The 72,089-nt window shown below is 40.7% G+C and overlaps 1 long non-coding RNA gene across 1 annotated transcript; it reads left to right on the plus strand.

Moving 5' to 3' along the window:
- Positions 1-3,436: 3,436 nt before the first annotated feature.
- On the plus strand, positions 3,437-24,415 carry LOC122468523. Its single transcript, XR_006293268.1, has 3 exons — positions 3,437-3,635; positions 5,325-5,512; positions 24,106-24,415. It is a non-coding gene; the product is annotated as an uncharacterized LOC122468523 (long non-coding RNA).
- The last annotated feature ends 47,674 nt before the right edge of the window (positions 24,416-72,089 follow it).

The following is a 72,089-nucleotide window of genomic DNA, read 5'->3' on the forward strand; positions in this document are numbered from 1 at the left end:
TTATTTGACAATAAAGAAGCCAGTCACAAAAGATTATATACTGCATGATTTCATTTATATAAAAGGTATGGAATAAGTAAATCTAAAGAGATCATAGTTTGGTGGTTACCAGGACATGGATGGTAAAGTAATAGAGAGTGATACTTTATTATATTATATTATATTATATTATATTATATTATATTTATTTTATTATTATTTTTAATTTAGAGAGAGAGAGAGTGAGTCAGGAAGCAGGGCTCTAGAGGGAGAGAGAATCTTAAGCAGGTTCCACCTTCAGTACGGAGCTCAAGGAGGAGTTTGATCCCATGACACTGGGGGTTTCACCAGAGCTGAAACCAAGAGTCAGACACTCAACCGATTAAGCCACCCAGATGCCCTGATAGAGCATGATTATTAATGAAATCGCTTTTTTGTGGTAGTAAATAATCTAAAATATATAGTGGTAATGGTTGAATCGCCTTGTGATTATACTAAAAATTTGTAAATTGTGTGAGTGAGTTCAATGAGTGAATTATACCATGTGTTAACTTTAAATAAATGTGCATATATATATATACACACACATATATGTATTATTAATTTATTTATTTAAAGTTTATTTATTTTGAGAGAGAGAGACAGACAGACAGAGAGAGAGAAAGAGAGCACGCACGAATGGGGGAGGGGCAGAGAGATAGGGAGAGAGAGAATCCCAAGCATGGTGAGCCAAGATCAAGAATTGGATGCTTAACCAACTGAGCCACCCAGGCACTCCTTTGTTAACTATATTTTAATACCTATTTTTAAAGATGCTCTCCAGGAGACAAGAAAAAGGATGTGTTTGTGTCAGGACAAGAGAAACAAAGAGAGTGTCCGTGCTGAATATACAGAGGGTAAAGTTTAACCTTATGTCTAAAGAGAAGTTTTAGGAGGTAACAGAAATAATTAAGGATTTGAAGCATAATTGTTCAGTTGTTTGCTCTGTAGTTAGTGAGAGGAATTTTCTCCTCATCTTCCCTAGTCAGTTTTCAGTAAAATCTTCCTTTCTCACTGCCAGATTTTTTTTTTTCTTTTTGAGGTACTTGTAACATTATTCAGTCTCGCTTTAAAGTTTGTGTGGCACAAAAATATTATCTATCCACCAAGGAAAGCCAAGCTGTTAAGAAAAGAGTGAGAGAGGAGAGAAAACACACAGGGCTGTCTGGCAATGAATCTAAGTACTCAGGATGATACTGAACCACTATCAATCAAAAAACTGCAACAAATGTAGATTATATTCATTAGCTGATTTGAATTTCAAAATGACCTCAAGTAGTTTATCTTCTTCACAAGAACGCGAGAAAGGCGATGGTTGCCCCATTTGGGTCCAGAGGTAGCTGAGTTTTAGAAAGTTGGAGACTCACCCTGATCACACAGATGGCAAGCGGTGTCACAGAGACGGAACGTAGGTGCATATATTTTGGCTGCCAGTGCCTCCCTAATTCTCAGACTCCAAAGCATTTTTCTGCAATTACAGCTTTTGCATGACTCGATTATCTCCTGAGTAGAGGGATAGCATTTTATGCATCTTAGTTATGCCTGGCTTCTTTTACTCATAGTAGGTGAGGCATTCAAGTATTATCTTGAATGAATGATCACAGGAGATTAGAAATTGGATGTTTTTTTTAACTTGAGACATGATTGACATAAATTTTGTGTGAATTTAAGGTGTACAACATGTTTTGATACATGTATATATTGCATTATGGTTACCACTGTGGTGTTTGTTAGCTAGTGCTTCTATCATGTCAGATAATAATAATAATATATTAATATTTATAATATTAATTAATACTAATTAATTAACTAATAATAAATTAATTAATAATATAATATTTATATTATAATATAATAATATATTAATTATATATTAATAATATATAATAATAATAATAATTATTATTATTATTATTTGTAGTGGGAACAATTGCGATCTAGTCCCTTAGAAACTTGAAGCTTATAATACAGTACTGTCTAAAATCACTAATTCTGTGCCGTAGATCAGCGGGAGTTTTTATCTACTGCTTGCAAATTTGTACCTTTTGATGTTATCTCCTCCATTCCCCCCAGAAGTTGGTTTTGGTGGCCTGCAAAGATGATACGAGGTTTTTCTTGGAATCTCTGCTTTAAGAAGTGTTATTTCAATTTGGAGAAATGTTATCTTCTCCGTTTTCCCAAGACTTGTACTTTGTATGGTTCCAGTCATTCCTCATGAGATTGAAATCCTGCTATTTGGTAATCTCTCGAATTTTCTGAATTCAATGAAGAAGGAGGGGAGAAATACCAAAGGCCTTTGGGCTGACAGATAGCTGTAATAAACAGGAAAGGCTTCTAAAATACACTTCAGAAAACAGCCCAGGGATTGGGAATTGCCATGGTTACTACTTGGTTTTGAGACTTTAAATCTAGTGTAGGATAACTCTAGAACACACTCTCACTGCCCATGTGGTGTGACCACAGAATACCCTGCTGTCCTCTGTTAGTTGGGTTCCTTGGTTGGGAGTAGCTCATTTTATGTTTAGTGCATTGTGTTTATTTTCCTGAGGGATTCAGAGAAATGCCTGTGCCCGGAATTTTGAACTCTGTTTACAAGGAAAACGAGCAGCTCAGATGCAGGATTCTGTATGTACAACGAGGCCCAGGTGTCGGAAACACTTATACAACCTATAAAACTCCCTGATGAGGTTTCCTTCCCCTGGCTTGGCGGGTAGTTCGGCTCATGTTTACGCAAATGAGAAAACAAATCAGTGGTTAACAGGAGTGCTGCTGGGCTGACACATTAACTTCCACTTTATATCCAGGCGACGTTGATGAGCGCAGGTTACCCCAGTGGGGACGCTGCCCCTCATGGGAGGGTGCAGTGTCCCCCTCCTTCTGGGATGGCAAAAATAGATCTATCACTGTCAACCCAAGTCGACAAAAGATGCAGTGGCTTGTGCATGTGGATGGATGACACATGACACGCACAGATGGTTGGATGCAGACTTATGTGTAAGCAGTGAAGCTCTTGGCTTTGCCCTAGCCATGTGTATTGTTTCCTAGGGTGGCTGTAACAAATAACACACACTTCAGGGCTTACAACCACAGAAATGTATTTTCTCATAGTACAGGGGCCAGAAGTCCAAAATCAAGATGGCGGCCAGGTTGATCTTCCTGGAGACTCTGAGAAAGAAGTCATCCCATGCCTCTGTCCTCCTACTTCCCTTCTGGTGGTTTTTTGGCTGTCTTTGGCATTCCTTGGCTTCTGGATCTCTGCCTTCATGTGACTGTCTTCCCTTGGCACCTGTGTCCAAGTTTCCCTCCTCTTACTGACACCAGTCATTGGATTAAGGCTCACCCTAATCCATTATGACCTCGTCTTGCATTGATGACACCTACAAAGATTCTATTTACAAATCAGATTACATTTACAGGTACCCAGGGTTAGGGCTTCCACATCTTTTTGAGGGAGACGGTTGAACCCATAACATCGTGTTTATTTTAGGAAGCCAGGGAAAAGAGGGCTCATGTTCCTTTGCCTTGTGACAAAGCATAAAGTGGAGTAGCCTGGAGGGGTAGTGGTTGAGGCAAGGAAGAAGACACTGGGTGGTGTTAGGAGAAACTTGGGAAAGAAGGTATGTATCTGCGGAAGGCTGGCTCACGATTGGGCTGTTGCTCAACAAATATGATTTACTTTTCACCATGAGCTGTATACTATGATGATGTATTGGCAAACAAATGGGTGTGAGCCCTGGTCTGGAGTGGGACAGGAGAAGAGAGACTGCTTTTATGTGGAACAAGGAGTCTGTTTTGCAGATTGCCTCTGGGCCACTTTCCCTGTAGGTTCTCGTTGAGACCTAGAAGCAGTGAGCTAAGAGTGAAATGAGCAACAACCGATGCACACCCTCACAGTGTGTGAAATATTCGGGGCAAAGGACAATTGTTTTCTAGGACACAAACGGCCAGGCAAGTATGACACACTTTGGTTTAGACCAACGCATAATTGGAGCAGATTCTGAGACCAGCCTCTATGATGGTGAGACTCTAGTCAAGCAACATTGGTGCCTGCAGGAATCAGCACTGTATTAGTTTCCACAGACAGTGGCTTACATGTAGCAAAGTAAATTTATTATCTTAAAATTTCCATAGTCAGATGTGTGAAATGGATCGTATAGGGTTAAAATCAAGGTGTTGGCACAACTGTGTTTCTTTCAGATGCGCTAGGAGAGAATTCATTCCTTGTCTTTTCCAGCTTCTGGATTTTGCCTGTGTTCCCTGGCTTGAGTCTGCATCACTAGGACTCTGACTCTCTAGCCTCCCTCCTTTTCCCTACCAGGACCCTTGTCATTGCATTGGGCCCATCTGAATAATCCAGGAGAGTCTTTCCATCTCAACACTCTTAACTTAATCACGTCTACAAAATCCTGCTTTCCGTGTAAGGTAACATATTCATAGGTTTGGGCATTAGAATGTACACATCTTTGGGGAACGATTATTCCACCAACCACAAGCATGCTCAGTCATCATTGTCAGAACCTAGACCTCAGAGGAACCAGCAGGACAAGTGGCCATTGAGCTGCCATTTGGTCAGAGAAGGCTCTGAACATTGGTCCTATATATCTCAGAAGCACCTCTGCCTTCAGATAAAGCTTTGTTTCCAAGTAGACATGTGTGCCCGTGTGTAAGTGTCTGGAAGTGAGGAAAGATGATGTTTTTATCTTCTCCCTTCATTAATATTCAACTCCAAAGTAAGGGCAGTAGCCATGTTTGTTTTTCTGCATAGAGAAACTATACCCTGCTCAAGTCCAGTTCTGCCAAATTGTTCTGATATGTATATAAAGTATAGGAGCATACTGTGCATGTAATATACTTAACAAAGTATATAAAATTTTTTAATTCACATATGCATTATATGTTCATAGTCTCTATTGTTATATGTAATCTGTATCATGGATATATTTTTGATTGCCCTAACATATAATATGAATATGATTACATTCATGATAATGTGAATAAACAGACTTGGACTATATTAAGTGGTGATTTATAAACAGACATGAAATATATTAAATGTGTATATATAAGGTTATAAACATACTTTTTCTATGATCATTTTTTACTTTATGGATAGTCCCTTCCATGGTCAATCAAGTTGGATAGAACAATACATAAAAAAACATAACAGACTTTATAGCAGACTACGGAGCAAAAGTACAAGTTCAGGGAAGAGAACCAGCATGCATGGAGAGACTTTTTTCTATTTTACTGCTTAATCCTCTCCTCAACTGCATTAGATGATTAAGTCGTACTTATACCCATTTTAGAGATGAAAAACTTGAGACTAAGACGCCAACGAGTTTTCGAAGATTCCACAGCCACCTGTATCAGAATGGAGATGAATTCAACATCTTCTGATGAATCCAACTGCATCACTGACAGTCAGTGTGAGCTTGGCACATTTGTGTAGCCGTACATGGAGGTCACGATTATAACAGCTCATCCGCAGAGAGAGGTAAGGATCAAGGTCATGAAAAGAAGATAATGCATGCAAGATTCTCTTTGTTGGAGAGCATGACATTGAGTGAGTATAATGGCATATGTTAAATTAAGTGGTACTCACTCTTCCCTCTGGAGGAGTTCAGCAAAGGATAATGTCTTAGTATCTCTGAGGAAATTGTTACCAATGTAAAATATTCTACTTTGGTTAATCTAATTTAATTCTTAGACATTTATGATGAAGTTATTGATTTCATTATATACTGGTTGAAAAAATAAAGGACATTTTTTCCCCCAGCAAGGATAAATAGTCTTCTCTTATGGTGCTTGACTTCAAAGTTAGAATGTCTTTGAAAGCCATTTTTTGTTTGTTTGTTTGTTTGTTTGTTTGTTTCTGTGTTTCAGAGTCTTTTATGGTTTGCCTCGTTCTCTGTTTGAAACTAATTTTTTCCCCTTCTCTTCCCCCATGGTCTTCTGTGAAGTTTCTCAAATTCCACATATGAATGAAAATTATGATATCTGTCTTTCTCTGACTTATTTCACTTAGCATAATACCCTCCAGTTCTATCCACGTTGTTGCAAATGGCAGGATTTCACTCTTTCTCATTTCCAAGTAGTATTCCCTTGTATATAAAAACCACATCTTCTTTATCCATTCATCAGTTGATGGACATTTAGGCTCTTTCCATAATTTGGCTGTTGTTGAAAGTGCTGCTATAAACATTGGGGTACAAGTGCCCCTATGCATCAGCACTCCTGTATCCCTTGGGTAGATTCTTAGCAGTGCTATTGCTGGGTCATAGGGTAGATCTATTTTTAATTTTTTGAGGAACCTCTACACTGTTTTCCAGAGTGGCTGCACCAGTTTGCATTCCCACCAATTGTGCCATTTCTCCACATCCTCACCAATATCTGTTGTTACCTGAGTTGTTAATTTTAGCCACTCTGAATGGTGTGAGGGGGTATCTCAATGTGGTTTTGGTTTGTATTTCTCTGATGATGAATGATATTGAGCATCTTTTCATGTATTTGTGGGTCATCTGGATGTCTTCTTTGGAAAAGGGTCTATTCATGTCTTCTGCCCATTTCTTCACTGGATTATTTGGGTTTATTTTTTTTGGGGGGACAACAAACTGAGGGTTGATGGTGGGGGGCAGTAGAAAGGGGAAAATGGGTGATGGGGATTGAGAAGGGCATTTGCTGGGATGAGCACTGGGTGTTGTATGTAAGCGATGAATCATGGGAATATACCCCCAAAGCCAAGAGCACACTGTATGTAACGTAAGTTAGCTAACTTAACAGTAAATTATATTTTAAAAATAAAAATAAAATTAAATAAATAAATAAATAAATAAATAAATAAAAGCGTTTTTATGGACTACTTGCCATTTATTCTCAACAATGTGTATGCCCTCAGTGGTAAAAAGATGCAGGGGTGCTTAGTAACACTTTGGAGTACGCAACTATTATTTAAATAGGGCAATGGTAAAAAGGAGACAGACCAGTGTTCAGAAGATTGTAAAACAAACTAATAGTTATTTACATAAATCCTTATCAAATTGACCTCCTTACACTCAGCCATCTATATTTTCTTTCTCCTTTTGCAAGTGCAGTCTGACTTTTCAATATTCTGACAGTAGATGCAAGGAAAGCAGGACATATTGAAAACAGGAGAAAGTTCTCTCAAGGCCTCAGGGCAAGCTCTGAGTTCTCTAGATGGATTTGGTTTACATTCCTTGCTGACACCTCTGTGCATATCAAAACCTCTTGCAAGACACCATCCACAGTCCTTTTAGGTGCGTGGTTTAGTGATGAATGTGTACTATCTCTATGCTTCCTTGTGCACACTTAGGACAGACAAACCCAGATTTCTGACCTCTTAAATAGTATATACAACTTGGCAGTTTTTGAACACTTGTCAAGTTTTACTTGAGAAAAAAAAAGTGCGTTTTTAATTAATACCTTCCAAGAATCTGCCTACCACAAGCATGCGGGGTATGTTTTTTTCTGGTCTGTAATATAGATCCTTTTGTCACCTCTCCATTCAGGTGACTTTGTAACACCTACCCATGCTATCAAAGTTTACTCTGATGTGACATCCCTCAGGAAGACAGCCCAGATTACCTTTTCTCCCAGACTGAGTTGGATATATTTTATTTTTTACAGGGAACTCTGAGCTTAGCTAAAAAAAAAAAAAATAGAGCAAATTGAGAGAAGCAATTTTATATTTAAGAATCTCTCATGCCAATAGAATTGGAGATTTTTGGTGAATCTGAATCTGAATCAAGAAGATGCTTAATTTTTAAAAATAGGTAAATATCAGTAAATAAATGGGGAGCCGACAGCCTAAATGGAACATTGTCACAAACCACATGAATGTTACACTGGGGAAAGTCCTATAGCTGCCCTCAAACCATTGGGTAACATTCTTTTAGCGTGTATGGCACTAATTCTGCACACTAGTATTTCTGGGTTTCTTCTGGGCACACGGTCAGATTTTAATTCCTCCTCACATTCAAGTTTAGGCATGATCAAGTCATTCATTGAGGTCAATAAAATATGTGTGTCTTCTGCGGTCAGAAGAACTTAAGATCTGGGATACAACTCTCCATATTCACCTTTTCTGTGCTATGGAGCAAGTTGATCTTCCAAATAGTGAGACTCTGTTCAAGCCTGAATTTGGACTAAGTCAGAAATGGAGTAGGATCCCATCCCTGCCAACCCACAATGGCTTGTGAACAGGAAGCAACTATTTTGCTTTTTCAAGCCACCGAAATTTGGAGTTATTTATTAGGGCAGCATAACCTACTACTTTGTGAATAATATAATACATATATTTTAAGAAAATTGCATTTGACTGTAATTTGGTTTAAACTGATGGTTATTCTTATTCATAATGTATGCTCGAAGGTATTTGGGATAATTTTGCTTCTTGGTCATTTATCAGGATACATTTTCCTCCCTTACCTGTGAACAAATACAAGTGGGGGGCTATCTTGAGGTATGCATACCATAACAACACAAAAGTTCATTTCATCTCCTTGGGAATCTTTATAAGAGATGGAATATCTCTATATCTTATACCGAGATAGTTTTGTTTGTTTTGTGGTTTGTGATATTTCTTTTAAGGACATTAGAAGCCCAAATATCAGTGCTCTAAATAAAGAGGGAGTAACTTTATTTGTTCATCATCATTTGTTATCTTGGGAATAAATCAGGGGGTGGGGAATGGTTAGATCGAGTTAGAAGAAGTGACCAGATGTTGTACATTGTGTTTACCTGTGGATAATGAACCTGTTTCTTGTTTTTGTTTTCATTTAAAACTTCCTGATGTCTGGGGAATAGAAATCCTGCTTAAATCATTAACATTGTCTAAGAGGAAAAAAAAAATCTCACCAACCAGGGTTCTGAGGAAACCATAAAAGCTGATATGTGGGTATCATTTATGTTATCTAGAGCAAAAATACAAGTATTCTGTAGAGAGTGCTTCTGAAATGCATTGTAGAGTTCTGAGTTTTCACCCAGTGACCCACTGAAAATAATGTAATATATAGTATTTAAGCTTACCTCTCCCAAACAACGGTTTTCCCCTCTGACTTTTCTTCTGCTAAAGGAGGGGCATGAAGGAGGGGTCTTGTAGGGATGGGGGAGATGAAGATCAGTTAATATTTTCAGCAAAACAATACAATCTACTCCACATACCAATTTAGCGGCCAAACTGCCCCTCAAGCTCGGAGTTGAGACTCCCTCACATAGTGCTTATTTTCTTGCACGCTCACTGACAACCCATCAGATAACTGACAGGCTTAGAAAACACAGCAATAGCTGCAAAGCTGAGAATATCGCTTTGCCTGTTCTGCATTGAGATTTCTTATTTATTCCCCACTTCCCTATGTAGAAATTGAATTTCAACAAGAAGATCATTATTATCCTTGAACAAATAATACGATGTCAAACATTATGTAGACCCTTAAGTTTATGTCCATCCATTTGTTAGATGTTTGCCATTCTTCCTTTCCCAGATACACCCAGGAGAAGCATTTACCTTAAAATTTCCCTGATTCCCATAGTAATGAATTCACACTAGTTTACTCAAACTGAGATTATAGTCAATCTCACTTTCCGTCACTTAAACCTGTTCCCTCAGTGGAAACAGAATAACTTTCAGGATGTCTCAGTCATTCCCACTTCTCACCCATGCCAACAATGTACTATTTACATAAGCCTGATATTGACTTAGGACTTAGCCTTCTTTATCCAGTTTGGACATGACAAAATCCTTAAGAGAAAACCGAGAGATATTTTCCCAGACTTTGAATCATTATTCTTTTTCTCTATGGGCGACTTGCCAAATCTTAGCTCTGGGTCTGGCCCTAAATATCTGAAGGTATTTTCAGCCTCATCCCCCTGTGATCTCTCTCCTGGATTTACCCCCGCTTTCTAAATGTAACTTGAAAGTTACCGAGAGAGAGAGAGAGAGAGAGAGAGAGAGAGAGAGAGATGAATATTATACATTCTACTCATCCTTGTGTTTTGGGCTCTTCAATATGCGCAACTTACAATCAGGTCTTTTTTTTCTTGTCTCTTGGCCAAGATTTGAAATACCTTTGAAACGCATGACTTTTTAAAATTCCCATTATGAATCAGTCGTTCTACTTACCTGACCTGTTATTCCTGGAGCGGCTTGTTGAGGTCTTTCAATGTACAAAGTTGAATCCATCGTGGCACGTATCACTTTTCCAGGGTCGAAGAGGAAAGGAAACTTTCCTGTGGAAACATGGAATCAGCCTTGGGCAAGAATATAAAGATGATGAAGGCTTCTTGGTGCCTGAGCTGAAATTGATGATCCGTTGCATCCTGGAGGTCCTTCTTTGCATTCATTTATGAATCTTTTCTTTGCCCGCTGACTGTGAGGAGGCTATCCGCCATAGTAGTTAGGGAATAATCTCTGAATCCAGACGACCTAGGTGTACACTTCTTGCTCTCCCGTTGACTGATTTTGACCAAGTGAGGTAGCCTTTCCCGTCTTGAGTGTTCATTTCTGTATAAAGGGATATCAATACTTACACCATGTGGTTATTACATTGCTACCCAATAAAGCAAGGAATATAAATTGTGCGATGCATTTCTCAACACATAACAATTTATTGCCAAATGTTAGTTACCATTAAGAGCAACTTTGCACAGGAAACTGAGTTTTCCTTTTTTTCTTTGCTTCAGTTTAGCCTTTTGGGCGTTAGAACTTTATAATTCTTATTATTGTCATTATTATTTTAATTTTCCAATGATTTTATTTGACTACGGTGCCTGGAACCATGGTTAGTACAGTATACATTCTCAACACCTCCATAAAGGAGTAGACAGAATGCTTCTACAGATGTAGAATCTGCACACAGAGAGGTCAGGTTACTTACAAAGATTTCAATGGGATGGTTGTGATTTTATTCTACATCTATTTTATTTTAAAGTCTTCACACCCTGTCTACACCATACCTCTCAAAAAATATCAACACGCCAGTAACAGTATTTTAATGAGGAACTTCCTTTCCCCATGTTTATCGTTGCCATGTGGAGGGAAACCCATTAGTGTGAACTTCCTGTCCCTCTTCACTTTCCACACCCTTTCCCATGATTGGTGACTTATGGAAAAAACAGAGAGCAGTTTTAGGTCAGTCCTTTATTCTTCTGTCCTTTTAGGAATCCACCCAGTGACAGAGAAGATGTGGCCTGGTGTGCCTGAGGTCCTGCAGTAAGTCTAGTCGTCAAGATCTCACGCTGGAGCAAGAATCATTGTGATTTCTTGGGAAAGTCAGCCTGGTCCTATTGAGTGCTGCTTCTATATACAGTTCATCATATCCACCTAAACTGGTTTTAACAGTAAAAGAGAAAAGGTTTCATTTCTCTTGACCTTATTTCCAACTCTCGCTTAAGTCGGCTTCGAATTTAGATGAGAAAACATTTATTTTATTGGGTCCTTTCCTGGATCATTGTCAAGACTGGTTTTTTAAAAGGACACCCAAAGACAGACATGTTTCACTGGCCATATGGAAGACAAAATAATTGTGAGAAGAGATTTCAGAAGAAGCCAGAGTCCTAAGGGCCATGTTCAGGTGTTTGAGCCTTTCTTTCTGCCAATTTTTACTGCCAGAATTTTCAAGGGTAGGGCTAGGATCACAAATATCTCCTTTATCAGAGAGTATTAGCAATTAATTTGGGGACATTTCATCCTATCCCCTTCTGATACTCTCCAGGAGAGTGCTTGCCAAATTTGGGGGGCCAGGAGACAATGTTAGAATCAACTACAAACAATACATCTTTCTTCTCCCAAGTGAGGGTAAAAGAGTAAAAACAAAATTTTGCATTTCGTTTATATAAGTATCTTTTATTTCCTCATTCATTAATTTGCTTTTCTATCCTTCCAGTGTTTGTTAAACTCTCATTCTATTACCAGGACTTAACTTGGGCTGGTGACATAATGGTGAGCAAGCATGAAGGATTGTTAAGTTCAGGGGACTCAAGCAAGAAGCCTGTTATACTACCAAATATCTGTATTCATTTATGTTACTTTATATTGAGTGATAAAATTTGATCTAAATCTACACTGAATCTCATAGACATTAATCTTAAAAAGAGTAAGTAAATGTATGAAGGTCCTACAATTTATAAGTAATGGTCCTGGAATATTAACTGAATTTTGTCTGACCCAGAACTGTGTTCCTTGCTCCAGATGCCCTCTGCATCCTTAACTCCCATTATTTTGGTTGATTTATCTCATAATGTTCCTTTCATTCTTGACTAAAGCTTTTGGTATTTTCTTGGTTTGAGTATTGAGTTCATGATTTTCTAGTTTTCAATTTGGCTGCCCCCATGGGGTACTTTGTACCCGATCACTGATTTTCATTGCTTATTAATTTACTCAATCATTCTACCAATCTTTAATGTGTGACCATTTTGTGTTATGGATTCAAGTTATAAATAAACACACACACACGCACACCCCTAATTCTTATCCTCCTAGTAACAGAAGGATCTTTATGTGTAGTCAGGGAATTTTACTCAGCAATATAACATCAGTTTTATTCTAACAGTCAGTATATTGAATTAATACCTCCCAGGGAAAATATTCTAATTTTTCTCCAAGAATTAGATCCCTGGTCTCTACACTGAAGGCTGAGATGTGCTGTTTCACAGAACCTGTTGTCTGGGTGTACCTATCCAAGTTGCTTTTCTCTTATGTCCTCAAAGGTAGATTTTAAAAGGGTGGATACAGGAGGACGCAAAGAACTCACACTAAATTTTGTTGTTGTTGCTGTTGTTGTTGTTGTTCTTTTTAGAAAACAAACATTTCTTGTCCAACCCATCAATAAACAACCATTACAGTCTTTGGATAATTAGGAATGAAATAAACAAAGGTTCAATGTTCCATGGGCTGAGTATGAAGAGTGGAACATAAGAAACGTGATCTTGAAAAATGTTTACTGAAAGTTATTATGCTGTCTGGGGCTTGGTCTTCAAGTTCATTTTCAATGAGAGCTAAGACTGTGAGCTGTGGCTTTTTCATTCCAGTTCAGTTACCAATCTTGATTGGAAAGAAATGCTCACACCTTGGATTCTTCATGGGCTAAATGGGACCACAGTGACAAGGACCTATTGGAAAGTGTTGTTTTCAGGAAGGGAGGTGGTAGAAATCATAGCAAGATATTTGGAGACTTCCAATGTAGCTAAAGGGTCAATTTTCATAGGAAATAAAACCTTGGTTCACTGTACTAATAAGACATTTTTTTTCCTAGCTCTTTCTTTCTAAATGCTCCTGAAGAATGCATAATACTGCATATTTTTGAAAACTTAATGATCTTTCCAAGAGTTATTTATTGTAGTGAGTATTTGAGGGAGGTGGAGTACCATGAGGTAAATTTCCCCTCCATCTAACATGTCTCTGGCTGTGACTTACTCTTCCTAGGCTATGGGGTGCAACTGACATTTGCTTCTTGAATTGGACCCTGTTCTCTTTGGCCACTGTCATGCCCCAATCTCTGACCACCAGGGCCATACTTCTCAGAGAGTGGTCATTGGAGTAGTTTTCCATTCACCTGCAGGACTCTGCTCCACATAGAGGGCAAGGTGACTTTGAAAATAGCCAATGAAGGCTGCTTTGCCCATTTGACAAAGCAGATTTGCTCTGGAAGGGGCAGGCCATTGCAGTGGGCTGGTGATGTTTCTGATCAACCCAGGGACTGGTTTACGTTTGGCAAGAACATTTAGATTGCCATGAGCTGGTGCAAGGTATCATGGTTGTACTTGAAGTAGTGTGCAAAACACTCCTCTCAGGCAGGGTTGTGGGCTATGGAAGGAGAAGGAAACATTAAGTGTGGGTGGCCTTACAGCCTGCTACTGGGGATCAGCCTTCTCTGACAGGTATGGTGCTCCCCTTGGTACCTGGAACTGCCAATGCTGGAACTCTCCCTGGCTGGCTAAGAGCCTGCCTCTGGTTGGGATCAATGGCCGAGAACATAGAGGGTGTATCTAAAGAAACAGATGTTCCTAACACTGACCAGTAGGAGCACCCACAGGACAAGGACGACTCGGGCCCAAGGAAATGTCAGGTGGGAGACTGTGAGAGATGGTGCCTGGAAGCAGGAGGGTGTTTCCTCAAGGCAAAAGAATTGCCATTACCAGCAGCACCAGTGAACTTCAGTCTTATCATAAACTTGACCTGACAGAATTGGGTCAGGGCACCTACCTCACAATATCTGCGTGGTCCAGGTAGTTTGTCCACCCACCGGCTTTAATAAAACTGTATTCTTTTGAGAGTCCTCCCTGCATCTCAGTGTACCATTCTTTTAACTTTGCTGTTATCTGTGGGTTGTGCCAGAATTGGCTGGAATAGAAAATACTCTGGAGAATCTTACATTACACGTTTAGGACTTTGCCGCGTGTAAAGGGCTCTCACCTAATCACGAAGGCACACTTCTGAAATGGAAGATCCTGGAGAGCACGGCACATGACCTCCTCTCTGGATAGGAAACAAGTGCTGAGCTCAGTGGAATGCCCAAACAGAAAGGGCGTCAGTATATCCAAGTTCCAGAGAGGTAAACCGAGTCTTGAGGAACTCAAGGAAATTGCTAATTGGTGACAGGGCTGGTATGGCAGCAGTAGGTCTGAAATTCAGCTTTCCTGATAATTGGAGCAGTTTTCTGCTCTTTCCTTTTTTTTCTTCCTTGTGTATTTAATTTATTATTACTATTATTATTATCATCATCATTTTGTTAGTTGCTCATGGGACAGCTTTATCGCCCCAAAGCAATGTGAACAGAATTTTAGATGGTGACATCATTGTAGAGCTCAGATGTGTTCATTGCTAAAAGCGGAAAGCTTCCAGCAGGCTGTGGTTTAATGAGGCAATCTCAAAGCAGCTTAAACCATTGTTTGCCTTTTGCCTTTGTTTGCAAATTCAGCACAACTTCGTGAAATCTGCCAGAAAATGACAAGAGTCTAGCAAAATTACTCATAACTCGAGGGACTGGGTGAAAGCAAACTGTCATCGCCTCTTTCCGTGGCAATTTGAGATGGCCGATGAGACAGGCTCCCGCACGCATTGTTTCAAGGTCAGGACAACAGCAGCCCAGAGTGGACACCTTCCCCAGCAATTCCACCTCTGAGACCCAGGTCTCTGCATTCCACCGTGGTTATTGAAAAAATCCCTGTTGCCCCCCCCCCCCAACCAAATTGCCTCTAAAAGTCATTTTGTGGAAATGGTCCTTGAAAATAGGATCTCAGTGACAGTAAAGATTATCATTAGGTTTCCAAAGAAAATAAAAACACCCCCATACAAGGGCAATCATATGACATTTGCATTTATTTTCTGAAAAACAAAACAAATGAACAAGCAAACAAAAAAAGGAGGAATAGACTCATAAATATCGGGAACTAACTGGTGGTTGGCAGAGAGGAAGGGGGTGGGGGGAAGAGTAAAGTAGACAAAGAGGTTTGAGAGGTACAGACTTCCAGTGACAAAATAAGTAAGTCACGGAGATGAAAAGCACAGCATAGGGAATATGGTCAATAACATTGCAATAAGGTTGTGCGGTGACAGACGGGGACCTCACGTATCGTGGCGAACACTGAGTTGTGTATAGGAGGTGGGATCATGTGCTGTACATCTGAAACTAACATCAAATCACACGTCAGCTATGTTTCAATAATAAAAAATAAAATAAATAAAATAATAAAAACACCAACTTCCATTTTTATGAGATAGATAGCAGGTTACAATAGTGGAGAAGGAGGAGGAAAAGACGGCAGTGAAAAGGAATATTCTGGAAAATAAACGCTGTAAGGATGTGCATAGGGTCCAAGACCTGGTGTCTACACGCTATGGAGATTTTGTCCCTCCCGCCCCGGTGAGATGAAGGTAGGGTTCATTACCAGGCAAGGGGCCTCAGGTTTTTTCCTTCCTTCCTTCCTTCCTTCCTTCCTTCCTTCCTTCCTTCCTCTAAGGAGAACCTGACCTTTAAGCACTCCACCCCAAGGGAGAGCCCTGGGCCTGCTTGCTGGGCTCTGTGGTCTGGAAGAGGGTTCGGAGAAGAGCTTGGGTATGCAGGAGAAGCAGGGACTCCAGGCCAGTTCAGGCAGAGCCCCTTCTCTTTCCTGTTCATTGTTATTTTATTGTAGCTCATCTGAATAATGTGGGACGTGGGAAAAGAATTCTAGAATGAGCCAGATATGTTACTAATTACATTTGGGAGGAAGATATAAGAAAGAGTGTACGGATGGGGCTGTTAGTGAGGTTAATGGCAAGCATGTGATATAGGAGAATTTGGATTCTGAGAATTCTTTTTTTTATTATTTTTTTTTAATGTTTATTTATTTTTGAGACAGGGAGAGACACCATGAATGGGGGGGGGGTCAGAGAGAGAGGGAGACACAGAATCTGAAACAGGCTCCAGGCTCTGAGCTGCCAGCACAGAGCCTGATGTGGGGCTCGAACTCACGACTGTGAGATTATGACCTGAGACAAAGTCGAATGCTTAACCGACTGAGCCACCCAGGCGCCCCTGGATTCTGAGAATTCTTGCTGAGTTGCTTGAGTGACATGGAAGGTCCCTGGAATACCTGAGTTCATTGCTTGGGGCACTTAACTTTTTGTTGTTGTTGTTGTTTTGCTTTGTTTAATATGACTCTGTAGGGAAACTGCCATAAGCCCTAGCCTTTTCTAGGTGTCTTAGTTCCTCTTTTATAAACCCAGTAGAAATAGTCTTCAGCCAAAAATTAAAAAAAGAAAAAGAATATTAAAAAAAAGGGACACCTGGGTGGCTCAGTCAGTTGAGTGTTCGACTTCGGCTCAGGTCATGATCTCACAGCTTGTGAGTTTGAGCCCTGCGTTGGGCTCTGTGCTGACAGCTTGGAGCCTGGAGCCTGCTTTGGATTCTGTGTCTCCCTCTCTCTCTGCCCCTAACCCACTCTCATTCTGTCTCTGCCTCTTTCAAAAGTAAATAAACATTTAAAAATATTAAAAAGAAATAGTCTTCAGCCGACTTCTCATTCTCTTTCCAGTACAATGGGTGAGTAGACTAGGAGATGACATTCGGGTGCTCTGGGATGCCCACTCTGGATCACTGAGCTGTGCCTGGGGCATCAGGGCAAGCAGATAATCCCAGGATTATGGTCATAGGCCTTTCCCAGTGAACCCAAATTTAAAGCTGTTTGCCCACTCATCGAACAATAGCAACAACAACGACAATAATAATGCTGTCTTCGGAGAGGCAGGTTACTGCCAGTTTTTTAAAAATATAAAGTGTATTTATTTATTTTGAGAGAGAGGACATGAGTGGAGGAGGGGCAGAGAGAGAGAGGGAGAGAGAGAATCCCAAGCAGGCTCCATGCTAAGGCCAGGATGTGAGGCTTGAACTCACGCACCATGAGATCAAGAGTCAGATGGTTAGCCAACTGAGCCACCAAAGCACTCCAGGTTACTACCACTTTGTAAGAGGATCCTGAGATAGAAGCAATTGGCCTGCAAGGCAAGGAATCTTCCAATCAATTCCTCGCTGGAGATCAGAGAAGACCTAATTGGTCCTTCCCGGTTCTGGCCCCAACGGAGGCTTATGGGAAATGGGAAGGTGTAAAAGCAAGGGTCATGTGGGCTTTCAGACAATTTAAATTGACAGTCCTTACTCCTTCTGGAGTCAAATGCCTGCTGAGATTTGATGATAACTGGGAGTTCTCTCCAGCAAATGGATTAATGCATAAATTTGCAGGAACCGTCAGTGGATTTCCGATCCAGATGACCTCATTTAATTGAGCCAAAGGGTTAGAAACCAAAGACAAAGATCCAGGACACAAACAATTTGAGGATGTCTTGGAAATGTTGTCAATTTCCAAGGGGTTGCTCATTATCTCTCAAAGTTGCCACAGAACAAATAATGTTAAGACTGTAAAACCAGGCAGACCCCGGGATCCTTAACCACTGGCCTTAAGGGAGAGTCACATTGAAGAGACAAGAACCAGGGACAGAAATGCTCCAAGGAAGAACCTCAAGAACCCAAACGTCCATCAACTGATGAAGGGATAAAAATGTGATACACACACACACACACACACACACACTTAAATAGTGGAATACTATTTGGTGATAAAAAAGGATGAAACCGTGCCATTTGCAACAACGTAGATGGAACCAGAGGGTATTATGCTAAGCGAAATAAGTCAGTCAGAGAAAGGCAGATATCATATGTTTTCACTCATATGTGGAATTTGAGAAACCTAACAGAAGACCGTAGGGGAAGGGAAGGAAAAATAAGATACAAACAGAGAGGGAGGCAAACCACAGAGACTCTTAAATACAGAGAAAAAACTGAGGCTTGATGGGGGTGGCAGTTAGGGGGGAGGGGGGAAATGGGTGATGGGCATTGAGGAGGGCACTAGTTGGGATGAGCACTGGGTGTTGTATGTAAGTGACGAATCATGGGAATATACTCCTGAAGCCAAGACGACACTGTATGTTAGCTAACTTGACAGTAAATAAATACAAAAAAAAATATCTGGGGGCACCTGGTAGCTCAGTCAGTTAGGCGTCTGACTTCGGCTCAGATCATAATCTCACGGTTCATGGGTTCGAGCCCCACATCAGACTCCAGGAAGACAGCTCAGAGCCTGGGGCCTTTTTCCGATTCTACATCTTCCTCTCTCTCTGCCCTCCCCTGCTCCTGCTCTCTCTCTCTCTCTCTCTCAAAAATAAATAAACATTTTAAAAAATTCTTTTGCTTTTAGAATACAGTGCAAACTACTCAGGACTATAACTGCCTCTCAGGATTTTTTTCCCTTCTTCATCCCCTCACACTCGGCCTGTGTTCCGAGAACGCTGGCTTCGGACACTTCCTGAGCACTAAACCCTTGACCTGTTGTGGAGCTTAGCCATTCAGTTCCTCATGCTGGAAGTGTTGTCTGGATGGGCTCCTCTTCAGCGTCTTACCAGTTCACCAGAGAGGACTTCACTGATCACCGTACCTAAAACTGTCCCCTCATGCCAACCTCAGGACTCTTCATAAATCTCCCTACAGAATGTCACTAGTTTGTTCCTTTAAAAGTAGTGGCTAACACGTATGGAGCCCTTAACTGTGTACCAGATGCTATGTAACATTACTAAATGGGAGCACACGGGTGGCTCAGGTCTGGAGGTTCGCGAGTTTGAGCCCCGCATCTGGCTCTCGCTGGCAGCTCAGAGCCCGTTTTGGATCCTCTGTCCGTCCCTCTCTGCCCCTCCCCTGCTCGCGCTCTCCCCCAAATAAATAAATACTAAGAAAAAAAAATTACAAAATGTAATCCTTTAAGACATGGGGCCTGTTCTTATTTCCTCTTAAAGTATGAGAGGGAACTGAGGCACAAAGAGGTTAAGTAACCCGCCCACGGTCGCACAGACAGAGGTGCACCTACGATTCAAACCCGAGCCCATCTGGCCGGACTGTCTTGCTATTCTGTCCCTGTGGCTTCTGTGTCCCCCACCAGAGGGGAAGTTGCCAGGGCCAGAGACTGGTAGTCCCCTCCTGACTTCACGACTGCATCTTAAGTGGTGGAAACAATGTGTCTCACACACTCTGTGCTCAGCTGTTTGTTGAAGAAATGAATAAAGGGAGAAGTGTGGGTGTCCGGAACGTGTCAGAAGACGGAACTTGAGGACTAGGTCTGGGGAGTCACCAGGAGACTCACAGAGCAGATCAAAGGGAGGGAAACTTCATTCTGGATTCAGGGCTCTGTACCTAGTTACCTCGTGGTTTTCTCTAAATCCCTTACCCGACCCAGGCCTTATTTCCTTCAGCGTTGTAAATCTTGTAGTTTCTGTCAAACACTGAGCACACAGCAGGCCCCCAGGATGTGGCTGGGGCTCTGCTGGGAAGGGAGGAGGAGGGAGGAAACAGGGAGGAAGAAAGGAGAAACAGAGATTAGCTTCATCTCATTGAACCTACATAGACATAACAGTATTATTTTAACCACTATAAATTGCTATATAAATCTTAAATGGGCTATCCCTTAACTCTAGGGTACTGTGGTCTATTTGAAAGAACATGCGTTTGGAGTCAATTATTCTTAAACTTTTATTATTGCTTTGTAACCAGGGAGGTGCTGGTACATATTAAACAATCCGCTCTTGGGGGAGGAGTCGGGGCTGATTCGTAGGAAGCCCTGATCTACGTGTTCATGAATAGTTCCACTGTGGCTGACTCCAAGCGACCAATATGGCATTTCTGAATGGGGAGTGGGCTCTTACAAGCTGGTATGAGCTGGTTCCAGTGCACCACGGTACCTCCTGAAATGTGACCCTGCAGAAACAGTCTCCCGGAAATTCAATTTCATGCCCATCAAATGGTGTATCAGGCTGTGTCTCCCAGTCTGGGGCTGCCGGGCATATTAAATGTGACAATTCAGGGAAATACTGAGCACAGTGCCTGGCACGCAACAGTGAACGATGAATTTTGGCCCCTTCCTTTGAAAGATCAGTCAAGATTAACAACCCCAAAAGTTTCCTCAAGGTTGTGTTGGTAGAGAGAACCGGGAAGAGAATCCAGGTCTCTTAGGAGAAACAATTTTTACCTTATTTTTCTACTTTCTTTTTCATTCTGTCTATAATGATCTTATCTAAACATTTTTCCTTGGCTCTCATTTCCTCTGACTAGAGCTAGACAGTCAATTGCGGAAAGGATAAAATAAATGAGAAGTAATAACTATGACCTTGGTACCACATTTACTTTATAAATAAGATGAATCTTTCAGAACGTTTGGTCTGATGACATGACATAACTGGGGCCCTAAAGCTGAATTTATAAAATCTTAAATATACGGATTTAAGGTTTTAAGAAAAAGTGGCAACCCCCTGGATTTATTACAGAAGTTGCTAAACAACTGACAAAGATACCCAGAGAGGTACAGGTGTATATATGTGTGTATATATGTATATATGCATATATGCATATATATACACATATATATTCACATTTTCCATAAATATGTATGTGTTCATGTATTCATTTTTTATTCATAAATTCATAGGTAATTTGGAACAAGAGTACCTAGAAATAATTAGTTTATTGATTTGCCTTCTTATTCATGCATTTTTATTCCCGTAATTATTCATGCATCCAATCTTTGTGGAACATTTGCTATGTGCCAGACATTGGGCTTGGCAAGAGGGCATACCAAAATCAGTTCTAGGAGTTTCCTGCGCTGTAGGAATTGCACTGAGTTAACTTTCTAGGGGTTTCCTGCACTGAGTTAACCGATTCTTAGGTAGATAGACATAGAGTCAATTACAATGCAAAGAAAGGTCAGAACACTAAGATAAAAATAAAAATGGCGGAGGCACAAAGCTCACATCTTCAATTTTGTCAAGTAATGATATGGCAGGAAAGGGGGTGGATGGGAGTTTTTCTTTTAGCTAGCTTTAACATTTTGCTTATATACCTATATTGAAGATGGAAACAAAACGTAGACTCCAAATAATTCAACATAGGGTTGTCTCAGGATTGTCATGGGATTGTGTCTTTGAGATCCCATCATGGGGCAGTCCTGTTATCTAAGACTCCTGCCTTCTCAGGTTCAAGGTCTGCGGGAGCCTATGCTGTAATACACATAGGGGCCTGTAGATGGCAGACTTCACTCATTGTTCCGATGCAATTCACCAACACCTGTTGGATGTGTGGTTAAACTTGACGCCAGGGCAGTCTAAACCTTTCCCCTAGAGCAGCTCCGCAAATGTAAAGCTTCGTATTTCTTTACTTGGTCCACCTTAAAACCTCGTGTTGTGACACATTTTTCATGTCAGAGATTTTTAATGTTCCTTGGCGTTTTCTTTTCTTTATTTTCTTTCTTTCTTTTTTTTTTTTTTGTACAGCTCATAAATGACTGTGTAGGCAGGGCTTCAACTTGAAAGACTTCTGATCTTCAGATCTAAATAAGAAATTATTTAAGAAAAAAGTCAATACTGTGGAAAAATCAGGTAAATTAAAAATACAGGCCACTAACCCTGAATATAAACATGCCTGCTAAGCATAGACTCTCTTTGCAACACCCCACACCTGTTTCTTCTCTGGGATTCTGGCACTCTGTTAACACCTTGGCCCAAGGGCTAGAATTGTTACACCAAAGCAAACATTTATGGACTTCCTTCTATTTGCAGAATACTGCATTCGGTGATAAGAAAATATACAGCTGAATAAGCATAAAACTTGGCCTTTGAAGCTCATAATTTTGGGGAGGAAACTAATAATGATATAACTAGAACACCACAATTCAAGGAAGGCACTCTAGGTCTAGAAGGGTAGGGGATATTACACCCAATAATGATGGATGGAATATTTGTGGAAAGATGAAATTCGAATTAGCTGTGGGATTATTCACAGAAACTTCACAGGCAACCCTAAGGAGAAGGCATTACAGATATTTGAATCCTTTTGGACAAAACCCTATTTTGCAAGTTGCTTGGAGGCCAGGAATGGTCGTTTTCAATGGAATTGAATTTTGGATTTCCTGGTCAGCTAATCCAAAGAATCCCCAAATAAACATCTATATTATCTGCCATTTATTCTGTATCTTGAAACAATTGTTATATTTATACCACATTAAAATATACCTATCTGGCAACTTTATAGTTTTCAGTATATGCTTATTATAAAAAATCTATAAACTTTGGGGGAAAATAATTAGGCAGTCATAAAAATAATCTGTCATCCTACCTCCCTGATAAAACTATTCCTAATAGTTCAGTGCTAAATAAAACTTAATGATTAAATAAACATTCTAATAGCATGACGTCTACGTTTATTAAAAGCTACTAGCTTGAGACTGAACTTATTGGCACATAAAACCAGTCATGAGCACAGTGACATTTTCCTGCCTTGTTACAAATTATAAGCGATCGATGAAAATGATTTTCATTTTGAAACTAGAAAAATTAACTAATGTATTTCTTTTTTTCCAGTAAGGTCTCAGCTTTGGGCTTTGTCTATAAAAGATTTAAGTCCAAGCTAGGATGAGTTATTTATTGGATCATTGCTTCTGTTTCTGAGACTCTATACCTTTTCCGTAAAGTGATGTCATTATACCTACTCTTGTTTGTGACATTCAAAGGAAGTTGTGTACTAGACTTGGCACGTGTCAGGTGCCATGAAATGTAATTTCCCTCCTACCCTTTATGGAGAGCAGGCTCTTTTCCTCTTACCTACTGAGGAACTCTGAGAAGGATGTAAACATCCCTGTAGTCTAGAATCTCTCGGCCTTGGTGCTATTGACATTGGGCCAGGTAAATTTTTGTCGTGGGGACTGTAGGGATCTGCAGGATGCTTATCAGGACCCCTGCCCTCTACTCAAGACACGCTAGGGGCAACTCCCTAGTTGTGGCAGCCAAAAAATATCGTTAGACATCGCCAAATATCTCTGGGGGGTGCAACTCACCCCTGATTGAGAATCACTGCCCTAGTACCTTAAAAGCACCTGCTTTGTTGATATAGATGGATGAGAAATGTCTCTCTCTAATACACCTGTGTTATACACCGTGGCCTCACAGCTGCTACCCTGGCTGAGTGCTCTTAAATCCTCCCCTCGCAAGTTTTATGAAGCTCTGGTACCTCCAGCGACCCTTGACTGCATCACCTAGCTCCTGAGAAGTCCTGGACCCAACAGTTTGTGTTTTAGCATCCTTTTCCTGGATAGCTCCTCAGGTCTCTAACCCATCTATGTTGCCTTGGGTCCATTGTCTGGTTGGCCTTAGGTGGATGCTTCACCCACTGAGTCACAGTCCTCCAACTGCCCAATCTATCCAAATAACCTTCTGCCTCGGGTCACAGGTCTCCACATACTCAGTGACTGACATAGATGCTGTATGTATAAAATTCTTGGGGGAGGGGTTGTGTCATTTGAATAGGATTATGGTGGGTATCTCCATGAAACAATGGCAATGGGTATCTCCAAGCAACAATAAATAAATTAATTTAATTTAATTCAAATTAAATGGTGCTATTCATACTTGTCTTTCAATATTTTTATGTCGATTATTTTTGTCTGCCATCTTATGCTTTTGCAGAATGTACACAATTGACAGGTTTTTTTTCATTTGTTTAGGTGACTTCAAGTGTATTGGGCAGTCCTGTCATGACTATAAGCAGCTTCACCTGCATGGAAGGGCATGAGGCTCTGGACAACCCCTAACCACCAATCCTCTCTCCTTCCTGATGGTGCTGTGACTTCCATGCTTAACTATATTCTTAGTTTAAAAAGTATGACCACTGAGAAACACCTCATCTCCCGCTCTTTGAAATTACAGACCCATCCCCCACCAAGAACTCCTTATTTTAGTATTTTGGACCCTATCCATTCTATTGGAGATCCCCAGATACCAAATTTAGTTCAAATAAAACTGAAGTTTTTACCATACTGTGTGTTGAGCTTCTGAACTGACCTCCAGGCAGATGATCTGCCCTTAGCCATATCAAATTCTTTTCTCCAGGTTTTTCTAGATTTTACCTTTGCCCTTTCTCCCATGAGTTTTAGATACTAGTGTTAGTCAAGCTTTCTCAAAAAGCAGAATCTCAGGCAAAGGCTTGCATTGTATAGTTAATTTCGGGAAGCAGTCCCAAGGAAAAGGATAGGGCATTAGGAAAATGAAGCAAGCAAGGAAGGAAGGAAAGAATACTTCAGAGTTTGTTGTTGGGATGGTCACAGTATGGATCTCTTAGGCTAAATTCTGTTGGGAAACCTTTGATCCGTGTGTCATGATCCCCCAACTTGTCCACCTGAGGGACAGGAAAAGGTTGTATTTAACCGTTGGCTTCAATATCCCACTGGTCAGGAATTGGAGCCACAGAGTATTAACTCTATTATAATTCCAGGCTCGTCCATGTATCAAAAATGGCTTATCTAATTGTTACAAGGAATTCATGTGACAGCATGAGATGTTTAGTGCAACAGAGGGAAGTGGTTTAAGAATCTATTCACTTGCAAACCATGATCATAGCAATGGCTGTGATAAAAACGTGAATGGAGTAGATAGGATACAAAACTACCTAACGTGTGGTGTGTCCATGTTGCTCAAGGTGATGAGGTCATGGACCCTGGATTAAAATCTGCTCCATATTATCAGTGCCAGGGCTCTCTTATTCCCAGGCAACAAGAGGGAGGATGCGCATTCATCTGATAAGCATTAACTAGTGAAAGTGTATTATCCAGATAAAGCCAGCCAGAAGAAAGATAAAATCTCAAGAGAGCTTCAAATGGGCATGTTTTTATACAAGACTCAAATCGATAATAATAAGCCCCTTGACTCCACGTTGGGCTTTCATTCTTCTCCCAATTTAAGCCTTCTTCCAATTCAGCATGGTCACTAATCCTATCGTATATGGTAGCGTTCTCAAAGAGAAAGGCCTTATCAGTTTGCTACCGTTATCTTCACCCTTTGTCCTGGAAACTTTCATATCATTTCTAATCTTTGTAGAATCTGGACGCTTTGATGGGTCCTGCTGATGCATCCAGATGGAAACCATCATTATATGGATCCCATGTATGAAGTAGGACTGAACATTAATCAATCATTAAGCATCTGTGATTTCAGCACTTCCCCCTTTGAAGTCTCTAATAAACGTCCGCATTTAATATTCACTACCCACTTTGTGTTTAAACCTGTGGAAGAATATTGTCTCAAATGATTTTATATTAAAGTTCTCCATTGCCAGTGTTTACACATGCGTGTGTGTGTGCGCTTGTGTGTGTGTGTGTGTGTGCGTGTGTGCGCGCGCGCGCATGGATGGGCAGGTGATGGAGGGAACATAGAAGTTACAAGACCTGGGGTGCTATGAATTGAAGGAGGAAGGATCTTCTTAAGTTGGGTCCCTAGTAGCAGGGTGTGAGACAAAGATTTGAATGCAAGTGGTGTATTGGGTGATCCCAATTCGGCGTCCCAATTTGGGTGATCCCAGGAAACACTGGTAGGCTACAGGGAAATAAGACAGAAAAAGCCAAGAAAGCTGTGTTATTCCACATCTCTGAGAAGCAGGCACCAAGGCAGGGTCACACGTATATGGATTTCATTGGCGGAAAGTGTCTATGTTAAGAGAAAATGGGAAGGGACTAGGAGAAGCCTGGAGAATGGTCAGATTTCAGTGGAAGTTGGAAGGAGACGGGGAAGAAGGAACGTCGGGCAGAAGCATCTTAGACCTCTTAGAAAAGTTTGGTAAGACCTGAATGGAGCCCTTGAGTCCTAGAAGCTGGCAGAGAAACATCGCACATGCCTCAGGGTCCCCGTCTCTCAGTCAGTGGCTGAGAGCAGTTCTTGGGAAGCGTAGTCTTGGTGCAAACGCAGTGTTGGGTGTAAGAACAAAGCCGCTGGGTCTCTCAGTCTGCTGCTTCCCCGCAGGCAGAGATCTGACAGGTGTATTCTCCAAACCATCACAGAAGCCAATTCCAGGTGCAGGTGCTGCGAAAGAGTGTGTCACTGACATAGGCACTGAGGCTCGGTCTTGCTCATGACCTCTGATGCCTGGGGAGAACAGATCCAAAAGTTGGCCTACCTGAGAGACGAGGAAGCTGAGATCCTCAGCCACTTGGTACCATGTGGCATCACTTGAGGGCTGCTCCCAGGATCATCAGCCACCTGGCGCCTCTCACTTGTCCCCCACTCAGCCGGAGAAAGCCCCCAGGCAGAGAAGCACAGATGCTCGAGCGGGAGGCCATTGGCACACACGGAATGGAAATTACCAAGGGGCTATGGCGGAACACCAGCAGAATCCGTTACAGTGAGCTGAGGAAAAAAGGAAAGCGGATTCTCCTGAATGCTAATTATTTGTTCTTCAGCCTCTCTAGGTTTCCCCGGCTTTGAGGGTAGTCAAGTAGCATTTTCTTTCTGTTTATGATTTCCCTCTGAGACTATCATTGCTTTAGGCAAATGTATTCATGTGAAGAATCATTTTTCTCCATGTCTGAGCCTGCAATAAATGTCAACCCTTTTTTTGGCAACCGCGGCTAATGCTGCGGACCTACCATTACCGAAATTGAAATTACATATGTTAGGACCCCAGATCAATTTATTTCAAGGGACATCCAAGATCACTCTGGACAGGCAATGAAATCTCTCCACCTCTGTGGCTCTGAGCCTCTCTCTGGGAAATGAAGATGGGATTGTTTTTTTTTCTTTTTTCTTTTTTTTTTAAACTTGCTTTTCTTTTTCTTCTCCGTTCTGGAATGAAACACAAAATGCGAATAAATTGTTAGCCCCCTTAATTCCCCTCCGATCTGGCATCCTCTCTAAAATACTGAGTAAAAGCAGGCACTCAAGAAGCAAAGTTGAAGCTCTTTAAAGTTTGCTCAGTGAAGCCTCTAAGGTGTTTGATACATAACCCTTACATTTACCTATGAATCATAGGCTGTTGGAGAAGAAAGTAAGGAAGTATCACGGCCAGGCTTCATTTTACAGGTAAGAAAAATGAGCAACAGAGAAGGAAATGACTTGGCCAAAGACGTACATCAAGGTAGCAGCAGAGCTAAGCCCAGAATGAAGGTTGCCTGAAACCCAGTCTAATATTTTCCAGGAGAACTTAATAATTACACACGTAGTACTGATAAAGTAATAAGAAATGGTACTTATGTTTTAAGTTCTGGTATAAAGAATTTCTGTGCATTGTCTCATATATGGAGAATTTTAATGGTAGAGTGGGCCATTGAGGAGGCACGGCTGGTATCTGGTTAAGACGAGGGGGTCTCTGGAATCAGAACACTTGGGTTCAAATTGTAGTTCCAGCACATCCTACTGCTGAACCCGAGTGATTCCTCAAAGCCATCTTGCTCTTGGTGAGTCATAGCACCGATCTCAATATCCTTCAAAGGATCGCATGAACTTACACAACCGCATTCCCAGGTGGTGTCTAGGCCACTCCAAGTACTCATAGCCGTGAGCTATTAAAATGCCACCACGGGGCACCTGGGTGGCTCAGTCGGTTCAGCGCCCGACTTCGGCTCCGGTCACGATCTCTTGGTTCGTGAGTTCGAGCCCCGCTTCGGGCTCTGTGCTGATAGTTCAGAGCCTGGAGCCTGCTTTGGATTCTGTGTCTCCCCCTCTCTCGGTCCCTCCCATGCTCATGCTCTGTCTCTCTCTCTCAACAATAAATACACGTTAAAAAAAATTTAAAATGCCACCTCGACAATAGCTCTTTAAGGTAGACGTTATCAGTCTCATTATACCAAGAAGGAAACAGAAACTTACCAACGTGCTTCAGTAGCAGGTGGAAGAAAGAGCTCACTTCGCACTCTGGTGCTGGACCTACAGCCTTAACAACTGAGTTTTACCACCTGCTTCTCTTTTCAATGGCGGATACCCAGGCAATGACGCTATAGTCATGTAACTTCAGATGTGTTTCTCATCCCATTTGGCAAATCACATCCCTCTGCTTGGATGCAATCTCTCTCTCACCCTGGGTCTTAATGATTTTCCTTAAGATTTCCAGTGCTCTTCTCATCCCATCCTCCTGCATTGGATTGCTCATGTTCATAAGCCAAAGACAGTATTACTCATACTTAGAAAAAAAAGTCATGTGCAATTCCTCAAATTTCAATCTAATGACATGAATCCTTATCAACCATATTTAAGGCAGATTTTTTGGGAGGCATTTTTACATCCTCTATGAAATGGTTGCTACTCGTTTCTCCTTTGCATCTTGATTTGTTAGTATAGTTCACACCTCTGTAGGTCTCTTACGGCCTCTGGATTTTGCTCCTGCCTTTAAAAAGCTCAGAACTTAAGAGAAAAGCATTTATCGGAAGCATATGTACATTATCTATAATGGGGCAAATATCCAGTTGAGTGGGACAAGCTACAGGCTATAAAATGGAGTACCAAAAAACGTAATTTGTAGTGTGAGTTTTAAATATTAGAGCTACAAATTGTAGAATATCACTGCTGTGCCTGAACCAAAATATACAACTGTGCTAAGAACTTGGAACAGAGGAAAGTTAAGCTGTTAAGACATTATACAAAAGATAGAGCAAGGCAGGCAGAATTATGTGAAGGAGAACACAGTTCCTAGGATGGCTAGACATCAGAGCACCGGTTTTGAATAGTTTAATAGCCTTAGAAAATAATGTGTCAATAAGAATGGGGTTGGGCATGCCTGCTAAGAGAAGGAGCTGGGAGTTTATACTAACAGTGTCCAATCATTTGGACACGTTGGTACAATTTTTCTTTCTTTTGGGATTCTTCCTACAGTCCTCACTTGTATGCTTACCGAAGAGCATCAAGGAGATCCTGCATTGGTGACAAAGACTTTGGTGAGTTTCCCCTCTATTACAAGAATTCCCCATGGCCACCTGGTAACAGTTTCTGGTTGTGATTTGGGGTCCCATGTTTATTGGCTTCAGAGAAAGAAAAGACTTGGGAAAAATCTGAACATCTCTGGCTCACAAGATGACTATATTATCGTTGTGTATGGATAAAATGACACTTTGGGGACACATCAGTTTTGTATTTGTTTACTTAGTGAGTCATTTTTTTTCAGTGACTTGTCATTACTGGGTGCCAGTGAAATAGTGTCTGCTCCCTTAAGTGGAGCCAGACCCAGTGAGTATCTCTCTTAGAATCTACTTCACCATTACCAGGTTCATACCCATCTTTTAGTGATAGCCACCCTTTAAAGGCCAAAATCATTACTTTACAAATGGTACCAGTGTCTCTTTCAGGGAAGCAACGGATTGTGTTAGGCAAATACCATGACGGTTCCATCGGGGTTGATGGGGGAGGGTTGAGAGCATGGTATAGAGAAAAAGAAATGAACAGAAATTTAAGACGGAGGGAGGTAAAAACAGGTATGACAGAAAGGAGGGACAGAAAACTGAAGGGCCTTCATTAATATGGAAGAAAGCTGATTCCCTGTCGTCACACGTGGCCAGTGCAATTTTTACATTCCAGGATACATTAGAAGTTTTGTCAGTTTTCTGGGAAAAAGGAAGCCTCACGTAGATTGATAGCTATGTTATTGCTATTGCTGTTGCTGGACTTAAGAGAAGAGCTACAGGTCAGGTCTATGTTGACATGTGTCTGAATAGAGACATCATCTATGAGGTGGTCCACAAACTGAATTAATTCAGAGGAGACAGCAACCAAGAATCAGAAAGAAAATGTAGGTTACCTTCATCCCCCTCACCCCACCCTCCAGGTGCAGAATCGAGAAGGCTTATTTCTCTGTTGATTCTGAATCTGAAAGCACGGGGCATTTCTGCTGACATTTGTGTGTCATCGTGAACTAATTGCTTAGTTGTTATCACAGGGATTAATCGAAAGGGGGGATCATTGTATATTGGGGCAATCAGAGATCATTTCATAGATGGTGCAGCAGCCAAGTGGAATTTTGAAGCATAAGCCACATTCTGATAGGCAAAATAGATGTTAAATAGAGGGTGTTAACTAGTGGTTAAACCCACTAGTTAAACTAGTGATTAACTAGGGGAGGTGGCAAGATGAACTGTGTAGAAAGGGGGTTCTGAGCACTTGTGAAAGTAAAAGTCATGTGTGGTAGTTGTTGAGCAGAGCGTCTCATTGGAGCCTAGGGATGTATGTCACGTTTATAATGCCCTATCCACTGATGTACTAACTATGCAAGCACATAACAACCAGAGGTCCTGGGACCATGTCATCTTTGAGAAGTCATTCATAAGGCCTTAAATAGAGCCTGTGAGTCACTGGGAGAACTATGAAAGCAGAAGCAGGTAGTGCATCCGAAGTCAGGGACCAGGACAAAGCAACCATGAGTCCCTCTTGGGCTCACTTTGAAGTACCAATGGAAGATGAGCCAATGTTACTGATGCCACGGACCATGGCTCCCAGCCCACCTCTGATCTGAGTGACCTCCTGTTGGACAGTTCCATGTACTTTGACTGTATTGCACCCCAAAGAGACACAGTGACGTTCTACTTTCTGCTGCAGAGATCTCTTCTTACTGAAGGCTATTTAGCTCCTGTACCTGGTGCAGTGCATAAAGGGAGGTGAACGAATACCTTCCAGGAAACCCCCACTATTGAGGAATGGAAGATTAGAAGTAGATGTCCCTGCTTCCAGCTTTGGACACAATGCTGACACTCTTTCTGATAGGTTGTTAAAGAAAGTGCCCATAAGCACTGAGGTCCATTTGTTCACAACAGTAATCTGCTTTATAATGTATCTTCCTCTGCTTGACCCACTGTCCCCATTGCTTCACTCCTGTTTTCAGGGGTATCTCCCAAAGAAGCCTGCTTCCAAGTTCTTCTCTAAGACTTTGTAGTATGAAATCTTTCCATTGGAAAACCATTTGAGAGGACTATGTGTTCTTGAGATACAAGCAGGAGAAGGCCAGAATATTCTGTATCCTAACTGGGTCATGGTACTTAAGGAAAGGATTCATCCTTGTAGGAGTCAGGGGCAACGGGGGTGTAGGAATAATTGGGAACAAGAATACAAATATTCTAGATCCCTAGACTAAAATTTGAACATTTAAACCATGGAGAACTGCTAAAATTTTGGGGAGGGGCTCAGATGTTCCAGGATAAAATCAAGGTTTTAAAGGGAAGATTATATGCCTAGAGTAGAGAGATGAATTTAGAAAGACTCAGGCAAGAGACAGCCAGACCTCGGATGTGTTAATCAAAAACAGATAATACTTTCGTTTTTTTCCCCCTGCAGTTTAAATTTTATAAAACTTTTAGGTATTTACATTTGTAGTCTCAGGCCAAATGATAGGTTTTCCATGAAAAAAGAGAACTGCCTTTCCTGGGTGTATATATTATATGCGAGTATCCTTGTAATTCTTACTGACACCACAAATTTTCAATAAGCCCTTGACTACTGGGCTTCAAGATCTAATGGCTGATTTGAGGAGAAGGCATTGGAAAACCTGCTCAGATCCTCCTGGCACAGTACAAACCAGCTGCACTAGGTTTGTTGATGAAAAGTGAAGACCAGCCTCTTCTTTGGAGCATTTGCCTCCACAGGCTGAAACACATGAAAATGGGAAATGTTTTATTTTAGAATGACTGAATACAAGATCAATATTTATCATGGAGGTTGCTGATATCCCATTAAGAAAAGTTCAAGTGCAATTTGGAGAGATGCTTTTGGTGGACTTGCAAGGGAAATGGGCTTTCCATTGAATTCAGAAGGCAGTTTGTAATGAAATTCAAAATTGAGTGAAATTGGTCCAATTGAAACACCCAGAAAAGAAATTTAAGTCTCTTTAGAAGACCTCAGTCCAGTTTCAAATCAATGAGAGCTGATATATTATCTAAGGCATATAATGAAGGCCAAATTTCCACCCGGCTCCAACATGCCTATGCCATTGGAATTTTTGAGCGTTAGCAGAAACTACAAGCAAAGGCAAAGAAATATCTATAAAGGCAGGAACAAACATCACCAGAAATTGATTTGGATGATTTTTAATGTTTTTCAACCTCCTTGGCCTGGCATTCAAAGCCCCCCCATGTGTTATCTTTAGTGAATGTTTATAACCTTGGGTAACAGGATTTTAAATGGGACATTTTTTTTCTGCTTTTGTTTTTCTCTGGGGCTCCCAAAAGCCAAGAACAAAACCGAGACCAGTGGAAAATGTTCTGCTATTCCACAACCGGTTTCTGGTCCCTTAGCCCTCAAGATCTGTCTCCGAGGGGTCAAGAGAGAGAGCGTTTCCTTAAAGAAACTCAGTTCTAGGGAATTTTCCCTCCCCCCCCACCCCATGGGGACAATGGGAATTATGCTTTTCTCTCACTTCAAGTCAAATGAACAAAGATTTCAAAAGACATTTGGCAAAACTAAAATCTGGGGACTACAGTAGCCTGATGTGTATTTCATACACTTCAGCAATCTATACATGACAGGTGGTGACTGTGGTCCAAAGAGACACGGCAGGGCATGAGAAAGACCTGGTTGTAGAAAAAGCTAATTATGCTTCCACTCCCAGCATGGGGACAAGAAGCATACATTCCCCAAGTGAGTCACCAGGAGATATGGCAAGCACGGACTCTACTCTTTTCACTTTTGGGTTTCTTGTCCCACATAGGCATCTTATTGGGGACACTGCACCATATATAGGTCTTTGATTCAAAGTGGTGACATATGAAAAGTGGATCTTGTAATCACAGGTCCACACAAAGATGCCTTTGAGGCCTTGCACAAAGGGAAGGGAACCCATGACCATACCCACAATGCATGTGGATTCACGTATTCATAGGTGTATTCTTGTCAGAATGACTTGCTTATATTTCCAGGTTGGAAGAAATTCGATGCGATGACTTTCCATCAAGTGATCACTTGATCTCCTTAAGTAACGGTGCCCCTTTGGGTCCAAGAGTTGAGCTCTGTCGCCGGCAGGTTGAACTGTGGCGGTGGCAGAAGGGAGGTTGGTTTTGGCCATTTCATTTGCCACTGCCCAAGTTTCACATAGAAGCTGACCTCAGGGAACTTCTCGTTCAACACAGAGTGAATAATCCAATCTCTACCCATTGGGAGAGACTTGCCTTGCAATGATCTACCAAGACCATCCATAAGTGGGCTGTAGTTCAGGTGAAATCCGCTACAAGCTTATACTCATATACTGAGCCTTGAGGTTTCTGATCATTCAGATTTACACCCACCTCGCTTCACTCGGTCACAAGATGCATGCTGCTTTAGGGAGGACATGACCTTAGATGAGACAGTTCTCTACAGACAGACTCTGATGGAAATAACAGCAGGAGACTGTTTCTTGACCGTAGCCCCCTGACTGGGCAATAAATCCTTCATGAAGGTGGCTCTGAACAGTGAATCTCTATGTCTGCCATTGTTTACCCCTGTGTACTTCCGATGAATTTACCCATATACAGTCAAGACAGTTTCTGCAGGATTCTGGTGGAGATTCATTTTTTTTATTTTTATTTTTTTTTTACATTTATTTATTTTTGAGAGACAGAGAGAGACAGAGCACGAGCAGGGAAGGGGCAGAGAGAGAAGGAGGTGCAGAATCCGAAGCAGGCTCCAGGCTCTGAGCTGTCAGCACAGAGCCTGAGGGCAGGACTCGAACCCACGAACCGTGAGATCGTGACCTGAGCCGAAGTCAGATGCTTAGCCGACTGAGCTACCCTGGTGCCCCCTGGAGGAACTCTATTCTTGAGGGGAGCTTGTAACATGAAAGAGAGAAAGATAAATGATGTTCATCCAGCTGTTGTTGGTCTCAAGGCTGCAACTGTTATAATCACCTCTCTGCTGCATTGTCCATTCTAGATTCCTTTTCCCCTTGGTTACTCTTGCTGCTGGCCTCGCTAGATAGCTTACAGACCCAGATCCTCATCTTTGAGGGACCTGACCCTCTGGTCATGATGTCTTTCTCAGTCAGAGGTTGCCCTGCCTATCCATTTACCATTAAAACTGGGGAAGGGATACCAAAAGGCACCCAGGTGGGTCACCAGGATTCCACATGGGATCCTCCCTCCTTGCACGAGAGCAGGGCCCAGACTAGAAGCTGTATCCTTCACTCATTGCCTGGCACATACTCACAAATATCTGTGCAATGAGTAAAGATCTTCATGTACTTATTAATACTGGTGCCATCACCTGTAATTCACTCCCACTCCCCATCTCCAGTAATTGAACTAATTATTTACTGCTAAATGTACAGCTCAGGAGTGTCCTCACTACCCAGAGTATAAGAGACAGCATAATATCAACTGGCACTTGGTGGAGTTTTCCGCTGGTTCCCGAAACCTCTGTTTTCTCATCCCCCCTATATTTTCCAATCAATTTGTGCAAAAACGTTGCTCAGCCAATTCTCTTTACTTGCATGCCATGACTTACTAAGATGAAACTTCTGCTTGTAAAACTATCTGAGACTATTTCATTGAGGACTTTTAGAAAGGCTAGCAGGAGCTACAACTGTGTTCAATTGGCCCATTAAACACTACACAGTCACTCTTTTATTATCTCATTGATTAGATTTTGGGATTAAAGACAATACACACAATATAATCTCTTCTCTCGTGGTGTGCGGCTTCTGCAAGAGGCTGCAATAAATGCTCTGCAGACTGTGCATAAGGTTCGGAGGGGACCCTAAGGGGTTTCTTATAAACTAAGCCCCAGGCAGCTAAGGAGCTCAGCGGTTAAGGAAAGACGCATTCACAGAGGGTGACTGACCTGATCTGGGGATGAAGACCCGTTTGAGAAGAAGAGTGAGGGCACAGAAGCCTTTAGAAGGAGGCAGCACAGGGCCACCAGGGGACCCTGGATAGTTTGGTGTTGTGTGTGCAGGAAAACAGCACAGACCATGAAATGCATTCAGTGACACTCTGAACAATTGTGGATTACAGTGTAAGTGGCAATAACCCTTAAAGGCTTTTTACTTTAAAAACAAATTTAACATTTATTTATTTCTGAGAGAGAGAATGAGACAGAGCATGAGTGGGGGAGGGGCAGAGAGAGAAGGAGGGGGTACACAGAATCTGAAGCAGGCTCCAGGCTCTGAGCTGTAAGCCCAGAACCTGAGGCGGGGCTCGAACTCATGGACCCTGAGGTCATGACCTGAGCCAAAGTTGGACCTCTAAATGACTGAGCCACCCAGGCAGCCTGAAGGTTTTTTATTTTAGATATATCATTTTAGTGAAAATACAGAAGGTAAGCTGGAATGGAAGGTGATGGAAGGCAGGAGACACAGAGGGAAAAGACTTAAGTAAGATTGAGCATTCTTCTATTAAACTTCTGTTACTATTTCAGGTGCTGACAACAAAAAGAAGGCATATTTTCTTGGTCCTCTACCAAGAAAGAGATGAACCAGTTCTGCCCATGGGAGGTACCAATGTGTATGAAATATCTACCCTGGGAGGCACCATGCCTGATATTACATAGATGGTAACATCTCTAACTCTTTCACCAATGCTTTGAAAAAAAAATACCATTAGCCCCATTTTACAGAAGAGGAAGATGAGACTGGATTTGGAAGTCAGTCATATGTGGGTCTGAAACTCGCTTCTGTTACACCACAAGCGTGCCATTAGAGGGAAAGTACTTGAAGACTGTGATCTTTTTTTTTTTTTTTTAATGTTTTTATTTATTTTTGAAGGAGAGAGAGACCGAGCGTGAGCAGGGGAGGAGCAGAGAGAGAGAGGGAGACATAGAATTTGAAGCGGGCTCCAGGCTCCGAGCGGGCACCCGGGCGGCTCAGTCGGTTAAGCATCTGTCTTCGGTTTGGGCCACGATCTCGCGGGTCATGAGTTCGAACCCCGCATGGAGCTGTGTGCTGAGAGCTCAGAGGCTGGAGCCTGCTCTAGATTCTGTGTCTCTCTCTCTGCCCCTCCCCTGCTCACTCTCTGTCTCTCTCTCAAAAATAAATGAACATTAAAAAAAAAATTAAAAAAAAACGAGTCTGGAAGCAAGTCCCTCTTGCTTGAGGAATTTCTCCAGCATCATGGGGACTCGTTTGCCTTCCAGCAGGCACGATCTAGAGGATGTGTGAAGTCGTTAATGTACATGGGGACAACCTGCAAACAGTGCGAGATGGGGTTGTGTGTATATGTGCCAGCCTTTCCAAGCCCTGGTGGGATCATTCCAAGGTAGTTCCATACAGCCTGGAGAGCGTCCCCAATGGATGAAATGCCCACACCCCACAATAATGCACCCTCTTCATGAACGCACCATTCCTTGCTTCCTATCCTTTTGTGCTTCTCATAACCCTCCCTCCCCCAGATGATCTGTACCCAACTCCTGGTTTCAGGATTAATTTGGACAGAACCCTAACTAGGTCAAATATTTAAATAAAAATACCTGTTGGTTTACAACTTATACCTAATTGTTAGCTCAGTGTTGGATGTGTAAATGGCATGCAGTGAATGATTTCTGAGTGACCAAATCGATGGGTCCAGGGCATCATTTGACACTGAAGGTAACAGATTTTAAAATTAAGTTTAAAGGATAGAGTATAAATGACAGTTGAAAGTTTGAGCTTGGGTGGGATTACTATAAAAGAAAATATTGAACACTAAGAAGACGGGGACAAAAAATTTGGACAAATACCAACTTTCTTAGTGTTGTAAAACATATGTAACATTTACCATTTTAACCAATTTTATGTGCATTATTCTGTGACATTCAATACATTCATACTATTGGGCGATGGTCACCACCATTCATCTCCAAAAATTATCATGTTCACAAACTGAAATTCTGTTCCCATTAAACAATAACTCCCCATTTCCCTCTCCCCATGGTAATCACCTAAACACCAACTTTTTAAAAGAGATTCTTTAATGTTTATTTTTGAGAGAGAGACCAAATGTGAACAGGGGAGGGGCAGAGAGAGAGGGAGACACAGAATCCGAAGCAGGCTCCAGGCTCTGAGCTGTCAGCACAGAGCCCGATGCGGGGGTTGAACTCACAGACTGCAAGATCATGACCTGAGCCAAAGTCAGACCGTTATCTGACTGAGACACCCAGAGGCCCCATCTAAAGACCAGCTTTTAGTAATTAGGTTTGGAGAAAGGCTAACCAACTCAACAGAGAGAGAGGTGTTCACAAAGTAGAAAATGGGAGCAATTCCTTGAAACACAGAGGAGATAGTTTTAAGAAAAGAAAAACGGCTTATGGGATTTAATGTTACATAGAGGTCAAGTTTGGTAAGAGATAAAATACATCTGTTGAATTTGGAGATGAGATATGCATAGAGTAGTGAACATAGAATCGTGACTACAGTGGACAGAGAAGAAAGTTGAAAACAAAGTGGGTCCTAAGCCTGTGATGGTCTTCCTTTTTATTCTGTTTCCTCCGGAAAGAGTTATTGAGTCTTCAAGTTGTGTTAGACATTGTACTTAAGTTGAAGAAATTGTGTAAAATCTTTTAGCATGAGAAGTCAGGTTGCAGAATTCTTTCAGAACATTTTAGCTAACTAAACATAATCCTCTATGATATGCTATGCTCTATGCTGGGCATTTATTATATGTTATCCCATTTTTAAGTAGGTATTTCTTGTTTTTTTAATGGTCATGTGGTATTTTAATTCTCATTCTTTCTTTTTAATATGAAATTTATTGTCAAATTGGTTCCCATAGAACACCCAATGCTCATCCCAACAGGTGCCCTCCTCAATGCCCATCACCCATTTTCCCTCTCGCCCATCCCTCCCCCCCATCAACCCTCAGTTTGTTCTCAGTGTTTAAGAGTCTCTTATGGTTTGCCTCCCTTCCTCTCTGCACCTTTTTTCCCCCTTCCCCTCCCCTCTGGTCTTCTGTTGAGTTTCTCAGGGTCCACATATGTGTGAAAACATATGGTATCTGTCTTTCTCTGCCTGACTTATTTCACTTAGCATAACACTCTCTCGTTCCATCCACGTTGCTATAAATTTCTAGCATAATTTTATGGATAAAGAAGAGGGGATCTGTGAAATTAAGAGAAACTGAGAAGTTTTCCTGTGGTATGTTAATACTACTGGTAAATGGTGCAACTAGAGTGGGTTCAAGATCTGATTCTTTGGTTACTATTCTGGTAGGTGCATAGCTTGGGAAGTTATGCTGCCCTGCAAAAATCTGGATAATTAGGGATTAGGAAAGGGAAGATTATGGGCTAAGTGTATGTATGGGCTTTAGTTATATTTTGGCTCCAAGTGATAAGGTCATACATATAGGTATGACTCAGTGCCTTCTATCAAGGGCATGAGTGCCCAAAATGCAATTGGTACCAAGCTCAAGTTTAATTTTCTCTCGAGTACTAACAACCGTAATTTGGGTTTAGCTTCAAGAGTGTCCTCCGTGTGGGCTTCTCTGAAACCCTCTGTCTCCCCTTGGGCAAGGCATCTATCATTGCCTCTTGCACTTGCCTGTAAGAATGAGTTCAAACATTTTCCATTGCAGTTTACAGACACTGAACTCAGACTGACTTAAGCTAAACGTAATTTAATTTTGATTAAAATTGGCTATTTCATTCAAAGTAAAAGTCAAGACATTGGCAACATCAAGTCACGATCTGATAAAAACGTTCCAACAGTATCTTTCGAATTTGGTCTCTCTTCTGCTAGCTCAACTCCTCTTTCCCAGACACTGATCTCATTTTTAAGTGGACTCCCCCATGTGGTGCAAAGACGGCCCCCTACAGATCGAGGCTTACATTCCACCAAGCTCAACAACTTAGAGGCAGTATCTAGCTTTTCTGTAGTCACTGTCCAAGTACGAGTACTGACCTTGAAGGCCCTTGTTTTGGTCATATGCACATCCAGGGAACAAGGCATTGGGGTCAGCTCGCCTGGAGAAAAGGTGTCAAGAGTAGAGGGATAGGATGGTGTGGGTCTCCAAAATAAGTAAGAGAAAGAGGATTGAATACTTAAAAAACAAAGCCATAGATGTCTTTTCATAGCATTTGTCACAACGTATTTCAGTTTTCTATGCCCTTCACTTAACTCAAACCCAGCATATTAAGTTACATTTTTGTATCTCTTCATCAAGTGTCCATCCAACACTTATTCACTTGGTATTTATTACATTAATAGCAACTATACTAAATTCGTAGTACATGGTAATGAATAAGAGAACAAACATGTTTTCTGGACTCATAGAACTTACAGGTTTCCATAGAGACAGACATGGAAAGATTGTGATAATTTTCTTTTCATTGAGATGGAGAGAGAGGAACAGAGAGAGAGAGACAGGGAGAGAATCTCAAGCAGGCTCACGGCAGATCATGGAGCCCCATGGGCTCAATCCCACCACCGAAAGGTCATGACCTGGGCCAAAATCAAGACTCAAATGCTCAACTGACTGAGCCCCTCAGGCGTCCCAGGTGTGATAAGTTTTATGAAAGCAAAAAATAAGGTTCTATGGATTTCTAGAAGCCTAGGACAGAGAGCTAAAGCCCTAGTCTAGAACTAGTCTAGGAGGCCAGGAAGGCTCTCTCAAGTAAAGAATAGATAATTAGAGATAGATATAGATATATGTAGACCTTAATAGATACTCCCTAAATGAGAAATGGACATTTTAGACACTATTTTAAATGGCTAGAAAAATATCCTATGATGTGAGTAGTTTCATTTTGCAAAAGACCTTCATATTACATATAGAGTTCTCACACACTACGCATATATACGTGCACGCATGCACACACACACACGCACACACATACACACACATACACCACACATTTGTCTGCCGTCCCTTACATATTTGTTTCGAGGAAGGGTAAAAGACCAATGAGACAAGCGTATACCCAGCAGGGTGAGACTGGGTCTCGGTAAAACTGGAAATGTGAGCAGAGATCAATCGTCTCCTGAAGGACCATGTTGCGACCTAATGGTTTGAGATTCCAGGAGCCCTTGGAAGGCTTAAATTAGGAGACACAAGCTTCACCTGTTGGACAGGTCCCTTAGCTACCACATGGAGGATGTATTGTAGGGGAGTGGATATTAAGGGTGGAAACGAGGAAACCAGTTAGTCTCCCAATAGACTCTCCCGGATGGATGAAGAAAAGGCCACTTTTGGCCGTGTGGATTATAAATGTTTGGATTATAAATGTCTGGATGTTTGGACTGCAAATGATTTTGGATTATAATTGAGTAGAACATTAGTTTACTTGGGGTTTTTATTTTGTAACACACCTTCACATCCGTCTGCCCACTTTCTCTATGTAGGTAATATGAGGAAATAGAGCCTAAGTGGTTTGCTCAAAGCCATAGTGCTTAGGGAATGCCTAGGTCCCTGACTCCCCATCTTGTCTGAGGAGACCCGGGCACTAGACCTGTCACTCACCGTCACCTTTGTGCTGCGGTGGCAGCAGCTTGAGAGAGCAGAGCTTGGAGTACCCCCCTCTGCCATTGATTCACAGCGTAACCTTTGTAAATCGTGTCCCTGAGTTTTTTATGCTCCCACTCCCATATAAAAGGGGTGCTAATAAAATCGTCTGTGCTTTCACTCAGCAGGATAATTGTACTAATCAGATGAGAAACTGCCTGTGCAGTGCCGCGCAGGTTTGTTCATTCATTAAAATTTATTAAGTGCCGATTATACACCAGGAACTGAGCCACATATTGGGGTTGTGCGTTCCAAAGAGACGCAATCTCTGCCTTTGGCTAACAACAGAAAGGGATACAATGATTAAGGCACAGTGCATCAGTTGTTACAAAGGTTGAGCAAAAGATACTCTGGTGGGCACCATGAGAGGGGTCCTTAGCCCACTTGGGGTGAGGCGTGATCAGAGAGCAGTGTCTAAAGGAAGGAATACTCAAATTTCATTCTGAACACAGCACCCTTAATGTTTAGTTATTACTTGATATTTCCAGTTATTCTTGCCTGCAATGATATTAAAACATGTACTATTAATTTCCTTGTTATTAAAAACCATGAAGGGACCATAAAAGAGTCTGTTTAGATGATTTTAGCCACAGATACGGTGAGACTTCCTGGGAGTGAGTCTTTCTACTCCTATACAGATGGCTCCCAGCAAGAGGGCAAATTTCTTTCCAGTGGGAACCACAGTGCAGCAGCTGGCATTTCTGATACTTCCATAGCTGTCAATTTTTACCCCAAATATGCTTCCTCTGTGTACATGCTATAAATCACCTAGATTTTTATTAGGAAGGCATTATGCTTCTTAACAAGGTAACACCTTCAGGAGGTGAGACTGTTTGCCTCTGCCACGAGTAAATGACATTTAAAAAAAATGAGCGGGTACTGTGGTAGGATCAAATGGATTGAAATATAGGGTGGCAAGCTCTTTCCTTCTTTTATAGACCAAACCATGTTTTTTATGACCCTTCCTCTTGCATCGGAGCGCCAAAAGATTCTAAGCTTGAAATCACTGAAGGTATAAGTGACATATTTTACTTTCAAAGAGAAGTTTTAGTATGTTTTCTTGCTTCCTCATCCCCTTCTCCTTTCCTTTCCTTTCCTTTCCTTTCCTTTCCTTTCCTTTCCTTTCCTGTCGTTTCCTTTCCTTTCCTTTTCCTTCCCTTCCTTCCCTTTTCTCTTTCTTTCTTTCTTTCTTTCTTTCTTTTTTATTTTTTTTTTCATGTCAGAGTTTATAAACATGTGAGTAACTCTGGGTGGGGGGGGGGGACCTTGGGTTGAAGCAAACTTTGAGAATATGACTAAATGAATGAAAGAGTACTTTTAGAAATTAATGCACACTGAATTTGAAGCTACTGGCCTCACCTAAAGTTTCCATCAAAACATTGTTAGAACTAAAAGACAAATGCAGTGAAGTTGCAGGATACCAAATCAATACACAAAAATTGGCTGCATTTCTATACACTGAAAATGAACTATCAGAAAAATAAATTAAGAAGGCAGTTCCACATATGATTGCAACAAAAGGAGTAAAACCTATGAATAACTATAACCAAGGAGTGAAAGTTCTATACATGGAAAATTATAGGACATTGGTGAAATAAATTGAAAAAGACACAAATAAATTGAAAGATATTCCACGTTCTTGGATTTGAATAATTAGTATTGTTTAAATGTCCATACTCTCCAGAGCAATCTACAGATTCAAGTCAATCCCTATTAAAATTCCAATGGCATTCTCCACCCCGCCTCCTGAAACAGAATAAGCAATCCTAAAATTTGTAAGGAATCACAAAAGGCCCTAAAGAGCCAAAGAAATCTTGAAAAAGAACAAAGCTGGAGACATCACATTTTCTACTATAGATTTCAAACTGTATTACATAGCTGTAATAATAAAAACAGCATGGTATTGGCATTAAAATTAGACACATCCACCAATGGAATAGAATAAAAGGCTCAGAAATAAACCAAAGCATATATGGTCCATTAATTGACAACAAAGGAGTCAAGAATATACAATGAGGAAAGGATAATCTCTTTAATAAATGGTGTTGGGAAAACTGGACAGTCAACATGCAAAACAATGACACCACATCCCTATCTTACACCAAACACAAAAATTAACTCAAAATGGATTGAACACTGGAATGTAAGATCTGAAACCATAAAACTCTTAAAGGAAAACATAAGGGATAAACTCCTTAATGTTGGTGTTGGCAAGAATGTTTTTCAATTTAACACCAATATCAAAGGCAACAAAAGCAAAAATTAACAAATGTGACTACATCAAACTAAAAAGTTTCTGTACAGCAAAGAAAACCATCAGCAAAACAAAAAAGACAATCTACAGAACGGGACAAGATATTTTCAAATTGCCTGTTGGATAAGGGATTAATATCCAGAATATACAAAGAACTCATACAACCTAATAGCAAAAGTAGCCAAAGAATCTAATTAAAGAATGAGCAAAGGGACTGAAAAGACATCTCCAAAGGACACATTCAAATAGCCAACAGATACATGAAAAGATGCTCAACATCACACAGCATCAAGGAAATACAAATCAAAACCAGTGAGATATCACATTACAGTTGCCAGAATAGCGACCATATAAAGAAAAGTGTTAAGTGATGTTGGCAAGGATTCAGAAAACAGGGGAACACTTATGCACTATTGGTGGGAATACAGATTGGTGCAGTCACCATGGAAAACAATGTTGAGTTCCTCAAAAAAAATTAAAAATAGAATTATCATATGATCCAGGAATCACACTTCTGGGTATATCCAAAGGGAATGAAAGCTGGACACATCTGCACTCCCATGTTCATTGCAACATGATTTATAGTAGCCAAGAGAGGGAAATGACCAAAGCGTCCATCAATGAATGAATGGATAAAGAAGATGTGAGATCAATTACACACACACACACACACACACACACACACACACAGTGGAATATTATTCAGCTATTAGAAAGAAAGAAACCCTGCCATGTGGCACAACATGGATGGACCTTGAAGGCATCAATCTAAGTGAGGTAAGCTGGACAGACAAAGACATACACCACACGGTATCACTTATGTGTGGAATCTAAGAAAAAAAAGTTAAACTCAAAGAATCAGAGAAAAGCAGTGGTTGGTAGTGGCTGGCTGCAGTTTGGGGAAAATAGGGAGAAGTTGGTTAAAGGTACACATTTTCAGCTGGAAAATAAACAAGGTCTGAAGATCTAATGTACAATATTGTGACTCTAGTTGATGCTATTGTATTGTATAATTACAATTTGCTAAGAAAGTAGAATCTAAGTGTTCTTACACACATAAAAAAGCAAATCTGTGAGGTGATGGATGTGTTAATTAACTAGATGGCAGGGGGGAATCCCTTCACAATGTATGTGTATATAAAATCACCACGATGTACACTTTAAATATCTTACAATTTTATATGTCAATTATACCTCAATGAAGCTGAAATTAAAAAAAAAACATAATAAAGCTAATGGGTTTGGAAATGAGGGAGACCCAGAGATTGCTGTAGATTAATTTGATCTTTTTTTAATGCTAAAATGACAACCATGATAATGATTATGAAAAGGGAGATTAAAACAACTATGATTTTATAGGGTGTTATATATAATAAAGCAGTGATAGAGAAACGGGAGTATGGAGTGTTTCTATCATACCATAGAGCATCTTCAAATGTGTCTTTCCAATCTCATTTCAATACGTGAAAAATTCCACTCACCTTGGTTCTTTAGATAACTCTAAAAAAGGGTGAACTGGTAAGGGCTGAACATTCTGTTATTTATTACCATCTTTAAAAAATATGCTTAGCCAAGTCTAAGGCCATCTTCCTCTCTAAATAAAAAATATATTAAATATTTAATCTCTCATGAATATGTGCTTCTCAAAAGACATGTGTTTTATAGTTTGAATTCAGTAAAAGCCCTCCTCCCCCAAATACTCATGCTATCGTTACTGTAGAAATTGTTTTAATATTATACACAGTTGCATGCCTTAAATTACAAAAAAATTTATAGGATGGACAATAGCAAAATATGGCTTGAGGTAGATATTAGAGCACAAAGTCATTGTTGAAAATCACGCCCAGAAAGCTAGTGGTCTAAATTAAGATATTAAATCTATAAACTGCAAAAGGAGATATGCGGTGAATCCCAGCTATTAGAATTACTAAGAAGGTAGAAAAAATTCTCAAGAGTGTAAAAAAACACATGTTTTCTTTTTAAATTTCAACTATGCAAAAAAGGTAAATGGAAATAACACTGGTTTATGTACAACTTTAGGGATCAACCTTTGACAAACCAGAAGATGGAATAATGTTTAGAGAACAGAAAATACATGTTATGCATTTTTGCAACGTAAAAGTCAATGTACAGTTTACAGAGGATGGGAGACGGCAGAGGGTAGGTAAAGACAAAGGAAGGGTGTGCTCATATTTTCTTGTAAATAATGGGTAACCACAAAGACAACATAAAATTGATGACTTAGGAAAGAAGTGGAGAGAAGTAACTATCAAAATGGCAAAGGAACAGAGAGAAAAATAAATTAGCTAAATTCTTACCTTTTCTGCCCAGAGCCAACAAATAATGTCTTTAAATAAAAATAGTAGTGGTCATATAAAGGGTGGCTCCCAGAAGAAAAACAACAACAACAACAACAAATATTTAAAAATGAAAACCAGAAGAGAAGGGAGAAAACAAGAAGATGAGGGGTTAGGAGACTGGATACAATGGGGAAACATCTGGAAAAATGGCACGGTTGGCTCTTGGAGGAGGGCAGTGAGTTCGCAATACCTACAGGAGTCATGGGGCCAAGAGAAAAATCACAATTTTTCCCCTCTTGCATAGAGAGAGCCCAAAGTGCTTTAATTCCTTTATGGAAAGAGCCAGTAGAGGAAGAGATGATAAAGATATTGGAGAGCGAGCACAATCAGAATTGGGGGAAGGCTGCCATCGGTTGACATGTCCTCAAGATGAGGCGGTGTTAGAAACCCACGCTCAGGACAAGGGTTCATTGTTACAGAGAAGTGAGGCTGGGAGGAGAGAGACAAGGGGGCTGTGCATTCTAGCAATGCCATCACCTGCCTCTCTCCCAGTAGGATTTTTCAGTTTAAACCGGAATCTCATGGGCATTTAGCACAGTTGAAGGAAGCTGAATCCTATTTGGATGACATGACTAAGCCAGGGTCTCTCTCTAAAGAGTCAGATCCAGGCTTTTTTTTGCCTGTTTCTTTCCTGTGGGTTTTTATGACCAGATGCAAACTCCTATCTACTTATTTGCTAATGCTAAGTACCTACTCCCCTCTTGGCTCTTTTCCATTGAGGTAATGTGTCCTCTGGGACATATCATTAAACTAATTCACCCGAAGACTTTGAAATCAACCTACCTACATTACTGTGTTAAAAAAAAAAAAAAAGAAAGAAAGAAAGAAAAAAGAAAAGAAAAGAAAAAGAAAAAAAAACCTGCCAAAAGGAATGCCTTGCCAGGAGACAGTTCTAGAGTGAAGGAAAAGCAGGTCTGGGAGAGCCTCCCGGGAGCCTAGATGTCCGATATAAAAAGAGAACTTCAACTTCCCCCTATCTCTGTGTTTAGGACTCGAGCTTTCATTATTTTCTACCAGTCCAGAAAAGGGGAAAAAATAAAACCACGTCATTCTGGAAATAAGTGAGCTCGCTTCCATCTTATAAGAAGGGAAAAGGTTGAGGCACCTGGGTGGCTCAGTCCGTCGAGGGATCAGCTCTTGGTTTCTGCTTGGGTCAGGATCTCGCAGGTTCATGGGTTCGAGCCCCAAGTCAGGTTCTGTGCTGACAGTGCAGAGCCTGCTTGGGATTCTCTCTCTTCCTCTCTCTCTCTGCCCCTCCCCAAGTGACTCTGTCTCTGTCTCTCTCGGCCTAAAAAAATACACTTAGCAAAAGAAGGAGCAGAAGGGCAAGGCAAGGTGGCAGTGGAGAACAGGACGATTGTCGCTCAGGATTGAGATTAAGTTAGCGCAATCCTCCTATAGCAGAGGCCGACACAAGGTGGGGAAGGGGGATTTGGGCTGTTTGCAAGCACATGGCCAGCGCCGGGACGAGAACTGAAGGCGCCGCTCAGCTCACGGCATCTGTATCTCGTCTAGTCTAACCAGGAGAATCAAAAGTTAGCAAATGGATGCTGGGGGGGGGGGGGGTCAAAATCCAAATACAGCAAGAAGCCCCAGGCACTTGACAAGGAGGTGCGCTAAACCAAGGGTCAATCTGTAGCCACAAACACAACGCGCAAAGCCTGGTTTCTCTTCCCCGAGGGAGCAGACACAGAGCTGTGAGAGGAGAGCACTGCCTGCATTAAAAAACAAATGGAAAGATTTTTCTTGAAACCTGATGCGCGGGATTTTCTTTGTTGATGTAGACTGTGTTACTTATGGGTCCACGTGAGAGTGAACTCCTTTGAGCTTATCTCGGGATTGGAGGCAAGATAGAGGGTAAGGTCAGTTCCATGGACTTGAGGCAAATGTCCTCATCTGTAGTGTGGGGTGATAGCATCGTTCTCGTGACAGTGTGAGAGGGTCCAGTGAGCTAAGCCAAGGTCTTGGCCCAGACGGGGGCGTTGGAAAGACGCTTCTTTCCTTTCATAAACCATGACAAAGCATTTAGAGTTTTGCTTTATCCCTGGAAAATTTCTAGGAAGAACAAAGTGAATGTAAGAAAAAAGCAGGGAAAAATAACCTGGGGAGATTAGAAAAACCAATGTAAGTAGTCCTACATTTTTTCCCTTTTTTTTTTTTGTCTCTGAGGTTTTGTTTGTTTGTTTGTTTGTTTGTTTGTTTTAATACATCAGGGATTCTGGAAGTCGAGATGAGGTCCTGTTCCCCAAAATGTCAATCTTCATGTTTAGTTGTTCCCAACTTCTAAATTCCCCTAAAGTCATGATCATTTGTTGGACTTTTCCCTTAAGTTCCTGAATACCTTTGAGCTGTTTACTTGCTTGTAACCTTGGGAAGTTCCTCATGGTGATCTTTAGACAAAGTCCTCATTGGGCACCAGTCAGGCATTGTGCTGCGTGTTTCAGCCCCATTCTTTCTCCTCGTTCTCTCAAGAACACCCTCAGGTCCGTAACAATACCCCCATTTTACAAAAGAGGAAACCTGAATTTAAAAGAACATGACCCTGGGAGTGGACTTTGGAGGTACCTTGCCTGGGTTTGAATCCCAGTCTCCTGTTTACGAAGTGTGTGATTCAAAAAAGTAATATTGTTCATTTGAGACAGAGAGAAACAGAGTGCAAGCAGCAGGGGGACAGAGAGAAAGACACAGAACCCGAAGCAGGCTCCAGGATCTGAGCTGTCAGCACAGAACCTGATGCGGGGCTGGAACTCATGAGACATGAGATCATGACCTGAGCTGCAGTTGGATGCTTAACCGACTGAGCCACCCAGGTGCCCCAATAACTGTGTGAGTTTGAGCAAACGGCTTGACGTCTCTGTACCTCAGATTTCTCATCTGTAAAATGGGACTGATATTTGTGCTCATCCCATATGATTATCATAGAGCTGCAAAAGGAAAATGCATGTTAAGTGCTCACAGTACCTTGCACAAAGGGGGCGTAGCATAAATATTAACCATTGTTACTGGTATTGAACAGTTGAAGTAAACGACATCTAGTAACCAGAAGCACATCTTGTAAAAGGCAAGCCAGCCTGTCTCCAAAATCAGGAGTTCTTCACTATTAGGGTGTACATGTATCATGTATTGTGACATTTTATGAATTCAATTGAAACAGTCTTTGGAAGAAAATTATTATAGCTGAAAAATGCTCAGAAAATTCATTTGAGAAATTTAAAGGTGGCAGAACATTGTAAATATTTTATTCTTCTTATAATTGAAATTGAAGGATGGATATGTATGGGTGCAAATAAAATAAAATACAAGTGCACGTACGGTGATTTAACATGAGTGTCTCAAATAATGAAAATGGCAAAAATGTGTCTTTCCTTGCAAGGGTAATGAACAATTTACCAGAGAAGTAAATGCAATCTGCAGCTCATTAAAGTCTTAGCAATAAGCTCCCTGTGGCAAAAAGAAACTTATTAGGGCTCCAATGCAGGGTAGGTGAGGTGTGATGACAGACTCTAGGAGGAGCTGTGCTGGGGAGAGGGGAGCAGTTAAAGGGATAAAGAAACAGAACAGAAATACGCTGCATGGAAGGTTAAAGAGCCATTTAGGAGCCCAGACTGGCCAACATCCCCTTTGTAACGGCAGGTGACTCAAGGGTGCCCTACTTTGCACGGGGATTACAGAATGAAACACGCGTGCTTCTCTGATTTTTCTGGAACCAGGTGTTTTCAGACAGTTGAGCATCTAGATGGATGTTCTGCTTATACTTGACACTTCCTTCTTCTATTTCTATTTGCCTCTCCTCACCCTTTCTAAGCACTCTGAATCTGAGCTTGATTCCTAAATCTGTGTAATTGTGTGATGTTAGGACAATCACTCCACTTCTATGCGAAGGCAGGTGCAAAATGGGAGCCCAGAGGGAAAGCAATCCTCTCTCTCTCTCTGGCAATATCGTAAAAAGGATCATTTCCCTGAAGTTTTTGCCCGCTGTGTAGGAGCTTGTTTAAGAGAAGAAGCCAAAGGGACCATGGTGCTTGGGGATTTGGAGGTTTTCAGATGTTTGAAAGATAATATGGAACACATTTTTTATATTACATGATATGCTCCATTGCTCTGGACAGCGCCACAGAATCAAACCAGTATTTCTGCAATAAAACAGATGCTCATTCTGCAAAGTGGGGTAAAAAAATACCATAATTAGCTTTTTATCAGTTCAATTGGTTGAATTCAGTCAAGTTTAACTGTTCTCCTGTTAAGACAGTTTTTCTTATAAGCATTGCTACCTCAGGTCATATATCCTTTGTGTCATAATTAAATTTCTCTCTCACCTTTGGGCATTGGCCTCTCCCCAACTCCCTGCACTGCTCTATAATTTTCCTTAAGAACTTGGAGAGCAAATGCCAGACTACGTTGTAGTGAGGAAGAGGTGCATAAGCCCATGCACCAGAAATTAACATACAGGTTTCCAAAATGTAACCGCTGCATGTTTTTTGTAACTGAGACTCTGTGAGTTTCCTTTCCAGCTAACAGTGTCCTTTAAAATCTAGCATTCAAATAGGATTTCTTTGTCTCTTCTGTGCACCCCCATATACACAAGCAAGGTTTTATTGTAACCATCTCAGTCATGAGCATGGTGGATTCATATAAAGAGAGTTAGAACATTTTTGAGAATTTCACATTGTATCATTTCATGGATTGAAACGAGAGAGGATCCTCTTAGAATTTTTATCCTGAACAATGCATGGGTCCACCTTACTAGACCATCACAGTAGTTCTCAAAATTGTATGTGCTTCAGAATCATCCAGAGATCCTCATTTCCAGCGTTTCTGGTGCAGGAGTTCTGGGCAGGGGCCCCGGGAATTTGCACGTCTATCAAGTTCTTTGGAGATGCTGCTGGTTCTGAGAATTACCAGGCTGTAGCACACTGCAGGGGCTGGTCAGCTGGTGGGGGTGGGGGTGAAGGAGACCAAGATACATGGCTACTGGGTCCCCTAAGGGAAAGGATGAGGGATGTATCAGAACACTCAGCAGTTAACAGAGGTAGGAAGGAGCTGAGCAACTGAGAACATCAGAGATGTGCCTTTGACCTTTCCAAATCACAAGATTAAAAGCAGGTGGCTTCAGGTGTACCTGGGAGGCTCAGTCAGTTAAGCGTTTCTCACAGGTCTTGAGTTCGAGCCCCACATCAGGTTCTTTGCTAACAATGAGAATTCTCTCTCCCTCTCTCTCTGCTCCTGCCTCGTGCTCTCTCTCTCTCTCTCTCTCTCTCTCAGTAAATAAACTTTAAACAAAAAGCGGATGGCTTCAGCAGAATGGTTTGTCAAGCCTCTTAGAGAGCAGTGCAAGGCAAGAGGCAGAAAGGGGCCATTGAATCACATTTATGACTTATTAATGATGGCGCTATTGGGAGGCAGAAAGAGGAGGGATGAAGAGATTGAACTCTAACACCAAACATGCCTTGGTTCAATTCCAGGGTTTCCAATTTCCCCAGGTGGTTCCAGTTTTTGTAAGCGAGTTAATCTCCCTGACGCACAGTTGCCTTATCTGTAAAACAGGGGCAATTGTACTAACTTCATGGAGACCCCGTGGATGGGTCTCACGGAGTCGAAGAATGAATCTCACGGACGACAGAGAGGGAGCAAAGTGGTAGAGTTTATTGAGAGAAAGTAGAAAGCTCTCAAGAGCTGAAAAGAGTGAAAGGGGCCCCCACTGGGTCGCTACTGAGGAATTTTGTCGCTGACTTTTTATTGAGACCTTATCAGAAAGTTTGTGAGGCTCCACGCCTGGCACCTAGCCCAGATGGGTCTGGAATACCCACCTCCTTTTTCTTTCCCCAAAGACCACGCTGCTTTAGCCTCCAACTTGCAGCTGCATTCTGCCTCCTTGAAGGTCCCTTATCCCTCCCTGCCCAATGTTAACCCTTTCCCTATTCAATAAGAGGGTATTATAAACTGCAGGGCAGCCCCAATCCCTCACCCTCGGTTATTGGGGATGAAGAGAAATGGTTGAACCAGAGCAAAAACGTGTCACTAGTCATATGACCCAAAAGCCTTGAAGGATGTTTAAGAATGTCCTTCATGGGGCGCCTGAGTGGCGCCTGGGTGGCGCAGTCGGTTAAGCCTCCGACTTCAGCCAGGTCACGATCTCGCGGTCCGTGAGTTCGAGCCCCGCGTCGGGCTCTGGGCTGATGGCTCGGAGCCTGGAGCCTGTTTCCGATTCTGTGTCTCCCTCTCTCTCTGCCCCTCCCCCGTTCATGCTCTGTCTCTCTCTGTCCCCAAAATAAATAAACGTTGAAAAAAAAATTAAAAAAAAAAAAAAAAGAATGTCCCTCAGGATCAAAGATCTGTTCCCAGACTCTAGAATATGTGATTCCAAAGACAACAACAACAACAACAACAACAACAATAACAAAAGCAATAAGAAGAATGGGTATTTATGGAATTCCTTCTAAACTTCTATGTACCAGGTTGAGTTCTATGTGTATACATACACAGATTTGTGCCCACATATGTGTGCATGTTGCATGCATTTATTAGCCCTCCACAGAATTTTATGATGGGTTTTATCACTGTCCCAGTGCACTTTGGGGGAAACCAAGATATAAACAAGTCACCCGACATGTGAGAAAAACTCCACAGCCATAGATTGCAACATTCAACATTAAGTAAGTCTAGAATCAGCCCTCGATTCTCCTGTACCTTGTCCTGTGTTTGTTCCTTCATATCTCTTGCTTCATTGTGTCAGCTACTTGGACACTCCAGTCCTTTTTGTTTAAGAGTCCAGCCCTCTGGTCCACGACCCCTCACCATGTTCCCTGACCTTTCCTTTTTATTCCTGCCATGTTGCTTTTTTCTAAATTCGTTCTCGATAAATGACCTCTCAGGACCAACTCGGCACAACCAAAGGGTTGCTACCCATGTCCTCTCCAGTCGTGGAGTGTGAGGAGCAGTACAATATCATCCATCCTTGTGATGGGACTCAGGGTGGACTTCCTGGCTAGGAGGACTAACTTTCTGAGCAGGAGTTATCTACCAAGTTTCTATCATTAATCCAGGCTGCAAAGAGAACACCAGCCCAGGTCACTCACACGGACTGCCTTGCTTTAAGAGAGAAGAAGGTTGACAACCAAAGTTTCTTGATATTAATCACCTCCTAATTAAAGCTCTAACTTTCCAGCTGACATGGTACCTCATTATTTTTCTAGTTATGTCTCTTTGCCTCTCAACATCCCCCCCACCACCCCATCCCCATCTCCAGCTTCAGAAGTCACCCTACACTCTGTCCCTGGAATCCCAGTGAGAATGAATAATGCTTCAGTGTAGAAAATGAGCAAACACGAGGATTCAGTAACTAAGACATATTATTCTAAGGAGACCGAGTCAACAGAGTTTGTTTCCTTAAGCTAAAAAGCTTCAAGAGATAATTAGCACCCTAAATTGAAATAGAACACGATTTCTAGAGATTATCATGCTGGTGAGGTTGCTGGAACTTCAAACTTACATTCAGCGTAAAATTTACTCTTTTATGACTTATGGCTACTCAGAGATATTGTCGAAAAGACCATGAAATTCCCCAGAGCATTTTTGTAAAGATGGAGAAGGAAATTCTCCCCTGTTTGGGGTACACGGCTTCCTCTGCTTTCATCGCCTCCAATGCCTCCCATTATCAATGAGCTTGTGCTGTCACACTGAAATATCTATTTATAACTGCTTCCCCCACTGGTCTATGAGTTACTAGGACCCCATCTGATTCATCATTGTGTCTTCCGCATCTATCTCAGTTCCTGATATAGAAAACGTGTCTAAATAGTGGCTGTCATATTGAACTCAACTCAAGCGGCATGAGGGGTGTTGGGAAAAGAGGTCCTTCTCGGATTAAGAGCATTATAAATGCTTGTGGCAATCCCACTGGCTGGGCAGGTGTATACCCACTGCATATCTCTAGGGCTTATGATTATTGACTCTCGTAGTAGCTCATGTAAGTACTCAAATGTCAGTTATCCAGGGTCAGGCTGATGGGTGTGCAAATTCTCGCTGGTTAACATAGAGATGTCCTTCCCATTCAAGAGGGTGGGTGGAGTCATGATTAAGCAACCTCTCATTTCCATTCTCTCTAAATTCCATACACAGTCCCCCCTACCCTGCATCACCCATCTCCACATGTTACTTTATTTTTTAAGGTTTATTTATTTATTTTGAGAGAGAAAGAGAGAGAGAGAGAGTGAGTGAGAATGAGTGGGAGTGGAGCAGAGAGAGAAAAGGAGAGAAAGAATCTCTAGCTCCATGGCTCCATGCTGTCAGGGTGGAGCCCGATGCAGGGCTCAATCCCATGAACCATGAGACCATGACCTGAGTCAAAACCAAGAGTCGGACACTTAACCAACTGAGCTATTCAGAAGCCCCCCCCCCCCCCCATGTGCTGCTTCAAATCAAGTAGCTTAAACTGGGTCTGGTGTACAGTATTTAACAGATAAGGAGCTTGGGTTTTCCAGATAATTAGGATTTTAGAAGGAAGAAGTTGGCATTTTAGCTGATGGGGATCAGGACAAGGAGAGGCATAGAAGCCTTCATTGACTGGGGTCTCTCCATATGTCTCCCCTTCTCTAAGCTTTGTGAGCATAGATGACAAGCATGACATCGGGAGGTCCTTAGATGGAAAAGAGGAAGAGAAGAGAATCACACCCACAGTGGGGGAGCGGGGCAAGCTATCAACAATTAGATCAGATTTGGTGCCAGCTCGGTCATCCCTGCGGTACCCCCGCTGGCATAATTTTGGGTTATTCATGTCCGGTTCCCTTTCATTCCTTTGTTATCTGAGAGTCAACTATCACTTTCAGTATAAACTCAAACTTTCACGAACCTTGATGGTCAAGGCCTATTTCTCACATGCAAATTAGATACCTGGGAGATCCTTTTCTCTTCTCCTTTTGAAAAATGTATCTCCTCTTTTCTTTTTGTCAAAGACAATAAATTAAGGACAAACTCGAAACTGTCAGCTCTGATCCAAATTTTTTCTTGACCCCCTGATGAGACTAAATTCAAAACCAATTAGCGATTTCATGACTTTCACCTTTGATGGATGGCAGCAGTTGCCTCTCTCCCCCCTGGAGGAAAATAAGAAGCAGAGAGCTGAAAGGGATAAAATAGCTTTTGGATCAGAAATCCTCAGTGTCTACCGTTTTAGTGATTACCTAGGGCAACGTTGTAGCGTTCTTCCGGCTGGGCATGGCCTTGGAGAGCAAGCAGTTCTAGCACCTCTCATAAAGGATGAGAAAGTAGTTTCAAAGTTAGGTGACAGGCTCCAAGTCACTGATGCAGCGAGGGAAGAACGATGGATGAACTAGAAATCTTAAGATTCCCCATCCTCCATCACTGAGTTTCCTCTTCCCCAGAAAGCTGCCTCCTTGGTGAATAGCACGCCGAACTTCTTTGACACCGTGGAAAAGGGTTCCGTTTTGCGTCTTGAATTTGTAGTATTTACTCCGAGCCCACAAGAAGTCTTTCCAAGGCCCCCTGTTGTCTCTTTTGTTTTGGGAGATTCCACTGCCTGCCGTGAACCCTTTCCCCAAAGGTGCTTCTCTCACATTCAGCGGAAGGAGGTCACCGGCAGCATAATCAATGAGGAAATATTGTGACTCACCACTGTCTCAGTATCGCTGTTGGCCTTTGCTCATCCTGGAATTCATGACTTTCACCTTTGATGGCTGACAGCAGACCCATCCACAGGTAATTTCCCTCTGCCTGCCTGGGATTCCCTCGTTCTCTTGTTCTTTAGGGCTCCAACTTTGTCCACTTAAGACTTCCTAGGTGTGTCTGAGTGTCTCAGTTGGTTAAGTGTCCAACTTCGGTTCAGGTCATGATCTCGCAGTTCGTGAGTCTGAGCCCCGCGTCAGGCTCTGTGCCGGCAGCTTAGAACCTGTAGCCTGCTTCAGATTCTGTAGACACAGAATCTCTGACAGGCATCTCTCTCTGCCCCTTCTCTGCTCACACTCTATCTCATAAATAATTAAATAAACATCAAAAAAAAAAAAAACAACCTTCCTAAATATACCCAACCCCTGGTCCCTGTAACTCCGGTGGTTGTGGTTTATTGACATCTATGGAACACCCCAGTTAGCACGATATCTAGGGAATGATTTTTGCCTTGGGGGGGGGGGCATCAGGCTGAGCAGTGGACAGAGTTACCATATCCAACATCATGTCTCAATTATGCTGATCCAGAAATAATAACAATAGTGAGCACTCATCAATCACTTACTTAGTAGAATGTGCTGTCTTAGATCCTATGGTGAACACTTGTTAGACATCATTATTTAACATTGCAGCATTCATGAAAATGTGACTTGGGGACCTTCAAAAACAGGGTGCTTACTTGACCAAAGGCCCTACCTACCATGCTCTGAAGTCTATTGTCACATTTGCACTGAGGCCACTCTTTTCGTGGACATACTCTTAGCCAGTGACTGAGATGAGTCCACTTTTGGAGACATAGCTCTCATCTGATGGCTGACCTTGACTGGAGGACTCCTTGGCAACAGCCTTGCTGAACATTCCTGAGACTGCCTGTTAGTCAAGGATGGTGCCAACAACTTTCCTTTCCTCTTGTCTCCACTAGGATTAGGGCTGTTCCAGATCAGTCCCCAGTGTTTCCAGCTTCTATTTTTCTAATGGAGTTTCTACCTACTAAATCCTTGGACATTTATTTCAGTTGTGGCATCTGTAACTTGGAGGATCCAGACTAATACAAACCCTTACAATGACTCTGTGAGGCAGGTGCTATTTTCCTCATATTTGGATAAGAAAACAATAAGCCCTGAGAGTCCTGCTTTCATATTGGTTAAAACAAAACAAAACAAAACAAAACAAAACAAAACAAAACAAAAGGACTAGTTGTTTTCATAAATACTACATAGGTAAAAGACTCAAAACTTACTGTTGTCATTGTCTGAAAGTTTAGCAGAAGAACTTTCTAGTTTGTTTCATTTGATTATTATTATTATTATTTTTAATTAAGTAGGTTCCATGTCCAACATGGGGCTTGAACTCATGACTCTGAGTTATATACTCTACTGACTAAGCCAGCCAGATGCTCCTCATTTGATTATTTTTCAAGTTAAATATTCATATTACTGGGGAGCCTGGGTGGCTTAGTCGGTTGGGTGTCCAACTCTTGATTTAGGCTCAGGTCATGATCCCAGGGTCATGGGATCCAGCCCTGAATCGGGCTCTGCACTGAATGTCAAGCCTGCTTGAGATTCTCTCTCTGTCTCCCTTTGCCCCTTTCCCACTTATTCGCTCATGCTCTGTCTCTCTCTCCAAAATGAATTTAAAGAATTTATATTACTGACACATTTTTAATTTTTTACAAATTGAAATATATGTTACATGTGACAAAATTTACCCTTTTAAAGTGTACAACTCAGTAGTTGTTAAGTGCATTCACACAGTTGTACCACCATCATCGTTAACTAATTCCATAACATTTTCATCAATCCCAAAAGAAACCCATACTTAATAGCATCGCTACCCATTCTCCCCTTTCCCTTTTAGCAACCAATGTACTTTGTTTTCAAGGTTCCTATTGGTAAAACTTTAATTGTAAACTTTCTTTCTATCAATCTTTGTCATAGAAAACTAGGCATGTTTCCAAGTCTAAATACTTTTTTATATTTACCCTGAATTCCAATGTAAGTACGTAGCGGACCAGTGCACAAATCCAAATTAATGGTGGTTACAGTCATCAGCTTTTAACTCAGAAAACTAATTTCCCCCCTTCAACTTCATTTCAACTTTTATCAACAGTTTGGGGAGGAAAGAGGAAAGAAATCACTGATGATAATTACACAGAATGAATATTTCTGTGAAATTAATAGAGCTGGTCATATCTCCCACTTTGCTGTACGTTTCAGGAAGCTCAAATTGCAATTTGAATGTATATTTAGCAATCAATTAAGGCATTGTAATTAATATATTTAAATTATTTATTTTTCTCTGGCTTTGGACACATTAATATATTATCATTATTCTTGTTTTGACAAAATTATCTGGTTTCTGATTTTCACGTATATTTCACTTTTCATTCCATTGTACAGATTTTTGTAAGCTATTTGTTACAGTTTGAATCTTGAGGTAAGGTATAAACACTTTCTAGTAAAAACATCCAATGGAGAGGTGAATTGGGGCTAGAAAAAATAGTATATTATGGCTAAGTGTGTTGTCGAAAATTATTTCTCTTTAATAATTTTGTTTTTCTTACCTAAAGTACCCTACTGAGTTTTTGGTGAATGTGGCTGATAAGAATTGGAAAGTGTTAGTAAGAGAATGGAAAAGAGCACTTTCTTTAGAATGGTCACCACATTCCATTCACTGTTTTATCCTCTAGACCTGTCATTATCTCAGACCATGGGATGTGATCAGTCAATATTTGTATAGGATTCGATATCAGTTTCTGTTTTCTTTCTTTTGTTTAAAGCATTTTAGTTTATTTTTGAGAGACAGAGAGAGACAGAGCATGAGCATGGGAGGGCCAGAAAGGCAGGGAGACACAGAATCCGAAGCAGGCTCCAGGCTCCGAGCTGTCAGCACAGAGCCCAACGCAGGACTCGAACCCATGAATGGTGAAATCATGATCTGAGCCAAAGTGGGACAGTCAAGCGACTGAGCCACCCAGGTGCCACTGATACCAGGTTTGATTCCGGGGTCTGGAGTAGACTCCAGAGATTTTGTGTTTTCTTTTTTCTCTAAACCTGATTGTCATCCTCCCTAACTGTATTTTCTGCCAGCATTAGTTGAGAACCTGTCACTGCTAAGAGTTTCAATGGTTCTTACTGGGGGTCATTTTGCCCTTTGAAGACGTTTTTGGTTGTCACAGCTGGGGGTGGGGGTTATGACTGATGTCTAGTAGGTAGGATGATGTTAAAAACATCACTGGATGCACAGGAAAAGTCCCCATAAGAGACAATTGTCTGGTTTACATTTTCAATAATGTTGAAGTCAAGAAACTCTAGGCTGAAGACTTATTTTAGACAATTGGTAGGCATAGTCGTGGAAATGATCTGTCATACTTTCTCTTGGATCACTTCCTCTGTGGAAAGCCAGGTCCATGAGAACATTCAAACAGTCCTGTGGAGAGGAGGAACTGGTACCTCCTGTCAACAGCCAGCATGCCCTTAACCACTAGACATGTGAGCGCACCATTTTGGAAGAGGGTCCTCTAACCCAGTCAAGCCTTCAAATGACACGTCTGGTTAATACCTTAACTGTAACCTCATGAGAGACCTTAAGCCAGAGACACATGAGAGACCTTAAGCCAGAGACACGCATTTAAGTCACTCTCAAATGCCCCACCCACAGACCCCCTGTGCCATCATAAATGTATTGTTGTCTCAGGCTTCCATGTTCTGCAGTAACTTGTTTTGCAGCAATTAGTAGCTAATATTCTGCTCCAATGACATATTTCCAGCTTCCTCACTGTTCCTTCACCATCTCTGGGAGGTGACAATTGTTTAAATTTCCTTCTGAAGTGTGGCATGAAGAATCTAGGCAACATTCTTTCCATAATCAGAAGGAGTTAAAAGAGTTGTGGAAAGAGTGGAGTTTCCTCCCAGGACAGCAAGATAACGTTTTGGAGAAGTGAGCCCATTGTTTTCCTCAAAAGCATCTGGAATTTTGGATGATTGGATTATCAGCTAACTCAATCAACCTGCATTGTGGAGAAAGCCTATTTTAAAGAATAGATCAAACTTTGTTATTCCACCAAAAATTAGCTTTTTATCTTATCCCTTGTGGCTTTGTCTGTTCTGAACAGGATGCCAAACCTTGTAGATATTTCATGACCTCAAAAGCTGTGTTACTGCATAAGCATTTTTGTTCTCATGGAACTTTAGTTGTCTAGGAAAAGGGATTCTACTTTTCCTCCTTATCTCAACCAGTAAGTATTTTCATTCAGATGACTAGTTCTTATTTTAACCACCTTCAAATGAACCCTTCTGGGATACAGCACATTGTTAACATTTGTAGTATAACTTATTACTTAATTAACAACCAACACATTGGTGATAATTGCAATACACTGGGGACAAGATGACAAGACGATAATAGTGATTTGATGAATGCTGTGGCAATAATAAGACAAGAATTGTTTAAAAGTCAGCAGGCCAGTTTAAAAAAACATGAAAACATAGACTTATGAGGAAATGATTTCCTTGTATGAGTCATGAAGGACCGCTGTCTGAAAAATATAAGAAAGCGTGTCAACCATAAAACACGACCGAAGGGTTTTGACATACAATTTGTTTAGAATTCCCTTAGACATTGAACAATTAAGATAATGCCATTCAAAACTCCCTGAATTGGAATACCAAAATCTCTGCAATTGAATTTCTGGGAAGATATGGAGGCTGTCAGATTTCAGTTTCATGTTGGTGACATCAATCTGGGCGTGATTTAAGTTGATCTGACTCTTTATTCAAGTATTTCTGTCTTCTAGTAAATTGTGGTTTCCTGAATGGTAACAAATAATGCTTTATTCCTTATTTTTTTCCATATTGCATTGTTGAACAAATAGAAGGCACTCAGCTAATATTAAAGTTAGAAAGAAAGCAGGGAAGGAGGGAAAAAATGGAAAAGAGTGTCATCAAATAAGACATAAAGTGTCCAACTTCGTAATAGATCTTGAGAGTGTTCTGTCACTAATTTAGCAAACACTGAAAGCTTACAGTTTCAGAATCCAAGTACCAAAGAGAACTTTCGATAGTTCCAGTCTTGAGTAGTTTACGGGTCGACAGAGGTAATAGAATATCAATCAGTATGAAATCATGGTAGCAATTTATTAATTTCATAATAAAGGCTTAGGAAAACAATTTATGGAAAGACAAAGAAGGTACCAAATACCTTCATCAGGAAAATAAGATGGAGACACTTGATTGTGGGGATTTCATAGAAGATGCCAGGTGTCAAAGCACAGGAGGATATTAGAAAGGATGTCCTTACGGAAGGAAACAGGTGGTATATGAAAGGCAGAAAGATAAGTAAGAGACGGGTCCTTGTAGCGACAGTAGCATGGATGTGGCAAGTTGTTTTATTTTTATCTTTTCTCTCCTACTGTAAGAGAATTTTCAATGCCGTGTGTTGACATGTGACTTCTGGTGCCACTCGCCAGCATCTAGAGATGGGTGCACATCACTGATATATCAAGATCAGCCCTATGCCTTGCTGCAGGAAGGAGAAGGAAATAAGCAGTGACCTTATCCTACCTACACAGAAGCTTTCAGATCCTTGTGTGGTTTGGATGTCGTTTTCCTTTCTTTTTATCCTAAGGTTGAGGTAAGGGCGGATTCTTAAAGCTGCGTTGTGGCGTGCAAAGAGGCTCTGAGCAGAGCGACGGCAACCTGCAGCTGCTGACACGTAAAACAAGAAAAAACTAAACCTTTGTTTCTGGAGGCCGGTGAGATAGGAGATTGCTGTTGATTATCGCAGCATAACCCAACGAAAGCTTACAAAATCGGTAATCAAAATGATTAAACTTGACATTGCCAATGGCTGCGATCACTCTAAGTATACGATTCTGCACACCGTGGCCTTCATGATCAGTGTGAAAACTCACAAACACACACACCACCTTTGGAACTGATGGGCAGTGAAAGTACAAGCCAAATTCCTTGAATGCTTCATTCAGATCTCTCTCTGGGATCTCATGCTCACATGCTTTTTGCTCTGCGTGGACTCTGCTGGTCCCACATAGGTTGTTTCTGTTATTTATTAAGAAGCATCACATAGCGGTGCCTGGGGGGCTTAGTCGGTTAAGTGTCTGACTTCGGCTCAGGTCATGATCTCACAGTTCGTGGGTTCGAGCCCCGCGCTGGGCTCTGTGCTGACAGCTCAGAGCCTGCAGCCTGCTTCGGACTCTGTGTCTCCTGTCTCTGACTCTCCCCGGCTCTTGCCCTGTCTCTCTGTGTCTCTGCAAAGTGAATAAATGTTATAAAAAATTTAAAAAAAGAAACATCATATACGGTAGGAAATTCATTGATTTACACATTTTTAATAGAAGCATAGTTAATATACAATATTGGATTTGTTGCAAGTGTATGACATAGTGACTTGACAGTTACATATAATGTAGTTGAGGCCACCATGATAAGTGTGGTTATCATCTGTTACAATACAAAGTTATCACAATATTATTGATTATAGTCCCCATGCTATCCTTTTTATATTGATTTTAAACTCAATTTCTATCTCTTATCCTCAATTACAATATAATTATGGATTAGAGCATAACGATATTTATTTTAGTTTATTTTAGGCCAATGACTAAACTTGATGACTGTGAACATCATATTAAGAACGATGGTTAGGGTATGCTGTGTTATCAAGGGGGACGAGCCGAGGGTATCCGACTACTGGCTTGTGATGGTCAACCAAGTTCACGGAACATGATAGGGTGGGAGCATAGGAGCAAGTTAGTGCCAACAAGGAAGATGTCACACACTCATGTTTATGGCTTGGGCGATTTGAATTATTTCCAATAAAAATAAACACATTTTCCCTGGACAACTCATTATGTATCTACTAATGTGTATCCAGATGGTGCATTCCATAAGTAAGTGACAACTGCCCTCATGACAGTCGGTTGAGAGGCCAAAGCTGACTGAAGCAAGAGGTGAGACAAGCAAGTTCAGGCATGATGTGACGGGGGTATCCACGGCATTCCTAGAGTATGTGGCATGTGGGGCAGATCCTTTTCTTCTCTTTCTCTTTCAATTCCCACAGAGTAATAGTCACCCTTTGAAAGTGTAACCATCACTATAATCTAATTCTAGAAACTTTTCATCGCTCCAAAAAGAAACTACAGAAACTACTACATAGTCATCGGTAGTCACACCCCATTCCCCCCTCTCCCAACTCCTGGAAACAACTAATCTACTTTCTGTCACTAAGGATTTGCCTATTCTGCACATTTTCTGTGAATGGAGTCATACCAGATGTGACCTTTTATGTCTGACTTCTTTCGCTTTGCATAATGCCTTCATCGTTCATGCACAAAAGCAGGCACCAGGACTTTATCCTTTTCTATAATTGAATAATACTCTATTTTGTGGATTTTTTTAGATGTTGTTTACCTACTACTCCGTTGATAACTATTAAGATTGTTCCACTTATCGGCTATTATAAATGATGCTTCTATGTGTCTGTGTACAAGTGTTGGTGTGGATGTACGTTTTCATGTATTTTGGATATACACCTACAGGTGCAATTGCTTTCAGATAGTACCTCTATGTGTAGTATTTTGAGGAAATGCCAAGCTGTTTTCCAAAGTAGCTGCAGTTTTCATTCCAAAAGTCTTTACAAATTTTATTTCAAATTCTTTACATCCTCTCCAACACTTGTTAATGTCCATCTTATCCATTGTAGTCATTCTAGTGTGCATGAAATGGTATCTCATTTTGGTTTTGATTTGCATTTCTGTAGCAAATAATGATGTAAAGCATTCTTTCATGTAGTTCTTGGGCATTTGTGGATTTTCTTTAGAAAAATGTCTATTCAACTCTTTGCCCACTTTCTAATTGGTGATTTGTCTTTTTATTCTTGAGTTTTAAATGTTATTCATATATATTCGGGACACTAGATGCTCATTAAATATATAAGTTGAAAATACATTCTTTAATTTTGTTTGTTATCTTTTTGCCTTCTTGATGTTATCTGTTGAAGCACTTAAGATTTTAGTTTTGTTAGAGCCAATTTATCTAGTATTTTTTTTCCTTTTTGTTTCTGACGCTTTAGTATAATAATTAAAAATTTATTTCATAAAACCCAAAGTCATAATTGCTGCCTAGAACCTCCAGTGCAAAGTGGAATAGAAGGTATGGGAGCAGAAATCCTTGCCTTGATCCTTATGGTGGAGAAAGATCTCAATCTTCTACTGTGAAGTCTGATGTTAAATGTGGATTTTTCATAGATGCCCCTTATCAGGTTAAGGGAGTTTCCTTTTATTCCTAGTTTACTGAGGGGCACCTGGTTGGCTAAGTTGGTTAAGCGTCTGACTCTTGGCTCAGGTCATGATCTCATGGTTTGTAGGGTTGAGCCCCATTTGCGGCTCTGCACTGACAGTGTGGAGCCTCTCTCTGCTCTCCCTCTCTCTCTCTCTGCTCTTCCCCTGCTTGTGCTTTCTCTCACTCTCTCTCAAAGTTAATAAATTAATTAAAACTTAAAAAAAATCCTAGCTTACTGAGTATTTTTATCATGTATGAGTATTGGATTTTTCCAAATGCTTATTCTGTGGGTATTTATATGATTGTGAAAGTTTGTCCATCTTTCTCTTAATATGGTAACTTCCAGGGATTGATTGACTTTCACATGTTGAACCAAACTTATATTGCTAACATAAATCCCACTTGGTCACGATGTATACTCCTTTACATATGTTGCTCAGTTTGGTTTCCTCCTGAATTTTTGAAAATATTTGCATCTATATAAGAGTTATTGGTCTGTAGTTTTCCCTTATGTGATACGTTTATATATTTCGGTATCACAGAAGAAGTGGGAAAGTTTTACCTTCTCTTCTATATTTTGGAGAAGGTAGTGAATGATGGATGTTAATTCTTCTTTAAACGTTAGGTGGATTTTTACCAGTGAAACTATCTGATCCTGGGTGTTTTTTTTTTTTTGTAGAAAGATTTGATTAATAGCTGACTCTTTTTTGCTTGTTATAGTGTATTTTTATTTTCTGTTTCTTCTGGAGTCAGTTTTGGTAGTTGGTGCTTTTCTGGGAATATGTGTGTTTTACTTCAGTGCTAATTTGTTGACATTCAAATGTGTATAGAATTATACGTGTTGAGCAAGGGTTGCCTGTTGTCTTCCAGAAAGAACATCAGCCCCAGGATAATAACCCAGTGCATGGCTTGCGGGTGTCAGGGTCACCAAAACAGACATGACTCACACAGGCAATTGATGGAACACATAGAGGGGACAGAGAAAGATCAGTGAAAATAACAAAAATTGATCCTCCTGGCCAATGGGTCCCATCTTGCCTCTATGCAGGGAGATAGCACTGAAAGAACCCCTTTTGTGCTGCAGGCAAAGAAACCCTTTCCTTCCCTCCGAGAATAGATGCCTCAGTGGGGTTGGCCAGGTGCCATATGATACATAGACATTGACTAGAGCAGAGCAGTATACATCAAGTCCAGAACAGGGAATGATAGGCTCGAACGTGGCAATGAGCACAACATAGATGTGAGGGTTCCTGTGTCCATGTACAGAGTCATTCCAGGTCTGAGGTTCACTTCATGCAGCTATACAATGGCCAAACAAGTCTCACATAACTGCTTTTCATAAAACTTTATAATCCTGCCTCTTTCTGTGAGGGTCCTAACAGGGGATCATCTTGTATGCCTGATTTTAGTAATCTCTTGTTGTTGTTGTTGTTGTTGTTGTTGTTGTTGTTGTTTCCCCCTTAGTCAGTGTAACTAGCTTGTCAAATTTTTAATCTTTTCAAGGAACAAATTGGGTTTTTAACCTTCTCAAGGAATAAATTGGGTTTTGTTGATTTCTCTCTATTTTTCGATTCTCTATTGTGTTTCCATTCTAATGGTTATCTCCTTCTTTCTGTTTGCTTCGAGCTTAGTTCTTTCTTATTTTCTAGTTTCTTAAAATGAAAGGTTAGGCTATTGATTTGGGTGATTTCATGGGCCAGACATTTCTATGTTAAATCCTATCACTGCCTGCCTCAGATGTGACTGTATTTGGAGAGATCTTTAGAGAGGTAATTAAGTTAAGATGAGGTCATCAGTGTGGGCCCTGATGTAGTATGACTGATGTCCTTATAAGAAGGACGAATTTGGACACGAGCATGCCCATAAAGAAGACAACTTGAAGACACAGGGAGAAGGTGGCCATCTACCAGCAAGGCGAGAAGCCTCAGAAGGAAACAACCATGTGAACACCTTGAACTTGAAGTTCTAACTTCCAGAGTTGTTGAGAAATAAATTTTTGTTGTTTGAGTCACCCAGGCATGTTCTCATGGAAGCACTAGCAAACCAATCCAGGTATTATTTTTTGTCATTTTTAATATAGGCATAGGGACCTATAAATTTCCATTTAAGTCCTGTTTTCATTATGGTCCATGAGTTTTATTTTTAATATTTTTATAGCCTATGAGTTTTTATATGTTGTGTTTCCTTCTTCATGCATCTCAATGTATTTTCTAAGTTCCTTTGTCATTTCTCTTTTGACCCATTGGTTATGTAGGAGTGCATTGTTTCATTTACACATATTGGTGAATGTCCTAAATTTCCATCTGTTGTATATTTCTGATTCCATACAATTTTAGTAGGAGAATATACTTTGTGGGAATTTAATCCTCTAACAGTTATTGATTTTTTTTTTCATGGCTAATATATGGTCTATTTGGGAGAACATTCCATGTATTCTTTTCAACACTTTGGATGGCATTACATTGCCTTCTGCCCTGCATATTTTTGTTGTTGTCAAAAAAATCACGTGTTAATTTTACTGAGGAACACTTGTACATGATAAGTGCTTTTCTCTTGCTTTCAAAATTTTCTCTGCCTTTGATTAGACATAATGTGTCTAAGTGTGGATTTCTGAGTTGAATTTCATTGACCACTGTGGGTGTGTAGGTAAGAGTTTTTCATCCAGTTTAAAAAGTGGACTTTATTTCTTCACACCTTCCCTTCATTTTCTTTCTCCTTTTCATTTCCTATGAGACTCTGGAAAATCCTTTCTATGAATGTGGTGTGCTTGATAATGTCCCACATGTTTCTGTGTCTCTATATTTTTCTTCATCCTTTTTTTTTCTTTCTGTTCTTCAGACTGGATAATCTCCATATAACATCTTGATGGTTGTGGGTCCTTTCTTTCACTTGCTGCAATATATTGTGGAGCCCCTCTGGTGATTCTTTCATTTCAGTTACTGTATTTTCAACTCCAGAATTTCTGTTTAGTTCTTTTTGTTTTCTAATTCCTATTTTTTTAGTGATTTTTTATTTGGTTAAAACATCATTCTAATACTTTCTTCTAGTAATTTATTTATTTTTTTTGAGAGGGAGAGGGGCAGAGGAGAAGAGCAAGAGAGAGAGAGAGAGAGAGAGAGAGAGAGAGAGAGAATCTTAAGTAGACTCCACACCCAGTGTGGACCCCAATGCGGGACTTGATCCCATGATTCTGGGATCATGACCTGAGCTGAAATCAAGAGTGGGACTCTCAACTGACTGAGCCTCCCAAGCACCCTTAACTAGTTCTTTAGACAAGGTTGCCCTATGTCATGTCTGTCTAGACAGACATGTCTGTCATGTCTAGCCTGGACTTCCTCAGGTACCATTTCCACTAATTGATTTTTTTTTTCCTGTGGATAGGCTATGCTCTGTTGTTTCTTTCATAGCTCATAAATTTTTGTTAAAAAATAAAACAGACATTTAAAATAATATAAGATGGCAATTCTGCAAATCACACCCTCCTCTCGCCATGATGTGTTGTTGCTGTTGTTTGCTCTTTGTTTGTTAAATGATTTTTCTGAGCCAATTCTTTAAAGTCTGCATTCTTTGTCATGTATGACCACTGACATTTCTCTTCTATTAACTTAGTAGTCAGCTAGTTATTGTACAGAGATATCCTTAAAGGCCTGTAACCAGTGAGTATGCCAGACTTTGTCAAGAAGCTCTGTATGCATGTTTGTGCATGCCTTAAATATTCAGTTAGACACTTGACACTTTTGCCTTATAAATCACTTCCTTACTTCTGCAGAGCCTCAAATGTAGGTAAGATGAGAGTTGGAATCTTTCCAGAAGAACATGGGGAAATTTCCGAACATGAACACAACCCTACACATGTCATTTCCAGGAATATGTCAAAGCTTTTCAAGGCCCCCTGCCTATCTCATTCACCAGTCTTTCCTTTTAAAGCTTTTTCATTAGTTTTTTGTTTGCCTCAACTGTTACCCACTGCCTTAGGAAACTGTGAAGTTAAATGTAGGAACACTTCCTTAGGAAGTTACACAATTTCCTGTGTATGCTTTTGACAGTCCTCAGGGAAAAGACTTTTTCACACTGAGTAAGCTCTGAGTGTGGTCAAATGAAGGCAGTTCATGTGGGGTCTTCTAAGGAAACAGTAGACTAGTCAAATGTCAATACTTCGAGAAGGAGGTTGAAGAAATTCCAACCCAATTCCACTACCACGATAGCAAGCTGTTGACTTTTAAGGTCATCATAGAACTGGACAACAGAAAATAGGACAAGGGCAAGTTAGGACACCATGAGTCTCACAGTTCCTAAAAAGAATGAGCCCTTTTTCTTGAATAAACAATCTGATATTCCGGAAAGCTTTTGGTTACTTTCCAGAGTCCTGAAAAATTTGATTATGACAATTTATGCCAGTTTTGTGTTACCTTAATGAAGGAGTGAATTTTGGAAATCTGCCATTTCCACTGACATCATCCAGAGATCATTTTCAGCATCGTATTTCCTCTTTGCAATTATTTTTTTCCAGGTATAGGTAATGATCATTAAAAATCATTATTTACTTTTTTTCACTTAATAAAAAAAATTCTTACCAATTCTAAAATAATACACTTCAGTGGAAGATATAGTTTTCATTCACATTCTGCAAAATAATTTTCTGCATGAACTAAACTGGATTTACCACATAAAAACATTTCACGTTGTGTTTCGCTGTTTCCAATACAAACAAATATCCCAAATGTTTGCATGGAATGATAGGATTGAAATGAGCCAAGTGGAGTTTCTGGAATTTTATAATCCTTGTGCTGTTGTTGTTTATTTTGAATATACCTTTTTGTGCAGAATTATGAAGTACCAAAGACCTTGGAGGCCCAAAGTCTCCCAGGTGAGCTTGAACTCTTCTGCACCCTTATGAACTTTTGTACTTACTCTCAAATAGAATACATTTCCCTAAGTACGCATGGCAAGGGGCTGATGGTACCAACTGGTGTTATCCAAATTAACTTCTATGAGGAATATAATGTTAACTCAAGGATAAGTGTTAACGTACCAACTTGAATCTCACATACAGGCTATTAAAACTCAGTGATAGCTGCAGCAATTCTCTGCGCTAACGTTGTTCACAGTTCACAACTTTATTGTCTGAATGTGGGGTGGACAGCTTCCACCATCTTGCCCTGCTGTGTCGCTATGATACGCATTTTCCTTTCCATCTTTTAGGCATAATACGGGCATGCTGTCTGCCATCTGAGCTCTTCTCCCTACTCTTGTCTCTGCACATTCTCTTCATTATAATATTTGTCTAATTCCTACTAGCCTTTCATGCTTCTGCTACAGTATCACATCCTCAGAGAAGTGTTCTTGATCTCCCTCACCTCCATCCCAAACCTGTTTAGGCACCTGTGCTTTCCTACCAAGCATCTTGTATATACCTGTATTCTAGCACTTGCCATGCTCTGTTGTCATTGTCTGTATGCTTGTCTCTCTTCTGCAGGCAGGAAGTAAATCTTATTCCATTTTATTACCCACAACCAGTGGTGCTTGTCACATATCAGTAATACAATAATTATTTTTGGAAGGAAGGATGGGAAAATGACCACTGTCTCTCACTGAAACGATTTTATAGCAATACAAAGTGGAGGGACTTGAGTAGTTGATGTAGCCAAGTATTGGTGGCCAGCATACAAAACCAATTTCTACTCTTTCATTATGTATTTATTCCCTAAGGGTGACTTTATCATTCAAAGGCATTTCTCAAAGTGTGGGCAATAACTCCCTTAAGGAAATATTTCTTCATAAAATGTGTAAGATGCATGAAACTTTTATAACTCTGGTGGCAGTAGGCAGACTGCCACACTAGAAATATAAGGAGATTATTCAAAGATGGGGCATTAAGTGGAACACAGTTTGAATTATCTAAGGCTGATGGCATGAATATCTTTGTACACTTAAAATAAGACAATAAGTAACACTTTGTATGAGTATATATTATTGTATTCTTATAATATGGTTACATTAAAATGCTTATAAAATTTTATTCAGATCATCAACATGTGTAAGATACCAGAAATGTAAATATGAAAAATTTAAGATACTGATAGCCATAATATTCACTGTTAAATTTTCCTTATTTTTATCTCAATTTTCCCTCTCTTTGTAACTAGACATTATATGTATATTTTAATTTAAATTTGTATATATATATATACAAATATATATATCTACAAATGTATATATATATGCATTTATAGTTTATTTAAAAATTATATCACATTATATACATTATTTTGCTCCCCACTACCACATTGTTTGCATTTGTATATATTACTTAATATTCTTTTATTTATTTATTTTTTTATATTACTTAATATTCTTGAAAAATATTATTTAACAGTTATCATTAGCTTGGTATAATATAATATGTTCAATATTTCCTCTTTTGCAGGTTATAGATTGTTTCTTTTCTTTCTTTACTTTTAATTTTGCTAATACAGGCGAGCAGAAATATTTATTATTTTATGGTATATTTTGCATACATATATGTATACACATACATATGATTTAACTCTTTTTAATGTTTATTTTTTTTTTTGTTTGTTTTTAGATAGAGAGAGATAATCCCAAGCAGGGTCCATGCTCAGCGTGGAGCTCCACACAGGGCTTGATCCCATGACTCTGGGAACATGACCTGTGCTGAAATCAAGAATTGGATGCTCAACTGAGACACCCAGGTGCCCCTCGACTGCACGATTTTATGTGCTGTCTTAACCTTGATGATTCCAAATGTAGATCACAAGTCCTACTTTCTCCCATGAACTTCACACCCATTTGTCTGTCTGTGGCATCTGTCCACTGCCTAATATACACCTCAAACTTAACATCCCCCAAACCTAATGTTTGTTTTTCACCTGCACTCAAATCTGCTCTTGTCTAAGTTATCCCCATGTCACTAAATGATGAGTCAAAACTGTAGCAGGTGTGTGGGCCCAAAACTTAAAATAATTCCTGAATAATTTCTCTTCCCATGTTTACAGAGAACCAATCACAAAGTAAATATTGTTATAGCTTTAACCTCAGACTTCTCTTCACAGACCCATGTCCGTAACCCTCATTGTCATCATCTAAGAACAAATACCACCATCTCTCAACATACACACACAATTTCCACACAGTTGCATGACTATGATTTTAAAATAATCACACCTGTTGAAATCTTCCAGTGCTGGCTTTTCTCACTAAGAGAAAAGCTAAAGTTTTTACAATGTTCTGCAAGATCCCACAAGTTGTGCCCCTAACATGATAACATGTTACCACACATACTTCTGCCCTAGGCTTTTTCACTATTTCTGAGAACAATTTTATGGGATCTTCCTGGTTGGGGAAATTAATTTATAAATAATTGGCATATTGACATTACAATAGTCCCCTCTTATCCACAAGAGATACTTTCCAAGACCCCCATTGGATGCCTGAAAGCAAGGGTAGTACCATGCCTATATATACTGTGTTGTTTCCCTGTACATTCATATGTATGGTAAGTTTTAATTTATAAATTAGAAATTGTAAGAAGTTAACAATAATTAATTATCAAGTAGAATGATTCTAACAATATATTGTAATAAAAGTCGTACGAATGCACTCTCTCTCTCTCTCTCACCTTTATTCTTGTGATAATGTGAAATGATAAAATGCCTATGTTATGAGATGAAGTGAGGTGAATAATGCAGGAACTATGATATAGTGTTAGGATTCTACTGATCTTCTGACATTATTCAGGAGGATCATCATCTGTTTCTGGAGGGCGGTTGACCACGAGTCACTGAAACCGTGGAAAGCAGAGCCACAGATATGAGGGGGCTCCTGTGTTAAGTTTCTCTATCCTAGAATGAGCTATATTTTTTCCCTCTTTCTTTTTTATACCTACATCTTATAAGAAAATTAATTATACTCTTTTCTTTCCAAAAAGAATTCTGCATATTTTTTTTCTATTTTTCTCTAGGTAAATGGCCTTGGTTGTTATTCTTAATGTGTGCCCAATTTTCTCCAATTACATTTTATAATTAATTATTATCTGACTATAACAGGTTTTTCCAACTTTGGCACAAGTTCACATTTTGGGCCAGATAATTGATTGTCTTGTGCATTATAGGTTATTTAACAGCATCCTTGCCTTTATGCATGAGATGCCAATAGAATTCATCCCCCCCCATTTTATGTTATTAAACTTAAAAAATGCCCCCAGACATTGCCAAATGTCTTGTGAGGCACAAAATTGCCCCTGGTTGAGAAGCACTCACCTTTATGAAGGTCCAGACTGGTTTTTAAATGCCACATACAGCCCATTCTTGTTTGGTCCCAATATTCCCCATGCTCCCTTCATCTTAATCAGTTCTTAATTTAAAAACTTATGGTAGCTGACACATTGTCTATAAGAGCGAGCCATGGCAAATGATTTCCTCGGAGCCCCACATAGACTGAGTCCACAATTCCAGGTAATCATAAGTCTACAGGTTAATATGCTTTAGCAAGCACTAAGTTATGGAATGTGTGTAGACGGGGGGGGACGGATCACCCAGATGTCTAGCAGGTACATGGCTTTGTGCCCATGGCTTAGCTTCTCCAAGCCTGAGTCTTCTCACATACAAAAGGGATGTGGAAGCAGCCGCTTCACACAAATGTTATGAAGTTATAAATGAGGCCTGTGCGGCCCAGAGCACAACTTAGACAACTTATAAT

This window comes from Prionailurus bengalensis, chromosome B1 (assembly GCF_016509475.1).
Source record: "Prionailurus bengalensis isolate Pbe53 chromosome B1, Fcat_Pben_1.1_paternal_pri, whole genome shotgun sequence".
In the NCBI taxonomy this organism is placed as follows: domain Eukaryota; kingdom Metazoa; phylum Chordata; class Mammalia; order Carnivora; family Felidae; genus Prionailurus; species Prionailurus bengalensis.